The 62,643-nt window shown below is 41.5% G+C and overlaps 1 long non-coding RNA gene across 1 annotated transcript; it reads right to left on the bottom strand.

The window, feature by feature from the left end:
* Window positions 1-42,800: 42,800 nt before the first annotated feature.
* LOC144307182 (uncharacterized) lies at window positions 42,801-46,200 on the bottom strand. The gene is made up of 3 exons (XR_013374110.1): window positions 46,094-46,200; window positions 45,780-46,001; window positions 42,801-45,020 (listed from the first exon to the last, which is right to left on the bottom strand). It is a non-coding gene; the product is annotated as an uncharacterized LOC144307182 (long non-coding RNA).
* Window positions 46,201-62,643: the final 16,443 nt, after the last annotated feature.

Raw genomic sequence — 62,643 nt, forward strand, 5'->3', positions numbered from 1 at the left:
GAGGTAGACGCTATCATTTCTCTTTTGGGTTTGGAGAAAGCAAAGATCTTAGCAGACTCATTTCCCACCACACATCTCTCCCCACTGGCCCTCAATCTCCTCAGGTTCCCACGGTCTCATTCACACTCCAGGTTCTCAGCAAACTGAAATTTTCTCAAGTAAACAGCTGAGTCTTGTCTCACTGAGTAGTAAGAGTCTTGCCTCACTGAGTAATAAGATGCAGTTCCTTCTTTGCCAAACACTCTCTCCTCAAATATTCATTTAACCTTTGAAGTCTCTGCTGAAACCATAAGAAAGCTTTATCTGACCCGTTAGGGCAGAGGCGCATCCTTCTCTGCATCACCACAGGCTCCTGCAAATCCTCCAAAATAACACTCATTGCACTTGGTTGTAACGACTTGTTTAATGGTCTGTCTTCTCCACTCAAGCTTTCAATTCCATGAAAGCAGAAATCATGCCCAGCGCTGAAAACCGGACCTGATGGAGATGCCTAAAAACTATTTGTTGAAAGAATGACTGAAGTGACTTCCCAGCATCACAGAGAGGTCAGATCTAGAACTAGAATCTGGTTCTCTGGTTCCAGTAGAAGACCAGTTGTTCGTAGGGTTGGACGGAGATGTATGTTTTCAAGGTGAAAGAGAATAGCAACCAGGTCAGAGGATGTTCTGAATAACTGGGAGTACATGAAGAACTCACAGTCCCTATTAATCAACAGAATGTTAAAATTCACTAGACATACCTGGGATAGATCACCAAACTGTTCAGAATATGCTAACATCACACGCTTGACGTTATCCTGGTGGAAACCACAGCTCCATCATGAAAAACACATCATGTCATTTAAATATTAGCCATCACATGCTTTAAAAAAAAAAAGAAAGAAAAAAGCATCAACTTGGAACTCTACCATAATCTCTTCCGTTGGTTAAGCGAGCTTTGTGTTAAATGCAAAGACGATATGGCTGGCTCGCACACAATGTTCTATGCAATCTGAATTTCTGAGCTCATCCCATCAAGGACCCAGCCAAATTAGTCTCCATTCTCCACCAGTATCAAAGCCATCTTCATCTTGTGTATCTGTCTGCAGCCATTACATCATCCTTTTGAATATTTATGTCTTTCTCAGTTATTATCCTTTTGTATTCAACTAAATTAACATTCAAACACTCAGTCTCAACCAAATGTTCCTGATTGATTTCTTTCCACCTTGGAACAGAAGCAAATGACTTAGATTTGAAATCCGTTCCTCCCATTGCCTTTTTGGTCAACCTAGTTAACTAACCGGCCTCACTGCTTTCTTCCCCCGAAATGACTGGTTGTTTCACTCGATGACCCCAAGTGTAGAGTCATCTTTGCTTTGAGCAGATGAACTGAAACTAAATTTCACAATTCGGAGGCTGGAGTATTGCTTATAATCACGAAACACATAGGCTCGAAAATCAACTCAGCTCAACTGGAAACAGTCTTGAATCTTTCCTTCAAATTCAAAACAGAAACTTCCAAAAAGATGGTTTCATTACCTTTAGGGGGACACTTAAGCCCTAGCTCTTCATATTTCCTTGGAAGGGAGCAAAATTCCATTTCACCCCCAGGAAGGGAACAATGAGACAAACATTTTTGTCTATTCTCTCTCTCATACACTCCCTAAGAGCGCAAGGGTAATTATCAGATTGGCAAGAATGGAAGAAGAAAGGGAACATGTGCACCTTAGCCCTTTCCAGCAGATTTAAGTGCTCTCCCCAACTCCGCTTCTCTGTGTGGCAAGCAAACTTGGGCAAGATTCACCCTGCCAGGCACAGCCTGCAACACCCAAACTGTGCCTCTTCACCTGGGTAAGTTGGTTCGACTTATGGGGAAATGATGAAAAAAACCTGATTGTGGCCTCTCCTTTAAGTCATGTTTTCCAATCGTCTATCTCCAATCCCAGTGCTTATATTCACTTATCTCATCCCATTGTCTATCTGGCTTAGAATACAGAAGAAGACAGGGTTACGATTAATTACCAAATCTCAACAAGTACCTAATTTTCTGTTTTCCCTCAGAGCCCTTGGCTGACTACATGGCTCACATCTCTCTACCAGGAAACTCACATATCATAGTAGGAATCCTGCTGCTTATAGGATTTGTGTTCTTGGGCTAAACAAATTAACTACTTTTTGCCTCAATTCTCTCACTTCAAAACAGGACCCCAAATCATTCCGCTTTTATGAGAATATAATAAGTTAATTATATACAGCTTCTAGCTCAGTGTCTGGCATAGATAGGTCTTGGTTTGAATCCCAGCTCTGTCACTTTCAAACGTAAAGCTGTTTCCCCAGAGTACCCATAAAGATAAAACTAAGCAGAGAATAGAGGATGTTATCTGCATAAAGTATGCACCATTTATCTGAGGAGAGAGTGCATTATCTTAAGTAAATACCTTAGGTGGTTCAGATTCACCAAATATGGTTCAGCTGTCCCTGTCTTTCCTCCTGGGGGTATCGCCCCATAAGGCTGCTGAGAAAAATGTGATAAGAAGCTCCCATTTACTGTAAAGCTAAAAGAAACAGCACCTAGCCACCCACGCCAGTGGTAACTGAGCAGAGAACTATGATCTTCCCTTAAAGCCTGCAGTGGAGTCTTTTGCAAACCTCACCAAGAGCCTCTGAGATTTTCAGCTCCCTTGAGCAAATCCAAGTGGTTTAGATAGTTGAGATAAAGAGCTCACATTGGCTAAGTGGGGCCATTGTGTTTGAACAAACACCTTTGAAAGGTAGGGATATTCTTTGAATTTTTTCCTCTCCTAGAAACTGAAACTAGGGTATTTAGGAATTCTTTATCCTACCCTCTTGTGTAATTTCCTTTTCACTCTCAACTTCATTTTGCTGTACTTGTCATCACTTCATATTCTATGGACTGTTTAAGTCTTCTTTGTTCCTACTATTTTAAGCTTCCTCCTTATCATGGGACTGATATTTGTTCCTTCCTTGCTCAATGGTCCTAGCATCAGGTTTGAGATCCCTAGACATGCTGGGGCCACATGTTGAATCCCAGGAGAGCCAGAGAGGTCTTTTTTCTTTCCTGAGGTGTTCGCTGTTTCTCCTCTGAGGTTCAAATGGTAAAAACAAAGGAATTATTTCCTCTATCTGGGGTTCTAAGGGCATTTCTATCTTGACAAAACGCTATGCTGTATTATAGGTAAAGGGGATTACCTTGTAGCTTTCTAAAATGAGAAAAAAAATGGTTTCAAATGCAAGTCAAGTGTGTGTGCGAATTTTGCTTCTTTTAATGCTGCATCTCCACAGAAAGTAATAACAGTATTAATTTGAACTCAAGACCAATCTCATCTACATATGAACTGGAGAGCTGCCCAAGACACTTCTTGACCAGCTTGTTGAAGCCTGATGTTATATATCTGTAAAGGGAGAGATTTCTTCTTTCTTTTCTTTCTTCCTTTGTTTGCTTCTTTCTTTTTCCTTTTAGAGAGAGAGAGCTAGAGCTGTACATGCAGGGAAGAGTGGGCAGAGGGAAAGGGGAAGAGACCATCCAAAATGGGCTCCACACCCAGTGTGAAGCCTCACTTGGGGCTCAGTCTCATGACCCCGAGATCATGACCTGAGTCTAAACCAAGAGTCAGATGCTCAACCAACTTGAGCCACCTAGGGACCCCAAAGAGAGAGCTTCTCTATCATTAATTAGGGGTCAGGATTAACATGAAAATGTGATTGATTGAAGTCACACCTTGATTAAGACAGTGGTTCCCTACTTGGTTATTTCCATCACAGTACATCCGAAGGATATGCTACATACCAATTTAACAGTGGAATTCAGCAGCAGTCACTCTCACTAGGTTGAGGTTAGGGGACCAGAGGCTTCAAGAACCAATGGCACTGGGGTCCCTGCGGGCTCAGTTGGTTAAGTGTCCAACTCTTGATTTGGGCTCAGGTCATGGGCTCCAGGTCATGAGATAGAGCCCTGTGTCTGGCTCCACACTGGGTGTGGAGCCTACTTAAGATTCTCTCTCTCTCCCTCTCCCTCTGCCCCTCCACTCTGCTCAGGAATGTGCTCTCTCTCCCTCTCTCTCTAAAAAAAGAAAAAAAGAAAAAGAATCAATGCCACCAATTCCTTTTCAAAGAGTAAGACTTGATAGAGGGAAAGACACTAAGGAAAAGGAACCATAAAATGAGGAGTTCAAGAGCACTGAAGACAAACTTGGAGGACTTCATAACCCTGCCCATGGTTGACCCTGTTGATAACCAAAAGCAAAAAAAAAGAAAAAGAAAAAGAAAAAAACAAAAGCAAAATCACTTCTGTATGGTGCTAGTTTAGTACTGATGCACAGTGGATAAACACGGAGACTCTTAGTGAATACTTTTATCCCGATTATTCAAATCACTGGCCCGCTACTCTTAAGTGGGTCTGACAAAACCCAAAGTGTACAGCAACCCACACTGCCTTCACGGAGCTATGAAGACAGGAACCTAGTGGCCATTCATTCATCAAGGAGTATCACGTGTCCCACAAAAGGAGGTATTATATACATGTTTGACTCTTATATCTTCTCTGTGAGGTGTTAGTGTACGATTTTAAGAAGAGAAAGTGAAAACTTAGAGTATTGAACTTGATTACACAGCTACTGATTCCAAAAGCCTTTAGTCTTTCTATAGCATATCATAGTCTCCTCTCCTCCATATCCTGCAAACATGCTCAAGACTCACAGGTAAAATTTCCAGCTAGATGGACAGTCCTAGCCCAGTTGCCAGGGTTGGTGGTTTTTCAGCAGTGACATATTTGGAAACATTCCTGGAGCTCTGAGCTGGGTGTTTCTATCCTAACACTATAATCAAGTATATGAAGCATGACTCAGAGGTGAACTAATAAAAGTGCTCACAAAACAGACCAAGGAGCCTGTTCATTCCCATGGACTTATTGGGAAGGAAGATTGGACCACCACTCCCTAGGCATGAATTATGCTCAGAAACTTGAGCTAGACAAGATCCCACTCTACTTGCCAACCTCCCAATGGAAAAGCTGGATTCTTGGTAGTCTTGGGCAGTGATTCTTAAAGTGTGATCTTCAGAACAGCAGCAGCCCCTGAGAACTTATTAGAAATGCAAATTATCCAGCCAACGCCAGAAGTGTTGAAACAAAAACTAAAGGAAGTGAGGGGCAATCTGTGCTTTAACAGGAAAAGGTGATTTTAAGGCACATCAGAGTTTGAGAACCACTGAGCTTCCCTCCTGTACCTTGAGGATTCTGTTTCTCATTGGTCCAATTGACCAGTTAAGCAGCAAAGATTGAGTGATCCCCAGCTGTCCCAGACTTGGTAGAACTATCAAAGAATCTTCTCTGCCCTCAAGGAATTACATAAAGACATGAAGCAAATACTGAACAATTTAAGCTAGCACACAATATCACTCTGCATTGCATAGTTCAGACGCCTAGAGAGAACCATGTGGCTGTTACATATGGTTAGCAGAGATCAGCCAATTATAATTCAGGTGAGCAGAGAAAATGCATACTCAAACACCACTTCAAACAATCCAAAAGATCTGTGGATTGCTAAACAACTATAACAGCCAACGGCTGGCCTGATGCTAATCCCTTAGAAATGGGGTGGCTCTTGGAGAAAAGCATAAAGGACACAAAACAGAATCACAAACAGTTCCAGATTCTACACATAATTGCCTCTGGCTGGAAACCAAAAGCTTGCGTGCTCAGCGTGGGAAGTACTTTTGCTCATGCATTAAGCCAAACTTGTGCCCACAGATAGTGATCTCCACATTAAAGGATTCCAATCACAGGGTCTGGGCAGATGGCTATGCAGACCAGTCAGTACAGTAGATCAGAGAGTTGTATTTTGGATTTGACCCAGCCAGAAAGGACTGAGGTGTCACACTTGGTCAGCAGAGAAGTGGCTGTCAAGTAGCCGTTCATGGAGTGTCTTCTGTAGATAGAGCACATGGGATATAGGTGGTTAAAACAGTACCCACTTTTGAGAAGTTAAAAAATGTCATAGAAATGCCAAAAACAAACAAGCAAACAATAGAAAAGCACAAAAGCAGAATCATGTAAATACAGACAGAACTGTATTTACTGAGCAGGATTACCCAAGGAGTGACTAGAACCAGATACTGTTAGCAAAGGAAAAAGCAATTTAAGTATGGGAAAGGAACAGAGTGAAGAGCGAACATTAAGGAGAGGAAAATAGAATGGATGATGGCTGGAGGCAAGAGGGGCAAAGGAAATAAAGATCAAAAGTGTTGATTTTCTTGAGAATAAAAACATTGCCCACCTTGTAAGGGAGGATGGAAAAAGGCCGTAGGAAGGGCAGTGAAGCAGGGGGGCCTTGAGATCTGTCGTCTAAAAACTTAACTCTGTATTTTTTAAGTCTACATTCAACTATCCTATGATCCAACAATGGCACTGCTAGGTATTTACCCGAAGGACACATTAATATAGATTCAAAGGGATATGCTCACCCTGATGTTTATAGCAGCATTATCAACAATAGTCAAATTTTGGAATGAGCCCAAATGTCCATCGACTGATGAATGGGTAAAGAAGATGTGGCATATATATATATATATATATATACACACACAATAGAATATTTTTCAGCCATCAAAAGGAATGAACTCTTGCCATTCACAATGTCATGGATGGAGCTGGAATGTATTATGATAAGGGAAACAAGTCAAGGAAAGATAAATACCATGACTTCATTCATATGTAGAATTTAAGAAGCAACACAGATGAATATATGGGGGAGGGAAAGAGAGACAGGGAAACAAACCATAAGAGACTCTTAAGGAAAGAGAACAAACTGAGGGTAGATGAAGTAAGGTGGATGGGGAATGGGCCAGATGGGGGATGGGTATTAACAAGGGCACATGTCATGTTGGGCACTGGGTGTTGTATGTAAGCGATGAATCACTGAATTCTACCCCTGAAGCCAATATTTGCACCGTATGTTAACTAACTAGAATTTAAATAAAATTGAAGAAAAGATAAAAGTAAAGTCTACATTCAGAAATCAATACAGACTTCTGGGAAGAATAATTCCACGATGGAAATTATGGCTCACGAGGACTTCCCACTTCCACAGTAGTGCCAAGAGTGTGAAGGCTCCCATCTCGCTTTGTGGTTGTGGAGTTAGAGGCAAGGTTGAGAAAATGGAAGAAACAGCACAGAAAACAAGGGAAAAGACTGAGTGGAAAAGTTGCCAGCAGCCAGGGCATGGTTAGGTTTCCTCAACCGGAGCTGCGCTAGCGAATCATCAACTATCCAACCCAGACCAATTAAATTCTAATCTCTCCAAGCTGGCAAGACATTGGCACCTTTTAAAAGCTCTTCCAACATTTCTCCTGTGCAGCCAGAGTTAAGAGCCATTAACCTAAAATATTAGTTCCAGGGACAAGGATAAAGGAACATGACCTTGGCTACAATTAGGAGTCTCTGATTTGACATGTTTTAGTTAGTTGGTTACAAGAATTTTCAAAGTAGATTAAGTGTGGTGAGAAGGAAACATGGGAGTTTAGGGCAAAAGGTGGAAATGGGAGTTTCAAATTACAGGGATCCTTCAAGCTGTGGCAGCAGGTATACTTCTAAGAGACCATAGACAGAACAGACAAGCCAAAGGGGCCATTTGTGGACCACTGCTCCACGCTTTATAAGAATAATAGGGGATCCCTGGGTGGCGCAGCGGTTTGGCGCCTGCCTTTGGCCCAGGGCGCGATCCTGGAGACCAGGGATCGAATCCCACATCGGGCTCCCGGTGCATGGAGCCTGCTCCCTCTGCCTGTGTCTCTGCCTCTCTCTCTCTCTCTCTGTGACTATCATAAATAAATAAAAAAAATTTTTTAAAAAGTATAATAGAGTGAGTTAGTGGCGCAAAGAAATGGGAGATCGGTGAACGAGAATCAAAGGCAAACGCAGACCCCTAAAGATGATATCTAATTAAGCTGTTCCTTATAAATACTGAAATCTGAGTTTCTGCATTAATCTCTTCCTTCCCTCCCCTTTGATTGGATTTAGGAATACCAAGTGATATCACACTTTATCTGTAGACTTCTCCCTGTCTTTCCAAGGGAGACTTGCTTACCTCCTCATCTCTGACCTCTAACTTGGAATTGGCATCCCAATGATATTTTCTTCAGTGTCTGTGCTCTTTAGTGCTGTGTACCACCTAAAAAACTAGCTGGTGTCTAACTGTATGGATACATCAGGTGTACCTTACCTAGTTGTAGATCCAAGTACTGCAAACATCTAGGATAATTCGTATGCACTCATGTTACTAGTTTTTAGTTGAAGTAAGCTGAATAAACTGACCTGTTTTGGGTATTAATTAATATCACTTTTTTTTTTTTTTTTTTTTTTTTTTTTGCCTCTAAGCGTTGAAGCAAAATTTTCAAAACTAAAAAAAAAAAAAAAAAAAATCTCAGAAAAGATACTTCCTGGGGTGCCTGGGTGATTTAGCTGGTTAAGTGTCTGACTCTTGGTTTCAGCTCAGGTCATGATCTCACAGTCCTGGGATTGAGCCCTACATTGGGCTCTACACTCAGCGAGGATCCTTCTTCAAATTCCATCTCCCTCTCTCTCCCCATCTGACCCTCTCCATGTGTGCTCTCGCTCTCTCTCAAATAAATAAATAAATACAATCTAAAAAAAAAAAAAGATACTCTCTCATGTATTCATCCTTTGAATCTTGCTTAACTCAAGTCATTCTTAGGTAAATAAGTGGTAAGAGGAGTAGATTACCATGATAGGTTTAGACTAATCATTTGTGATGGAAAAAGTTGATGAGTCAGCCTCAGTGATCACTATGCAGGTCAAACACTAGCAGATTTTCACCTTCCGTGTCCACCATGCTTGTCGGAGCAGCTCCCCAACATCACTGACTCTCTGAAACCCTTCATATTTCACAAAGTTTGCCAAGTCGCTCTCTGTGTACATGGCACTGTAAACAACCAACAGCCAGTGAGAGACAGACAACATAGGACGGTCAGACATGGGGCAGGAGTGACAGATAGAAGCCCGGGGTTCTTTTGAGAAAGCTGAGAATGAGTTAACTTGGCCTGTATTCAGTTCATGAGTGAACATTTTCATGTTGTGATCACTCTTGCTTCTCAGCGTTATCTTGAGAGGCCCCCACATTTCATTTTCTGATGAAAATATACTTACATTGTCCTGTATGGTATAGTATTTATCAGTGTATGTTTCTTAGTTCTCTAGTTGACTTCATCAGGCATATCTTTCTGTTATGACCTTTGTTTTTAAAGTAAACTCTTTGGGGCAGCCCAGGTGGTTCAGCAGTTTAGTGCCGCCTTCAGCCCAAGGTGTGATCCTGGAGATCCGGGATCGAGTCCCAGGTCGGGCTCCCTGCGTGGAGCCTGCTTCTCCCTCTTCCTGTGTCTCTGCCTCTCTCTCTCTCCATGTCTCTCATGAATGAATAAATACAATAAAAAAAATAAAAAATAAAGTAAACCCTTTATTTATTCATGAGAGACACGGGGGCGGTGGGGCAGAGATACAGGCAAAAGGAGAAGCAAGACTGATGTGGGACTTGATCCCGAGACTCCAGGGCCATGCTCTGGGCCGAAGGCAGATGCCAAGCCATTGAGCCACCCAGGGATCTTCTAAAGTAAACCCTTTGAAACACATCTGATCAACTCACCTTCTGGCTTAAAACACTTCAGGGGTTCCTATTGCTCTTAGGACAAAGACCAAAATCCTTAATAAGGTCTTCTGGAAACAACCCAAGTATCTATCAATGGATGAATGAATAAAGAAGCTATGGTCTATATACAATGGAATATCATTCAGGCATTAAAAAAAAAAACAAAAAACAAAAAACAAGGAAATCCTGCCATTTGCAACAACATGGATGGACTTTGAGGGCATAAGCTAAGTGAAATAATTCAGACAGGGAAAGACAGATACTGTATGATCTCACTTAAATATAGAATCTATATAGATTATATATATATATACATATATATGTGTAATGAAAAAGACATCATATTTGCAGTTACGAAAGGCAGGTGGTGAGAGAGGGGGAGTTGACTGAAGGAAAGTGGACAGAAGCTACAAACTTCCAGTTATAAGATAGGTGAGTACAAGAGCTGTGACATAGGACCCGATGACAACAGCCAATACTGCTGCACGAGATACAGAAAAAGTTGTTAAGAGACTAAATCCTAAGAGTCCTCATCACTACGAAAACCAGGTTTTTATTGTAGCTCTGCAAGACGACGGAGGTTAACTAAACTTACTTGCAGCGATCATTTCACAAGACATGTAAGGCAAAGTGTTGTGCTGTGTGACCCGAGCCCCACACCGAGATGGAGGCCAATTACATCTCAGGAGAACTGGGGGGAAAAAACACCCCCTATAGAGTCCCCGCGCCTTGCAGTGCGTGGACACTGTCCTGTAACACGCTGCACCTTGTTCTTTGTGTTCCAGGACTTATGAAATGGTTCAAGAACAGCTTTTTGCTCAGCTTATTGTACCATGTTTTCTCTTGTTCTCCCAAATGTTCCTGTGCATCATTAGCTGGACTCCGGCAGCACCCTCGGAGCACCCCAGCTCACCTTGTCTGCCCGCAGGATCCCTTCTACACACCACTTTGCAAACAAGCCAAGCAGCTCCTGTCTCTTTATCTTCCTCTGCAGAAGTGTCTTTCCCCAGAGAGACACATACTCCCTGCCCTAAATTCCTTCAGGTCTTTGCTCGGATGCCCACTTATCAGAGACCGTCCCTAACCAGCCCATCTGACATAGCCCCCCACCCCACCCCCACCTCAGCAGTCTTCCTGCCACCTGATTGATTTTACTTTTGAGCACTTAGCACTATCTTGTGTGTGTGTGTGTGTGTGTGTGTGTGTGTGTGTGTATTTACGTATTGCTAATGGCCTGGCTCCTCTCACCAGAGTTGAAGTTCTATGAGAGCAAGGCCTTGGGTTTTGTTCACTGCCGTACTCAGAGCAAATAACATAATACCAGGCAAGTGGCAGGTCTTCCATAAATATTTGTCGAATGAATAAACGAGTGGATGAATGGATCAATTGACATTTGTATTACAATGTCTTCTTTCAAAAATGTGTTGACATTTCAGTTCTCTTTCACCGATTCCAAGCACGCCTCTACGTTTGGGCTGGATTCACACAGCCTTCCGTGAGGTGCCTCGGTGGGCAGATGGCCGGGTTCCTGTCCGGGGCTCTCATAAAGAGAGCTGACCTCTCTGTGCAGGTCTAAATGCAAGACATTAATTGGTCTATGCAATTGTCTTGTCAGAAGCGAGGCTCTGCAGCTTTACTAGAGACACCTTCAGAGTCATCAGCAGTAAAAGTGGTGGCACCCCAAAGTCTGGAAGATTGTCCTCTGGGCCTTGGGGGAGACAGCATCATCTCCGCTCCCCTTTTCCTGGACTCCTGATCACCCAGGACCCTCTCTCCTGAGCCTGCTATCGAGGCTCCTGACCACATCCCTTTAAAACCAACATTCTAGAGTTCTCCACCAATTGAGACCAGAGCGATGATGATGTTGACGACGAGGGTCAGTGAAATGACATTATTTCTCTGACCGCTTCCATCTGCACCTAGACCCAGTTTTGTCCGTCAGCAGCATTTATTGACCATCGTGTAGAGCACAGTGTGCCAGGTGCCGAGGGAAATAATAAAGGTTTGTGTTATAAAGTAATGACCTTGGCCATGGAAAACACTCAATAAATATGTGTTGAGTGATTCATTATTGCACTCTTTGGTTTCTGTATTCACACTCCCACTCGATTCTTCTTCTGTTAATTTTTATTCTAAATCCAAGGCATATTTTATAAAAACTTTTATTACAACCCAATGAAAATAACTCGGGGCACAAATTAGGAATAAAAGAAAAACCAGATAATGTAACAAGCCCAGCAACGGTTCATGTGAAAGTGGAGCAGAGCTGGGAAAGTGGCTCACGCTCACCAAAAAAAACCCATCTGGGGGGCTCCAGGAGCACCAGGAAGGTAAGAAGGTACTTAGTCCCCTTGAACAAATTCTGTGGCTTAGACTCACTTTAGACTGCACGATCATTCAAACAAAGCCTACACTGAATTGTATTCTTGCCCTGTCTATATGTCCTTGAGTTTGGTGAGGGAATGAATGATTGAAACAAGTGGAAGCAAATAGTTCATCTACTCAAGGGAACGTGGCTGACCATGCAATATGCGTGCTTTCATCCCTCACGACTGATGGAGCCCAAGATTTGTGTAGGGCAGCGGCCTAGCCTAGGAAAAGCATCCACCTCCCCCGAATCTTTGCAGCTCAAGGCAGTCATGATACGCAGCACGAGACAATGAGAGCAAAGTGGAAGCTCATAGGGTTATTTTTCTAAGGAAAAGAGTCCCACTTAGCAGGCAGGCATTTTTGCCCTTCACCCCTTCTCGATTTTTCCATCTTGAAGGTAAATGCAATACCTGGAGGCTGAAGGAGTCATCTTGCACCCCTGAGGATGGAAAGCACATAGTGAGATTGGTGGGACAGGAAGCTAGAAAAAGCCTATGCTTCCAAAGGTTTCTTTGAGTGGCTACACCAGCCTTGAACTGCCACTTCAGACCTTGTGTAAGCCACTGCAGTCCGGTTCCACGCGGCCTAATGCCACCCTAACTGAGGGAAGAAGCTTCCCAAGGCCCCAGGAATGTGTAGTTTGATGTTGACACTTCAGACACATTCTTCTTTTGTCTGTTATGTTTTCCATCTGGGATTTAGCCTCTACCGCTCTCTCAGCCTGGTTCACGTCTCCGTTATTAACTGTAAAATTTTGTTTCTTAAAAATAATGTGTAATTTGAAATTGTTCACTGACATGGCCCACATTCATATGGTTGTAGGATTATTGCCATCTCCCAAAATCTATATATCATTTTTCAGTTACCTATTAAAACCTACAATGTAGGCAACCGAATAAAGAGGCGTAATTTAGTAGGCTAGCAAGCACCCACGTTTCATAGCCATAGAAATCGGGCTCAAATCCGGTCTCCACCCTTTACAAACTCTGTGACCCTGGACACATTACTTAATCTCTCCTCTTGCTGCCTGCCGTCCCATAAATCTTGTGTTACCACATTCATCACAGCACTTACCACAGCACACTGGAATCACTAACTTATTTGTCTTTCTCCCCAATTGTGCTGTGAACATTTTGAAATTAGAGATAGTGTCTTAAATGACTTTCCTTTCCTAGCATGTAGCATGGTGCCTACCACCTAGAGGGGTAGTTGTTGAATGCATAAGTAAACGATTCTGAAACCATAACTAACCCATCAGCTTTCCAAATATGATATTCCTCTATAAAGAGAGTTTAGGAAACATGGAATGTGAAAATATGAGTGGTAGCTGGAAAGGGACTGTCAGGAGCGCCAGGGGGACTATCCCACCAGAAAGTATTTCCCCAAACTGGTATGGTCAGAGCTTTTCGAATGGAAAGGCAAGGTGCTTTCTCAGTCTCTCTCTTGTGCTCAGTGCAATCCGTGGGAATGTAGGGGGCTACTCAATGGAATTCAAGGTCAGTTTGAAACAAGACAATCCCCTGGACTTGGAGCCCATTGTATTCTGTAGGCTTGGCTTCCTTCCTTCCCATCAGTGGAAGACTCTCTGAGCCCCAGACCGGGTAGCATACTGGGAGAAGGGCTCACCCTCTCCACACACATGACTCCAGTGTGACAGTCAGCAGGGCTATGCATTGTGTGCACCCTGGGGCTTTCCAATGGGAAGTGATGCAGACAGAGTAGGGAGGGTGGCCGTGCCTCTCCCAACAGAGTGAGTGGACAGCTTCTCGAAACAAGAATCCACATGCTACCATGAATCAGAGAATCCACAACACAGATGGAACGCCCACTGTATTTTAAAACAAAACACAAAATTCCTCCAGGAACTGTGAAGGGGAGGTATGCAGTCACTGGTATCTGAGTTTTCCATTGAGTGCTTTTTGGAACAGGCACCGTGCAAATCCCTTCGCACACACTCTCTCACAGACATCTTGTGAGATGGGTGCTACTGTGACCTCCATTCACAGATGGAGAAGCTCTGGCCCAGAGGGTGAAGCAACCTGGTGGAGGTTGTACAGCTAGAAAATTATGGCATCTGGATTGAACCCTTGGTTTTACATGCCAAAGTCTAGCCTTTACACATTCTGATAATTATCTCAAAGAACTAGTACCTGATGGGAAACACCCCCCCCACACACACATATGTGTATCCACTCATAGATTACAGGTACATACACACATGTACATCCACTGACATACTCACATACACCTGTTCTCACACACACAGACACACAGACACAAACTAGCATATACTCATACAGGGACTCCTGGTTGGCTCAGTGGTTGAGCATCTGTCTTTGGGTCAGGGCTTGATCCTGGGGTCCTGGGATGGAGTCCTACATAGAGCTTCCCGCAAGGAGCCCGCTTCCCCCTCTGCCTATGTCTCTGCCTCTCTAAAACAAAGAAAAAAAAAGAAAAGAAAAGAAAAGAAGGAAAGGAAAGGAAAGGAAAGGAAAGGAAAGGAAAGGAAAGGAAAGGAAAGGGAAAAGAAAAGAAGAAAGAAAAGAGAAAAGAAAAGAAAAGAGGAAAAGAAAAGAAAAAAGAAAAGAAAAGAAAAAAGAAAAGAAAGAAAAGGAAAGAAAAGAAAAGAAAAAAAAGAAAAGACAAAACCATATACTCCTACATACTCACACACGCAGCATCCAGCCTAGGGCTCCCCTCCCCTTCCCCTTCACTCACAAGGGCCCTCTGACTTAGCCAAGAACTCTCCCTTACAGAAAACACCGTGTGTTTAAAGGGCCTGCAGAAGAGTAGAGGCCTAAAAAGACTTTTCAGAGCATGAGATGATATTCCTGTGTGGAGCTTCTTAAATGAACAATTAGGATATCTGACCTCTTAAAAACACTTTCTGATCCAAAGAATTTGCTTGTCTCTATAGCTGGTTTTGTTAAAAGTCAAAAGGATGAGTGTGCAGAGACCTGACCCTCTATTTCAGGCTTAAAAAAAAGTCTCCTCTTATTCTATAATTTTTTTTCTCTGGGGATCCCTGGGTGGCTCAGCGGTTTGGCGCCTGCCTTCAGCCCAGGGTGTGATCCTGGAGACCCGGGATCGAGTCCCACATCGGGCTCCCTGCATGGGGCCTGCTTCTTCCTCTGCCTGGGTCTCTGCCTCTCTGTCTCTCTCTCTCTGTCTCCCATGAATAAATAAATAAAATCTTTTAAAAAAATTTTCCCCCTATCTTTTTGATACAAAAAGAACTCACCTCTTTTGTTACACATGATGTCACAGACAGTGAGAAGACAATCCTTAGAGAGCTTCTATTTGAAGTAGTTCAATTAAAAGATGAGTCACGTTCTCAGTACTGTTTTCCAGGTTCTGAGATATTTTCCACTTTTTTTTTCTTTCCCACAGCCAACACAAGGAAAATGGACCGTGGGTCAGGTAATGTAGGCAACAGACCACGAGATCATTGCCAAAAATGTAACCACCCAATCGACTCCAAAGGAAAATATTCATTAAAGTGACACATGTTAATAGTGTTGAATTCAAAACACTTGTTTGGACATCCAGATGTCGGAAAGTGCCATATCCTGATTAGCTGAAATATTCTCAGTTCTTTTAGATCTTCCTTCCTTATTTTGATTGCAAGTCAAGTTTCAGGGAAATTCTTTCCCACTACTGTCTACTGATCACATCACCAAAGCATTTAAAAATCTTACTTGTTTCCTATAAGAAGAAATGGAAAGCATAACCACAAATATTTGTGTAAATGTCACCATGTATTATTGGAAGCTTTGTTCAGTTAGTTAGGGAGTTATTGCTGCAAGTTCTCCTAGCCGGACCCCTCTCAGACACTTCCTACACGGAACATGCACACCCAGACACACCCACACGCTCACTTGCTCTCAGCTTTTTCAAAGTGGGAATGATTTTCTATTTCTTTTACCCTCTCTCTGTAATCTGCAGATAGAAGGTGCAGGTTCAGTAGGAGTGCTTTCCCACTCACGGCTAGAGGCTGGGCAAGAATGCTGTTCTGTGCCACAGAAGGCAGAAAACAAAACCCACAGAAAGGGAGAGAAAGCGCCTCCAGGAGGCAGCCTGTCCAGTGACCCAGCCTGTCATTCACCAAAAAGGAAGAAAAGAGTGAGGCAGCGATATTCAGCTTTAACTCTTTCCTGGAATGCTCTGAACCAGATGCCCAGGGTTTCATTTCTATGGTATTAGATCATAAATGGGACCAAGTTCGCTGTTCAGTCATTTGCCACCAAATAGCAAGAATGCAATGTCCTAACATGGAAAGAATGTCATGCCCTAAACATTTATTTCTGGCCATGGCTTTCCCAGCCTCGAGATCAAAACTCCAGCTAATAGATAAACACAGGCCACGGACCCCTCTCCTACCCATTCCTCACTTCCCCTGATAGATAGCACCCTACTTGCCCAGCCTGGCACGTTCATGTTGTCCATATTTTAGCCTGGCTTGGCTACAGTGATCTTTAACCTCAGTTATGTTTATACAAGAAGTCTCCCTCGCATTTTCTCACACCCATTCATCCCACTGGTAGGACCAGGATTTTTCTCTCCATCTTCCTTTGTCTCGCTGGTGTTTCTAGGAAAGCAGTTCCATATTTTATTAACCAAATAACTCCTGGTCATTTGTCCAACTGCATCACTCATGCATGGCTGTCTCTATGTGAGATGTGTGTGCAGAGAGTATGTGGGAGAGGACCAGGATCCACTGAATTTTCCAAGCACTCGGGTGCAACTGGATTATCTTTGGGCAACATCACGGAATGCCAGAATTGGCCCTACTTCCATAAGATCTGTGCATGAAGAGTGATTTATCACCTCAAAATCAACATAGTTTCTTGTCCAATAGTCAGATGCTTTGGTCCCTGCGTAGCCCATTCTGTATCAAGGGAACTGTGCTTTCTTATACAGAGAAAAATCTAGATTGGCAGTTTCTCAACATTCTATCTTTAATACTTTGCCTGTCTTTCCATGCCCAGAACTAGCATTTGCTACATGGTTACACAGCAAGAATTCAGTGAGTTTATTTGATATCAGATTTTCCCGAATTAAAAAGAAAAAAGAAGAAATCCCTAATGATGGAAAGGAAAACACGACCAAAATGAATGACATTTGGATCCAAGCCAAGGGTCAGTATTTTTATTTCTAAACACACCTTAGCTGTGTGCATTTCTTTGTCACAAGCAGACTTGTTGCTTCATGTAAGAGCTATGGCACCCCAAAATCTATAACCCGGAAAAGATGACTATAAGCTCTAGGGTTAGACTCTAGGGTCAAATCCCAGCTGCATCTCTTATCCATGGTGTGACTTTGGGCAAGATACTCAACTTTCTATGTCTCCATATCTGAAAAACAGGAGATAGTGACAGTAAGATAATGAGATATTTTACATAAAGCTCTTAGCTCAGCACCTGGCACAAGAGACAAGGGCTATAAATGCTTATTATTATTATTATTATTATTATTATTAATACTATAGCAAATCCTATTTTAAGGAAACTATGGGAAGGAACTTCCTAGTTATTCATTTACAACTTTATCAAGAATCATTTTGTAAAGGAAAGCAATTGTTTTACAAAATAGAAAATTATGCCCTTCATAATTGTGGCATACATATGGATTTTGGGTGGGGCCAAAAGATGATTCTATCAATTCATTAATAAATTCTACCAAAGATATTTATACACACATGAAGACATATATATATACGTGTACTACACGCACACATTCAGATTTTATATATATATATATATATATATATATATATATATATACACACATACATACATACATTTTTTTTCTTTGTTTTGAATCAAATGTCAGTGCTACACAAGTTGGAAGATCTACAAAGGACACATACCAATGTTTTCCTCTTCTCTAAATATCCCAGGAGGGAAAATCCACTTAGTAATTCACAGCTTCCTGTACTGCAATACTCCAGCTCATTTCAGAAGACAAAGTTTAGTGACTTGTATGTGTCATCACCATTATTCCATCCACAGCCTCAGCCTGTAACTACCTCAACAGACAGTCACTGTGATCACAAGCCTCCCAAGGCTACCAGCAGGGCTGTGTAGAGTTCCAGCCTCCCCTAAATGCTCAGAGCATAAGTCATCACTTATGTTGACTTGAACTTATTCACACTGAGCAGGACTTTTTCCTTACTAAGACTCTTTAAAGGATTGAAGAGATTTTCACTCTCTCTTGCTTTCTTCTTCTTCTCTTTCTCTCTCTCATAGGGATAGAAACTTAAAGTGCTTTTAAAGCTCCTGGATTCTGCAATATCTCCAAGCATCTAAAGCCTCCATTTCTCCATTCCATTCTATTCTTGCCAGACTCCACCAAATTATGTTCTAAGGGAGAGTTTTTCTCTTTTCAACAACACAACAAAAAGTAGAAAAACAGGAACTATAGGCAGAACAATATAACATTCCATCTTCTATACCTTTACTTCTTTGGCTAGGATTCATAAAGGTTTTGTCATTGAAATTTGGGGGGCAAGAACCAATTTCAGCTGACACGTATTACATATCCAAATTGGTGTGGATCTTGTCTCATTCACGAATAGGGTTTTTGTTCAGGAACTACCATTATTAGACTCAACATGAGAACTGCAAAAATAAATAAATAAAATAAAATAAAATATAAAATATAAAATAAAATAAAATAAAATAAAATAAAATAAAATAAAATAAATAAAATAAAATAAAATAAAAGACAAACAAACATGAGAACTGCAATGGCTGTTCTTCATCCTCAATTCAGGGTCCACTCAAGCCTCAGAAGAAAGAAGAGACTGTAAGAGGAAGGGAAGGAAGGGAAAGAAAAGGGAGAGATAGGAGGAGAAGCAGCTCTCCTGTCTACGTTAATAAGCAAAATTGAAGACAGTAAAAGAACTGAAGCCCTACCTAGTCCCAACTTCAAATCCTACCTAAAACTTCAAATCCCCATCTGTCTTCCAAACCATTCACTTTGACTGGGGTCCTGAACCGACCCGCCTATCACCTGATGTGGCCAATATTAATTAAATAGAGAATGTTTCATCCCAAATATAAATTTGTCCATAGATTTCATTCATCCTTTGTTCATTCATCCTGTGAATAAAATCCTCATCCTTTTAAATTCAGTAGGCCACAGCAGCCTTCCTAGTGTCTTGGGTTTGCTTCCCATGGATGCTGGCTCCGGGTCTTGGAAATAACAATTAAAAGTCGTTAATTTAATTGTAAAAATAACAATTAAAAGCACTCAGGCCTTGTTATTTCGGCCCTTAGCAACAGTCATTGCCTAAAAAGTGTAAGGGTGGGAAAGGCTAGGGAAAAGAGAAGAGAAAGCAGAAACCTGCTGGGCATTATTCTAATCAGGGTTCTCTAGTTGGCAGCCAGCACAGACCAGCTCCTGTTTTGCAGAGCAGTTATCCCCAGGGTGCTGGAGAGGAGAATAGCAAGGCAGAGCAGGTGCCGGGCTTTCCCTGCTCCCATTCAGGAAGGTTTCATTTGCTCTGTGCCAGGAAGTCTGTAGGCCGCTAATGAAACTCTGAACTTGCTATGGGTCATACTCAAGTAAGTAGTAATGCCAAGGATCTCGAAGTGCCTCCAGACCGAGTGGAGGGTGGCAACCTGAGAAAAAGCTCAGAGAAACAAGAACACCTTAGTCTGGAGAATATAATGGCTATTTAGTCAGCGAGCTAGGTTGATGAATGTCTTTCCCTCCCTCAGCCAGCCTCATGAGTTTGGAGGCAAATCTCCAAATGGACAATATCAGAGAGCAGGGATATGGAAATGGAAATTGATATCCATCAATCACAGTATAGGAGGCTCTCAACAGCGCACTTTGGCCTAGTTCTCAGAGAGAAATAATTTCTCAATGCCGTAAAGGAGCAACCTGAATGTGGTCTTCTTTCCCCAGATGACACAAAAAGAGCCTTGTGGCCAAAAGCACAGAGGGAGGTTGCACAAGAAGTATTCCTTTTGGTCCAAAGTTCTACTCTTGATAGAAAGTGGAAAATCTGTTGCTTCATGAGGATTGTGAAAAGGAGTATGATAAGATGAAACAAGTAGAAAGAGGCCCTGCAGTGGGAATTGGGAGACCTGGAATCTTGTCCCAGCCTCAGAAGACACATCATGTAATCTCAACCAGTCTGTTTTCTCAACTGCAAAGTATGACAATTAGACCTGCTGGTCTCCAAGGTTCTCATGCCTTATGCAAATATTGGCACCCATCTGCAATGGAGCTGTACTGGATGAACAGATGTGGGTCCAGATTCCATGAGGTTTCTCTTCTTCATCTGTAATCATAGTCCATGCAATCAAACAAAGAAGCAGAAATGGAAATCAATTCAATGGCCAATAATTAATAGCTGTTAGTCTGAATTCTTCATGTTTTAATAAAACAATAGTCTGAGAGGGAAAAATTAAGATTATTGTATACACAAAATTAGAAAGCAAATAAAATAAAACTCATAATTAATAGTATTATGAAGGCAAAGAATTAGCAAAATGTGGATATTGGAAAGGGTGGCAAGGTGCCTGGTGTTTGATACTGGCCTTATTGGTAAAGTGGAGGGAAGAAAGATAAAAACCAATTTGAAAAGATAATGGAAAATCTTGCTTGCTAATCTACTAATTGGCTACAGTTAACTTTAAGGGGAACCGAGTCCGCAACACTTCAATTTTGTGGTTTCACTATCTTCTCAGTAATAACCATATTGGGATACCATGTTAGGAAACTGGAGGCACAATCAGTCACTTTCCTTCCATCTGGAAAGCCAGGCCAGGTTCACCTTGAGAAACCCCAGTGGTCCATTGGACTAAGCATAGATATGGAGTGGAAAGGTGCCCGTTTGAATCTTACCTCTTCCCACACCTGTCTTGTTCTCTGCTGCATCTCCAGTACTTAGCACAGTGCTGATACAGAGAGAACACTCAACAATATTTATTGAATGTATTTGGACACTAAACAGGTGTGTAATCATCCCTTTATCTTTTTCATTTTTGTCAGTTATTCCAGTTCACTCATTCAAAAACTGAATCAGTCACTCCACTAATTGCTGGGGATAAGATGTGATGCAAGCAGACATCATTTCTCTTTATGGAGGGCCTGCTCTAGTAGAAGAGATAGACAATAGCCAGATAAGCACATAAAAATGCAGTGTATGAATATAAATGATGATACATATCATGAAGGAAAATGTAGAGCAATGAGAAAAGAGGCCCCAACATGGTCCTGGTTAAGGGTGAGAAGAGCTGTTCCAGAAGCTTCCTTGCCCCAGTGACTGCTGAACTAATACCTGAAAGGTGAGTAGTAGCCAACCAGGCACTATGGAAAAAGAGCCATTTGGACACAAGGAGTAGCATGAGGCAGAACAAAGCATGACAGGTTGGAGGGGATTTTGAAAGATTAGGGTAGCTGGAGCACAGAAAGTGACAAGGTCCTGGAGGTGTGTGGCATCCTGTAGGTCCTCAGCAACCACATCAAGAAACTACCATTGCTGAGCGAATACTTTGTATAGGATACTCTTCTATGACCTGAGCTCACCAAAAAGGTAAGACTCAATCTTTGCTTCAATCAAATAGAACTCTATCTTGTGAAAATAGGATTTTTTTTTTATTCCTGGTTAAAAAAAAAAAAAGAAAAGGATTTTCCATTAGAGACCAGGAGAATGGGTGACAGACACTCAGAGACTGGAGAGCTCTTGCTCTTGGGAAGTTGGGAAAGCCAGAAAGCCATTCCAGATGAGAAAGAACTTGACGCAGAAGATCAGGACAACTTACATAGAATTGTCCAAGGGGAAGATCAGAGGAGGAAATTTGCAAGGATCCTAAGATGCCTCCAACGTAACCTGCCTGAAAGTGTAAAATCAAATGAAAAGAGAGCTTCAGGGCAGCCCAGGTGGCTCAGCAGTTTAGCGCCGCCTTCAGCCCAGGGCCTGATCCTGGAGCCCCGGGATCGAGTCCCACTTCGGGCTCCCTGCATGGAGCCTATTTCTCCCTCTGCCTGCGTCTCTGCCTCTCTCTCTCTCTCTCTTCTCTCTGTGTCTCTCATGAATAAATAAATTAAAAATCTTAAAAAAAAAAAAGAGGAGCTTCAGACAAATCTTCATGTAGACACCCACACAAATGCCTGTGTGACTGGTTTCAACTGAGTTTTTTTCCCCTGAATTCCATTAAAACAGAGAGTAGACAACACACATCAATTTATCTGCTTTGTGTATGCATCCCACAAAGATTAGTTTAGCAACGACACAGTCTGTGTGTAAAGTTTTCCATCTGCAACAGAAGGAAAATGTATCTGTTCCTACCAACTCACCCAAGACTCAAGGGAATGAGCCAATGAAGAAGCAAAATGTATTTAGTCATTTGTTCTGTATCTCCAGGGATGAATTAAGCACACATCCCTACACTTAGATATGTTTGTCTTTCAAACCAGTTGCAATGGCTTTCTTACCACACAATGATGTTAGTAAGGATGTTTCTGGATGATTTTAGGTACTTTGCGAGTATTAAGTCATTTTATATTCACAACTACCTTAGGTGGTTAGTACCGGTATTAATCTCCATTTTGCATTTGAGAAAACTGAGGCAAAAACAGTTAACCAAGGCCCTAGACGGTCAGCAGAGGAACTGGGATTTGAACCCAGGACATCTGGCTCCAGAGCTTACCTTTTACCCCTTACCTGAAACCAGCTCCCTAAAGTACATAAACCAGGGGTCAGCATTTTCTAGAATGGTCCAGAGAGTAAATATTTTCAGCTTTGCAGGCCAGACACCATCTATGTCTCTATTACTTCACTGTTGCAATGTGACAGCGGCCACAGACAACATGTAAACAAATGAGCATGGCCGGATTTGACCCATGGCAGGCCTGACCAACCCTTGACATAAGCTGTCATTGCAAATATAAAAAGGATTACACTTCATAAATTACACAGTATGAAATAGATTTCACCAATCGTCTTTTTAGTTTCAATTTGCACATTTTCATTTATTTATTCAACTAAAATATATTGAGTGCACACTCTGTACTAGGCACTTTTTTAAGCCTTAAAGAGACATTAGTGAGGCAGATAATTTCTACCCTCCTGGAGTTATGGTCTTGTGGAAGAGACAAAACAATACACAGTCAATAAGGATTTGTCGGTTATCTATAGATTATCACGTGGTGATAAGTATAATGAAGAGAAACAAAGTAGGACAAAGATCTAGACTGACCATAGCTGGTACTGCTGAGACTGTGGTCAGGGAAAGCCTCCCTGATGGGGAGATTTGTGTACAAGCAATCCTTGAAGTCTGAGGGCTGTGATCACATAGAGTACAAACAGTTTGAAAAAAGAAGTCCAAGGACCAAAATCTGCAGTCCTCCAACATTCCAAAGCTAAGAAGTGAAGGATCCAGCAAATACTGAGAGGGGGTGGCCACTGGGGTAGGAGGAATATGAGACAGTGATGTCAAGAAGCCAAATAAGGAAAATATTTCAATAAAGAGAGTGAGGCCAAGTGTGCTGAATGCTATTACCACTCACCTGGAAGAGGTCTGAGAGGTGCCCGTCAGTTTTGGCAATGAGCATGTTCTTGGTGACTTTGACGGTGGTGTTTCCAGAAGAGGGAAGAAGGGGATGTAAGAGCAAGTGAAGGAAGGAAAGGAAGATGTTTCCTGGTTGTGGAAAATCCCCTTCCAGGAACTCTGCTACAAGGAAAAGAAATAAAATACAGTAGATACGGGATAGTATAGCATAAGAAAGGGTGTTTGTTTGGATTAAAAGCAGGAAGATAAAATACAATATGCTTTCATACTAATAGAAATCATCTGTTAGAGAAGGAAAATTTGATGAAGTAAGACAAAGTATAAATACACTTGCATTTGAAATTTTTTTTTTTTTTTGCATTTGAAATTGATAACCATCTATACAACGAACCTTAGAATACTGCAGTGGTTTCACGTAATGTTGATCTCTACCTGTACAAGGTACACAGGTTCAATTCAGCTGTCATTTCCATGTAATTGTTCAGTGAATGCAACACAGAAGCAGAGCAAACATCTAACCAGTCTGTACCAGCACAAACATAACAGTTGTCTGTGGTCACTGTTTTGATTGTTTGATGTGACTCTAGGTGTTAAACATTTTGATGATGATCCCTGCTCAAGATCTTTCATTATCATCACAATTTTTACACATAGTCATTGTGTACATAATCAAAATTTCCTGAGAATCTTTGCTTTTCCATAGTGGTCACCAACAATGAAATTAAACATATATATATTTCTATAGATAAAAAGATATATTAGATTTAGAACACTAAGCATAGGGTAGGAATTTTCTGACAATTGGTTGATTTTAGATAAAACACCCTCCTCTCTTACTTTATCTACATTTTGGGTAATCACTCAGAGTTGCTTGATATGGGCATTTTTAGAAATACTAAGGCACTCCAAGTAGAATGATATCTCATTCCCAAAACATTGTGCTGGTGGTTTCTCTTAACTAATCTGTGGGTGATGCAGGCACAGAGCAAATGTGTGTGGGCTGAAAGCCCTGAACATGCCCAACCACAGTGAGGATTTCTACAGGGTTTATGACATTAGACTTGCTGGAAGGGCAGCCACAACTCTAGCTACATTCCTGAGATGCACAAATGCCTTTGAAGGAAAGGTATCTTGTTTGGAGGAAATGCCAGAATCATTTTCAAATTCCCAGATATTGAGACAAAATGAAAAATGAAGTAGCCCCACCAAACTCCTATCAAGACCACATGATTGAGGGGCTGCTGAGTGGCTCAGTCGGTTAAGCATCTGCCTTTGGCTCAGGTCATGATCCTGAGGTCCTGGGATCAAGCCACAAGTCAGGCTCCCCACTCAGCAGGAAGCCTGCTTCTCCTTCTCCCTGTGGCTCTCCCTGCTTGTCATTTCCCTTTCTGTCTCTCCCTCTCTGTCAAATGAATAAATACATCTCAAAGAAAAAAAAAAAAAGAACATATGATAAATAATGCCAAACTTCCTTTAGAATATTTTCCGTTTAGCATTTTCTCATTTTATTTTATAACATAGAACATACAAATTTGGGGGAGAAGGGGGAAAATTGGAGTAGATTCCTGAGCTCCTTAGATGCAATCGCCTTGATGATTTTGTATCCTGCCAAATGGCACTTAGGCATCTGTGTTTGATGGATGAATGAATAAATGAATGAGCAAACACCGAGAGGCCAACTTTGCATCATCTCTGATCTCTCACACACTGTTTTTGTGGTTTCTACTGCATGATTTATTTATCTTCCCCTTGTTTTTCATACCTAAGTCACCAAAGTCCGATTTCTCAAGCCAGATTTAGTTAGCAAAGCCTTTTGATACCTTAAATGTTTATAACCCAATGCTAGAGATATATTTGGGGTATATTTTTATTGTACTATTCACTGTTTTGTTCCTTTTCTTTCTTTTTTAACAAAGATCTAGAGTTGGCTAGCCACTACTCCCTTATCAGGCCATTTATTCATTCAACACACATTCACTAATATGAACTAGACCAGTGTCCTAAATGCTGGAGATAATCAGGGAAAGAAGGTGCCAGACATCTGAGAACTCACAGGCTGGAGGCAGTGGCCGTGACAAAGCATGGGATTATTTTAACAAAGGCCTGCTCCTCCATCACCACCCTTCTTGATGTCTCTAACACTCATCCTTGAATCATCCAGGTCAAGTCAGTGCCTGAATCTTCTTGTTTAACCTTGGAAATATCTCTTCAATGATCATTAGCAAATGAATTTCCCAATAGCTGTAGCATTATCATATAACCCTCCTGAGGGCAAGACTCAGGGTTCCTTAATTTTCTTCAACCTTTATACACAGATGATGATAGCTACATGTGGTCTGGGAAAGACTTTCTCTCTCTGGTCCCGACTGCTGAGGGGGCTTGGGGAGGAGGAGCTTTATAAACTTAGGACCTCTCCAAACTTCAGTGTCCTTGAATGTAAAATAAGATCGGTGGAGATGATAGTCTTAAGATCTTTCTAACCTCCAATGACTGTGATTATTTAATACTAAAGAAATGTTCATTACTCAGCTAGAAGGAATCTCTGGCACCTAAAAGTATATTTTGAAGGAAGTGTAGTTTAGTAGTGAAATTTGACCTTTGAAGTACCTTGAAGAATCAGGGACATGCTTTCAGATGCAAATACCCACTTTAATGCAAGTGACATAAAATGAAGGGCTCTTGAAGAGTTGCAACTAAGTAAAAAGGAAACTACTTTTGCTGAACATTGCACCCAATTTTCCCAAACCAGATGCAAACAAGTACTTCAATGTGGTCAGAGACTTATTATCATTCTTTTTTCATCTGATCTTCCCGTTCTGGGAAAGTCAAGGCAGCAAGTCCAAGGAAATGAGCCCTGGACTCAGAGCCTGTTCTAACAGTAGTAATTGATGATAATAGGCACCTCCCTAACCATGTTTTCTTATCCATAAAATTAAATGGTCAAATCCAGAGACTACAAAAATCCCATTGCAGTTCTTTCATAACACGGTTTTAGGTAGCCTGTAACACTAGCATGGTTATGTCCTAATATTTCAGACTTCCCATACAGTATCAATCTAGCAACATTAGATACTCAATGATCCAAAACCCTGTCATCATAATTTTAGCCAAAATTATAAAAAGTCATAGTTTCCTGCATTCGAGGAAAGCCAAGAGACACAGATCAATTCATTTGAGGATTAAGCACCAATGTATGCTTGGAACTTACTGGATACTATAGGGGACATAGATGAATATATCCTAGACTTTGTCCCTAGGAAATATGAGAGGGACATGCAAGGTACATACCAGTCATTCATTCCTTTACGATTCTTCAAGCCCAACAGTAACAAGGCCGGACACTTTCTGCTCCAGGCCCTCTGGGAATATAGCAGTGAAAGAGATAAAGTCAAGCATGAAGTTCTTACAGTTCAGAGGAGGGAGGAAACATGGCAAGTTAGCAGGATTAAGAAAGTTAGCAGGTGAGTAGGATTCAAGAAGATGAAATGTGAAGATTATTAGCCCACACACGGGGATCTGACAGACAGAGCAGAGCATCAGCAATCCTGCAGACTGCAGTGGGCATGGCTTGTCCGGGGCCACAGGCCAACTGGATGTTAGAATATGGAAGAACTTGAAGATGAGACTTGAAAATAGACTGGACCAGGGGAGGAAATATTTGTACGTCCCTGTTCTTATTCAGCCTATCGATCCCACAAGGTGTTACAGGGTTATATGGCCACTCACCATGAAATGACAGAGTCACATCACTGCTTTAGAGAACTTCCAAAAGACGCCAAAAGGAAGCGCAATTCCTTCCTCTTGGGACCTTCTTGCGTGACAATGTGTGCTTCAGGAATTAAAATAGAAGCTTTGTTTATTGTAAATGAAAAACTGGCCAAAAGGAAGTGGTGTCTTTATACAGTGACTTTCTGTGACTTTTCTGGATCATAAAATGTTCTTCATTATTCATTACTACAAAACAGAGGCATTTCTGTTGTTGGTGTTGAAGAATTGTGTAGCTACCATCCAAAATATATTATTGGCCTTCATTTACCCAAAGGAGCAAGTCTATTACTTTTCAGCTGTTGTTTCAAGTTCTTCTTTTTCATTATCCTGTTCTTCTTTCCTTCTTTTTCTCCATGTGAATATATATTGCAGAGGCAAAAGGACAATCAAATAGGATATCAAGTAATAAAATAAATCCATTTACAAGTGTTTAAATAAGATCCCATATCTTCATATGGGTCCATGTAGGCAAATATTCAGACTAATTATGTAGCTGCACGGTTAAATTCTGCTTCCCTGAGTCAACAGATAAAGAAACTTATAGAAAGAGAAACCAGAGAACTTCTCAATGGTACAGTAGGAACTAGGCCATTGAAGAGCCAGGAACAGAATACAGGAGCCCTCCTTGCTCCTTCTATTCCATTATTTCTCCACACTGTCCCCTTTAGAGCAAAGATAACACCCAACCTTTCTTGGAAAGCACCTCATTTTTCAGGCTATGTTTCTTTTGGAGTTGTTCTGGAGACAACAACATCATTAAAACTGGAGGCAAAGGACAGACATAATGTCTATCTGGTTGCTATTAGTGTTTTGGAAACTCCGAATGCAATGCTTCTTTCTAGTTAGCAACTAGAGGTGTTGATCAAACAATAGTTTCCCAGCCAACCTAAAAACTGGATGTACCCAGATGACTTCTCACTCAAACATTGGAATTTTGAGGGCATGTGGGTAAAGCTTGATTAATTATGGTACCGACCTTAGCAAAGCAAGAGAAGACTGTGGCTCACAGTGCTAAGTTGCATGACGTATGTAAGACAAAAAAACAAAAACAAAAACAAAAACCCATATACTGAGCTTATGGCATGCTGGAAACGGTCACTTCACGTGGCATTACCAGCTTCACAATCCAAAGCCACTTTGTTCCAGTGCCCCAAGCCAGTGGTAATCTGTTGAATAATTAATCTCATAGCCACTCCGGAGTTCCACTTTACCAACTGAGAATATACTCAGGCATGAAAATATGGGAAAGCATTCAGATATGAATTGCTGAAATAACTACAAGGAAATCTCACTGCACACATACGAGCTATGTTGACATGGAGGGCTATCTCCCCATCAGTCTGAGTAAACTATTACATAACAGCTAAGCTATAATAAAATCCTGATTCCAAATCAAATAAGTCTCCCAGACTTCTAAAATGAGTCACCAACAGCTTTATAAACATACAAAATACTTGACAAGGAAGTCTCTGATAATTTTTTAGTAATTATGTCTGCAAATTGTTCCTTGCTGACATCACCATTAGAAATGGTTTCCCATAAGTTTGCATTGCCTCTTCACATCTGTTCATTAATCACTAATGCCCTGAATATTTCTATCATTATTAGGTAATTCACAGGGTTGACATGATTCCATAGCACTCTCCTCGGTGGAATTTTTAATTAGTGGAATCGGTGTGATCAAAGCCGATACAATCATGGTCTCATATTTCTTGTCGTATTTACTGCAGCTTCACAATATTGACATGCCTTTGTCCTAAAATCATATTTCACAATCAAAGACGACAAGGACCTCTAAACCTCTAAAATAAAATGCAGAAAAGAGAAGGGAGCAGGGCTGGGGGTGTGTGGGGGGCAGGGTGATCACCAAATTGATATATTTTGTGTTAAAAGACATTTCAAAGCACTGGCGTCATCTCTCTTTGTGTTGGACATGCGATTTTAAGTTCTGTTCTGACATGTGATTCACTAACCAGTCCTGAGCCAAATATGAGTGTCAGATACTGGGTTCTTCATACTGTATTATCTGGCAATCTGTCTAGGAGAGAGGAAGAGCTATGTAAGTAAGCACTGCTGATCTGGAATAAAGAAAGAGCAGTCGCAGCCTGGGCTTCAGGATGTGTTCATCAGGGGAAGGAGGGCAATGTTGCCGAAAACTTCAGTCTAAGATGAAGGAAAGTGGTTGGGAACAAGAGGACTCTTTGGCCTAAACTAGGCCATTATAATGGATGTGACCCAGAATAAACTAAGTCCTTGATCTCCCTGTAACTGTACTCATCCAGTGATAAACACTGGCTCCCTGGAAGCCTGAGAAAGTACAATATTTAGAGGAGTTCAAAATGTGTCTAAATGGAATTTGGATTTCTCCCTAAATGACCTGTGTGGTTGGCATGCCAGAAGCTTGCCACTGGAATGCCACTGGAATGAAGATGGTTGAACAAGCAAAGAATAAGCACAGTACTTCCTGTTGAAAACAAAATTGCTATCTTCATCGGGCCTGAAGCCTTCAGTTTAATATGTAGAATAAATACATGGGAAAGATGCTTTCTATGGGAAAATGGTAGTTCTGAGGGTCAGTTTTAGCTTAATACAAAAGAAATGCTTTTGTTCATCAAAGTGATCCAACATCGACATGGATTAAACGTAAAGCAGTATTTCAGAATAGGCAGCACTTAGGTAGACATTGTATTTAAGCGCCATATCAGTGATTCATTCATCAATTTATTCATGCATGGCATGGTATTCATGGAAAGACTGTTAAACATAAGGTGCTGATAACGCAGAGACTAATAAGATACAGCCCTTAACATCCAGCAATTCACAAAATAGTCAACAAGCCACACCTAGAAACAGAAAACTAAAATATAATGTAGTCAATGATGAGCTGACAGCATGACCCAACTTTGGGCCATACATAGAATATGACTTAAAAAAAAAAAAAAAAAAAAAGAACATGACTTTATAAGGAGCTGGAGAAATATATATTCTTCCACCAGACTGCTGATTGGTTACTCTTCTGTGCTTCCAAAACCAAACCAAACCAAACAAAACCTTCAGATATATCATTTATATTACTAGAGAAGAAAATAATGCCTACCCCTTTAAAGAGAAGCAGCGAATTGGAATAATACGAAGAGAATAGTAGAACAAGCAGTACTGCCAAAAAAAGTGAATCAGTAGGGGGAAAAGATAAAGGAAAAATAAAGTGATATCAGTAGACCCTTGGAAATCGTGCTTTCTATGGCAAAAACTTGTTCTCCCGCTTCTCGGATCCAAGAAGTAAATACCTTCTCATCACCCTAATTATAAGACCCTTCTGACTTCAGAAATTGCCCTGATAAGAAAATCCTCTCTCTAACTTATTTTAGTAAGTTAATCTTAAAAATTAATAGTCATGTAATCTATGCCAGGATGTTAAAAAAATTGGGAAAGAATTAATGCCGCAAAAGAATGAAGAAAGGCCAACTACTTATTTTATAGAAGATCCCTGGCATGAGGAAACCAAAAGATGAGAACCATGAGCCATTTGTCAATTATTTTGAAGAGCTCTTCAGCATGAAAGGTGACAGAAGCCCAGGGAGAGAGAAAAATGTGGTCCTGGACCCAGCTCACTCTGGGCTCACTGAATTAGGCAAGAAGTATTAACTTATTTCCTGTTCTGACAGCTGAGAACTTTGACCGCCTGGAAGGACATTTGACAAGGTGAGTCATGACGTCCTGGTGGGGACGATGAAGAAATGTAAACCCCAATGACCAGCTGGTTGGTGACTTCATAACTTGAAGTGACTGCAATCTAAGTGAGGTGGTCATGGAGGTCACCTAACCTGGAATGAATATTCTCACAGCAAGCCATGGATGCCCTAAATTAGCTGATTTCTCACTAAATTCAGTGAAGATGCCACAACATGCTGATTCCTTATAAGGACAACATGAACCAGAAAGGAATACCTGATTAGCTAGTTGATAGAACTCGGTTCCAAAAGAGAGTTTGTCAGTTGGGAACAAATTGGCCAACTAGCAAGGCGAGATGTACCAACTTTAAATAGAAAATTCTGTCTGTGATCTGAAAAATCCTATTTCAAAAGCAAAGAAGGGGGAACTGTGGGTTCAGAGAAGAAAACTTGAAAACAACCAGAATTACATCATGATATACTGCTACTCCCGAAAGCCGGTGTGACATTTCAGTAGTGTCACAAGTACGATGAAGAAGGTAGAACAAAGACTAAGGGTAGAAGTTGCAGATTTCAATGCAAAACTAAAAAAAATTTCTGATACCTACACTGCAGGATGATGTGATGACTTTCCAATGGGAAATCAGAGGGAACTGGAGTGATTTTTTCCTTTGTGACTCTATAGATCTATGCTGCCCAATACTGTGGCCACTGACTGCATGCCGAACATTGAAGGTGTGCTTCGTCCAAGTGAAGATTTGTGATCTGTCAAGTACGCTATTTTATTTAGCTAAATAAAATATACTATTGAAATTAATTTCACTTGTTTCTTCTTACTCTTTTAATGTGAGCACTGGAAAATTTAAAATTACATATGTGGCTTCATTTTTGGTCCACATTCTATTGTGCTGCTGTGTGAAGAGGCTGGACGCTGATGGACAATGTGGAGTAGTTTATACTTGGATGAGGATGGGACCCAATCTCTCCTCCTTCAGACTCCACATTTCATGCCATGAGTTAAAGAACTGCCAATAAAAACTGAAAATTAATTAATACTTCATTGCTAATTTGAAAAATGCCTTTCTAGCAACTACCGTTGGTTGATTTATGAGCCCTGCTTAGGTTAAGACCATTTGTGGAAGAAGCTGAATGGCAATGACTCATCACACAAGTGTCTTTGGATTCTTGGCATTTTCTATTAGAACCATCACGTTGATCAGCCATCCTGTTGATATCTGTGGTCACAGAATCTTAAAGTAACATTTGTTATCCTTTATAATAAGCAATTTTTAATTCAAGAACTTTCTAATTCTTATTTCTTTTTTTTTTTGAGATTTTCTTTATTTATTCAGGAGAGACATGGGGGGCAGAGACACAGGCAGAGGGAGAAGCAGGCTCCATGCAGGGAGCCTGACGTGGGACTCGATCCCAGGTCTCCAGGATCATGCCCTGGACTGAAGGCAACGCTAAACCGCTGAGCCACCCGGGCTGCCCTAATTCTTATTTCCTACAGCACCTTATAATGTTTAGCAGTTTAAGAAGTGAGGGGGGGAAAAAAAAGCTTCAGAAAAGAGCAAAATAATTTAGCCTCATGTATTTACCCTGTGTATTAGGAAAACTGAGAGGAACGGGTACAGTCTATCTTCATAAATTGCTTTATAATTGGTGCTCTTCATGTTTCAAGGTTAAACTGTTTATCTCCTTAGCTAGATGATGATGATGATGATGATGATGATGATGATGACGATGATGATGATTATGTCACTTTGAAAATTGCACGCTAGTCCCTCATATGAAGTGTGAGCTTCATACAAGAGATCTGTGAAGTGTAGACAGATACTTGCTTCATGGACAGATTACAGTAAGGCTCATTATTTTGGAAGACCAGTTACTTTTCAGAAAGGAGTGGAACTTTCAGGTAAGCCCAGAAAGCAATATAGGAATTGATTCTATCTCAGATCACTGTAATTTCTAACCCCGCCCTCCCTCCCTCCCTCCAGAAATCAACAAGGCCTTCATTGAGTTTATAACCTAACCGAGGAGCTCACCATCATGGATCATAGGATTTTTGAGCTGGAAAAACCAACCCTGAAACCTACACTTCCTAACTCCAGTCTTGACCTCTTATGTTCCAGCAGTATGTTACTACCTAGGTATCTTATATGACTTTAAGGACTTAGCATCTTGTGGCAGTGCAAGGCACTGTTTATTTTATTTTATTATTTTATTTTATTTTAAGATTTTATTTATTTATTCATGAGAAACAGAGAGAGAGGGAGAGGCAGAGACACAGGCAGAGGGAGAAGCAGGCTCCAAGTAGGGAGCTGGACGTGGGATTCGATCCTGGGTCTCCAGGATCATGCCCTGGGCCAAAGGCAGCACTAAACTGCTGAGCCACCCGGGCTGCCCCTAGTTTTAATGATCATCCTAGACTGGAAATGCTCAGCTTTTCAGTGGCCTTGATCAATGACAATCTAAAAGTTCTGACCAAAGTTCAGGATCCCAGAGCTCTGCAGAGACTGTTTACATAATTGTTATTCATATTATTTTACAGGCATTTGGCTTGATAGAAAACTTATGATGGGCACTTAGAAGTCAAATGACAAAAGTAATTAAGAATAACCCTGCAGGATGATGTAAAGGCATCTCTATTTCAGGCTGGGAAGAGCACAGAAATGTTCTACCTACTGGATCATAGATAAAAATAGCTGCCATCTACTGGTGCCAGGTACTTTACACGATTCTCTCATTTTATCCTCACAGCCACTTTATGAGATGGGTGCTACAATATCCCCATGTAATACATGAGGAATCTAAGGCAAGGAGAGCTTCTGCTACTTGTCAGATGTTACAGTCACTAGGCTTGGAGCTCCATCCTACACGGATCTCATCCCATTGATCTGAAGCCTGTGTCTGTACTGACTGAGGGGAAACTATCCCTCCCACCTGGGAGCTGAGACTGTCTCAGTGAATCCCGGCTGAGATTTTCCTAGACTGTGAAGAGTTGTTTCCCCTGAGGTATGAGGGGCTCCTGAGAGCAGGAGAGAGGGTGGGTGAATTGCCAAGACACAGCTTGGACCCTTAGGGGAGGCTATGCCTAGAAAGCCCTTGATAATAAAGGACCTCACTCCAAAGAATCCTAGAGATCTCATAGCTCTAAGCCTCACTCGGTAAGGTAACTAAAATGAACAGACAACAAAACCCAAAGATTAACTAAAAATTTCAGCCACAGTTCACTCTAACTGCCACCACCAGAAAGAGGCAAACCAATGCCTCCCATTTCCTATTGAAACTTGCCTCTTATGTACCTTAATCATTATGGTGCTCCAGTAGAGCTCTGTGCAGATTAAAACCCCTTATGAACTTGCTATCTCTGATTTCTGATCCAAATTTAGTCAAAAAATGAAGAACTCTTGTCATAATCAGAGGCCAAGAAATAAACAATGCATGTATACTCAATACCATTAAGTTTTAGAGTTCTTATCCTAACAATAGTGGGTCAGAAATCTTCTCTTGAAGTAAAAAAACCAATCAAAAAAGAGATGATGGTATCTCTCTCAAAGAGACAAGCAGGAAATAATCAGAAATGTGGGATGACCCCAGGTAGTTGCCTGTGTAAACAGCGCTGGTACCAGATGGGGTTCTGAAGGCATCCTGAGAAAAAGAGTCAGGAAGAGGGAAGGAGGAGGGCCTTTCTGATCACCTCCTTCCAGAAGAAAGTTTGAGCAAGAAAGTGGCATAAAGAAAGGAGCCCAAGAACAACAAGAGCTGGGCGAAGGAAATGTCAGAGTGTGAATCTCAGCTTTGCACTTCCCCTAGGCCCAATATCTGACCAAATTTAGAAGTAAACAACAGCTGGGAAGGAAGAGGAAGAAAAGAAAGGAGAGACACATTTATCCAGGTGCTATGAAATGTGAGGGGGAGTCGGATATGCAGGGAAGTGGCATCCGATGTCACGGAGAGGACAGGGGGCCAGTGGGGAGCCCTGCAAGCTAGAGACGGCCAAGTGCCACATTGCAAAATGCCTGTACACAGCTCCAAAGCCAAAAGGATGTTAGCCTTTACGGGCAAAGCACCATTCTAGGCCCTCTTAGGGGACAAGTGCCAGAAAAGGAGGCAGGAGGGAATGAAGCTAGCAGAGAAGTAAAGGCAGAAAGGCTGAATGGCCTGAGGCTCGAAAGTCAAGAAAACATACTTCCCGACCTTGAAGAGTCTTGTCTCCCTGCAGCCTTTACTGCCCGGCTGACTTGCAACCGCCAGATCCTCAAAATTATAATAAATATGAAAATATTTTCCCTGGCTAAAGTAGCCAGTTAAGGTTAAAGGGGACAGGGGAGCCCTCTACCCAAGTTCATCTTCCGCCTTAAATGGATATGGGCAATCACAGAGCCTGGACAGGGACACTCTGAGCAAGAATAGAAACTCGCTGGAAAGGAAGAGTGATGTGGTCAGGCCAGTCGGTGCACAGGACAATGTAAGTGGCAGATATTTTAATCACCTAATTTAAGGGAGTTAAGTGGTGTGCTAGCCCTTGCCAGTAAGAAACAACAATCTAGCAAGATGGCCAGGTGGTAGGTAACAAGGTCCTATTTAGAAAAAGAAAGTATGTCTGTATTGAATGTCATGTCCAAATGATGCATAATCAGTACCGTTATTATTATTATTATTATTATTATTATTATTATTTATTAACAACAGTGGTATGGAACCCAATTTCCCAGTGGCTGAGGTCAGCCCCAAAAGGATGACTCACACACACGGCTGATCTACATAAATAGCATGTGCTAAGATTACCATCTGGTATAACAATCTACATCACAAGACTCCACATTTCCTGTTACCCAGGGTAAGTAAATTTCAAGCATGAGGGAAAATTTTAGCAAGTTTCTCCAAGTACCTTCACTGAGAGACGAATGTGGCTTTCACAGAGAGGAGGGGAAGGAAAATTATGAGGTAAAGGTTATTCTCTCTTTCATCTCCCCTGACTTCCCCTCACAGGAGAGAAACACCACCTTTGCAATTCTGGCTCATACCTTGAGAATCAAAGTTGCCTAACTGACGTCTAACAAAGACACTCCCGGCATTATGTGAGAGGAGCACTTGAAACAATAAGAACGGGTGGCATATGTTGGAAAATCGTCCGCCCTTCCCTCCTCTCCCTATTCTTTTTTTTTTTTTTTTTTCTGGAATGGAGATACTGATGTGTGTCATGAAAACACACAAGGAAAACCGTGGCCCGTGAAGATGACTTTGGTATTTTTATATTTCTAATAAAGACTTCTACATCTGAAATCATTCTCTTACAAAACTAACTTTGATTCATTTTTAAGATTTTCCTACCCGTAAGGAAGTTATTATGGTCATCACTAGAACCGCCAGGCTTTCCATCTGAGGCAGGTGAGGAGCCTCCTGCTTTCATACCTGCCGCCCTGCACTAGGCTACCTGGTGCATTTTCTCAACACCCATCTCTTCCTCTGCGGGTCCTCCTGAGTCCACCGATCACCAGGAGCCAGGGCTTTAGAGAACATAAGCAAGCCAGCATCTCCACTCTTGGTTTGGTTCTTCAGGCTCTTTTTTATTATTTAATTTTCTTTTTCTCTTCTTCACATTTTCACGAATTTGGAAGTTTGCAATTTTGCAGTTTTGATTTTAAAATTAAGATTGAAATTAAGATTATAATAGGTAACTGATTTCTCTCTTTGCTATTTGTTAGGAAGTGTGTTGTGCAAATTAAACTCTAAACAAAGAAGTGCAGAATAACTAGGAAGAAAAGCAAACGAATAGTTTATGGCAACCTTTGCTTATGAGCAATAACTCCACTTATTATTAATAATACAAAGTCCTTCGCACGATACTCTATAGCAGGGATCGACAAGCTTTTTCTGGAAACTTGGATAGTAAATATTTTAGGCTTTGTGGAGGCAAAATAAAGGATATTGTGTAGGTATTTATGGACAGAAGACAAATTTTCACAAATTTTTTTTAAGAAAATTCAAAATATAATAATACAATTGAGCACACATTTTTGTAATGTGGATCTATTAATAAGAAAGAAATTATTGGGGGGTTGATAACATTTTTCATAGTTGGGGTTCAAAGTTGATGTGCCTTATCAACAAAGTGGGGCGACTGTTCATCTGTGTCATTCCTAGCTTACTGGCTATGCAAAAACAGGCAATAGGCTAAACTTGATCTAGAGGCCATAATTTACCAACCTCTGCTTTATAGTCTTGGGTGCTTTCAAGTGAGCAGGGGTTCTCACACCTACCATCTTATTTGTGCTTCACAATAATTCTATGAGAAGTCTAGACAGGTACATCATTGCCGTATCATAAATGAAGCTCCTAAAACTTCCACAAATAAAATGCCTTCCCGAAAGAAGAGCTGGTAAATACGGGGACCAAGATTTAACCCTAAACTTCCTAACTCCTCACACTCCAATGCGAGGCATGTAGAGGAAATCTTTGCTTTGTCAAGGTAAATAGTCTAATACTAATAATATTCTAAGATGGTCTTGATACTACCCCAAAGATTCTTGTAATCCTATTTTTGAACTATCAATATCTTGAATGGCAGTACATCTTTGGACGATTATTTGGCTTTGGAAAGAGCCTCAAGTGCTTTGATGCCAAGTTTCATAACACAAGCTTAGTTTGAGTCACAAACAAGGGTTAGCTCTAATGTAATGAGACTTCTCTCTGGATTGACCTCAAAGAACCAATTGTGAAGATAATGTCCCAGCAGAAATACCTACCCCTGCTCCCCCAAATCAAAGAAATCTCTGCAGGATAAATGAATAGCCTCCCAGTTGACTAATCTTTATAACATTCTAGAATTAGAAAGGACTTTGAAGATAAATTTTTCCAACTTCTCTCATTTAGAGAAGAAAAAGAAAAAATTTAGAGAAGAAAAAATAAAAAGAAAGACTACTTTGAAGAATAGCATTCATTTGGATTGTAAATTCTAATATTTCATTTTAAAGCCCCTCTCTCAGCAATAACAGACATTGAAGGAATTCTCTCCAGGATGTAGCTTATAAATAACAGTGGGTACAGCGACATTAAACTAACAAGGGTAAGATTTCTACCCTAAATGATTGGGAAGTTTGATCTTTTCAAGACAAGCTACTGGTTCAGACAACATCTCAAAATCTTTTCCAGCCTCCAAACTCCCTGATACTGTGCAAAGTCATCTGAAGTTAAGTTCAAGTTTTGTGAGTAAGAGTGACCATTTACTAAGTGCTTCTTATGTCTTGCAGAGTGCTCAGCTCTTAGCTCATAATATCCTCACAACAATCTAAATGATAGTTAATATTATCTCCATTTTATAGATGAGAAAACCTGCATAGAGCTTTGCCTAAGATCACATTTATAGCTAGAGGCAGATATTTGATTCCAAATTAACCAGTTAGAGTTCAACCCGAGAAGCAGAATCACCAGCAACAATATATATTTGATTTTACACAATCATAGGAACTGGCTACACAGTTTATGTGTTGCTGGGCCTAAAGTCAGGAGGACAGGGTCTCAGGAAAGGAAAGATGAGCACAAAGTGGGGGAAAGCAAGGACAAACTAAATCGGTGAAGATAAGCTGGAATCGATAAACTGGAAACAATGTGAGCCTCTCACTGCCTCCAATTCTCCCAACTCCAATGATGCGATTAACCTGCAGAAGAATTGTACCCTCCACCACAGTACTGCACGCAAACCTCTCCAGGTCCTCAGTTTCTGGCTTAATGAAACCATTGCTGTTTCCACTGTTTTGGGTACTAAGACCTCTAGACTAACAGACCATGGACGTGGAGAAAAATTTCACTAGTTTACCCCTAAGGCTGAGAAAAAGAGAAACCATTCAACATTTCTACCTTTATAAGATAGATAAATCCTATCTATGAGAGAAAGAGGACCATCCATTGCTCACTTTAGAGCACTTTAGAGCAGATAAAGCATCTTGGAGGCTATGACTTCAGTCACCCATGCTATTTACATCCAGGTGCGCTGTACCAAGTCTTCAAAAAGCCATGCTGCCATTCTATCAAGCCAAATGCCTCAGAGTGATGGGGGACTCAGTAAGATCACTGAAGGACATGAGTATGAGTCCACTGCCCCATTTAATTTCTTGTAGGATGAAGTCCTTTGTCGAAAGCAGTGTTGTATGGTGATCATGGCCTTCTGTAAGTCCAGAGGGTAGTGTTAGCAGAAGAACTACAGGAAGGTAAGGCGAAATCTACATCTAGAAAAAATGTCTATTCCAATGAGAACAAAATGCTGGTGCTGTCCTTTGACACGAAGGAAATGACCCAGTGCAATCAACTTGCCACCAGATGTCTGGTTAAACCCCTCAGGGAGTGGTGCCATGTTAAGGGCTCAGTGCTGTTCTCTGCTGTTGGCAGGACGGTCTTCAGCAGTGGCTGAAACTGAACCAGCCTTAGTGAGAATAAGACTAAGTTGCTGTGTGCCTGCATAACCTCCACTCCTGCTTCTACATCCGTTTTGTTCAAAGAACCCATTGGGCAAGGACAGGGACAACTGGGGAGAGAAACTGACTGCTGTCAATAAGAGAGGTCATCTTATATATCTGATCTTTAAGATCCTCCTCTGTAGTCTGCTCTTGGATGCATATTCAGAGAGAGATCCATCCACAAACCTCTTCCCCAGATTTTTTTTGTCACTAATTTTCCAGCTGAACCTCTTCCAATCCCCTGGCCATCTAGGAAAAACCAATAGCCACGGCCCATGAATCATTGTACATTTACATCTCTCATTCCCTTCTTCTAAGCAAAATGAGCAATGTTTAATTATGCTGCTTAAAGTTTTGCACACTGATAGACTTTTTTTTTTTTTTTTTTACCACTGTCTTTAGGACCACCTCAGAGTGGAGCTATAGGGCTATAACAATTTTCTGTGGGGGTAGTGCCAGCATGTCATCCAGAACTATCCATAAACCAGACATAGATGATTCTTTCCTCAGTCAGCTGATAATAGGGAACCCCCATGAGGCCATACACCTGTGTCGAGATGAAATAAGTATTATATCAGGAGGATGTCCCATGAGCATCTCTGCTTTTGCACACGCAACTTACTTTTGCCTTCAGGAACTTCTCTAACCTGATCTCATTTATAACACTTCCATTTAGTAATGGAGCACTTCTCTGCACATGCAACTTTGTGACCCAAGTACATGTGTCTCCATGACCTTAACTATTTTGTCATATGCTGTTGGAATTCATAACAAACAGGAGCCATGATATTTGGTGAAGAAGGAGGCATCAGGTAACCATCATTCTTTTCAACAACACTACAGACATTATTTGTGTTAACACTGGTGATTTCAAATACAAAGCAGATTTAACAGAAAAACTATAACTCAAGCAACCCGTGGGGGATGAAAATGGAGGATGCTTGACTTACACTCTCAGACATAATGACCTACCTGTAAGCAGTAAGTATACAGGAAAAAAGATCTCCCAAATTATATATAATTTACTTTCTTTTTTTATGTTTTCTTTTAGGATTTATTTATTTTTTCAGGGGGACAGGCAAAGGAAAAAAATCTCAAGCAGACTCTGTGCTGAGCATGGAACCCCATATGGGGCTAGATCCCACGACCCTGAGATCATGATATGAGCCCAAATCAAGAGTCAGATGTTCACTTGACTGAGCCACCCAGGCATCCCTATATAATTTAAGTTCTAGATATCTTTTGAAGTAAGTAGGGGCTTCCAGTGTTTTGTTGGTGCTGTCAATGATGTACTCTCAGTGCCAAAAACAAGAGTATTAAGCCTCCTCTAAACTCTTTAATTTTCTTCTCAAGTTTTCTAAAATAAAACATTATACAAACTATGATAAATGCTCAAAAATGTTAACATTATTCCGCCATCAAGCTTGAAACATTCTGCATCGCATTTTGACAAATACTATAAACTCTAACCAACTCATAAGCTTGGCTGTCCCTTTGGGAGGTTCTAATTTGATTCAGGCAGATTTGATTCCTGATTCCACAAAGAGGGAGAAGATAAAGAGAAGCACTTCCTTTGTGATTCATGAGGGGGAAAAATCTTTTCTTGAGAAAGAGAGTGCAAACATGATATGGTAAAAGTGCAGTTTTGATGTCAGTATTACTACTTCACCCATCACGGCCCAAAAGGAGGACTCCGCACAAGCTGAAACAGAGATGGTGCAGCTATGAATAAAGAGATATTAGTTTATCAACACCTTACAAAATAATAATAAGATAGAGTGATTTTTCTTCCCACGAGCTCTTCAAGTATTACATTTCCAACGATTACAATTAAAAGCAGGGTGAAACACCCCTAGACATTTGAACAAGAATTTTCCTTTTAGTCTTTGGGCAACTTTTACTCTCTGGGCTTCACCATGGGTGGCTGAGGACTTTAGTGAATGTTGGCACCCTGGGAATCTGTCTCGTTTTTCCTGGTGCGATTGTCCCACCCTGGCTACTATTTGACATAAATGAGAAATGAGGCTGAAAATGCAGTCACTGTCAAGTCTTTAGAAAAAGGGAGGTGGTAAGTGGTGACAAGGGTAATCCAAGAACTGTAGTTACTGTCAAATGCAAGGATAATCTAAGAATTGCAGCTAAGCCAAAGAGCATTAATGCTTGGCTTGGGAATGGATCATCAAATTTAGGGAGCCTCATGCTGAACTCTAACAAATGCTGAAATGAGTCTATGCCCTGGGGATATCCACCAACTCAGAGCTCGGGGAGGATAGCCTGCATTTAACATTTTTCTTCAGCTGAGGTATAGAGTGGACACCCCACATAGATTCATGGAGAATTGATTTTGTGTGTGCAATGGTAAGAAATGCCAGCAAGGTGAGGAAACAGCCCTCACGTGCAGCCAGGCCCACGTTGCCACCAATCTGATCTGAAACTCTACACCCCATACCAAAGAAGATGCTTACAACAGTCATGGGTCACAACAAGAAATCCTTTATTCCCACGGCAAATAGCATTGGAAAACGATGCTCCATGCAATTAAGGTTTGTTGGGATTTTTTTCTTTTTCTCTTCACATATGGCAATATTTATCTTCAAAGTTTTCCTCTTTGGCTCACGGGCTCCTTTGTAGAGCAGCTGGTCTTGTGTGGCCTAATTGTGAGATGATTTGTTGTGTGATTCAGTAGCATTGTTTATTTGTACAGTGGTTCAGTGGAATTTATAAACTGCATAATATTGTTCTAGACTGTTTTCTTTTTATTAAGACGCCACATTTTCTCCAGCATTCATGACTGGGATTATAATTAGGTGGAGCATTCAAGATATTTTCAGCCCAACTTCCTCTGTTAATTAATGTCATTAAACAAGAAATGCTTGCATTTTGGTGAAAAGATGGAGGCAAGCATGGAAAGAGGACTGGAGGGATGAATCAAGTTGAAATCAATCTTTGTTTTGCACACAAGAGCTTGTTAACAAATACTCAAATGTAACGAATACAAGCTGCAAGTTATTTCTAATTAGTCCTAGCTGTTCTCAGGAAAACCGAGTCAAATCATGGAGTCTTTTAGAAAAGATCCTTTTTGCTATTCTTGGTCTGTCCCTGAGAAACCCTCAGTAAATGGTCCCAGTGACTTGTCACACGTTCTTTAATGATGAAATGTTTCCAGGGCTGCCAGGCCTATAAAAAGTTCTAAGAGCAATTTGACCTTCCCACTTAGTTTCCTTTATTAAAAAGAAGCCGCATGTGGGTTTTTCTTATTTTTTTATTTTATTTTTTTCAATCAGAATATTTCTAAATAAAGTATAAATGGAATTTTTAAGGGGCTTTGGGGGTGTGTGGGGGGAAAGTGGTAATTCCAGAATCGGGAACGGGACTTAAAATTGTACCATGTTAAGATATGTTGGAGCTGGAAAGAAAGGCTTGAGGCAAAATAGGGATGTCACAGGGGGAAAGCAAGATAGCTATTGGTCAAACAGTTTCCAACATGGCACTGCTTTGGTGAATGAGTCACAGACCAGAGTCTGGCCCCTTGTCTATTCAGTCAAAAACTGGCCCTTATCAATAATCCCAGATGGAGTCAGGATCTTGGGGAGAGACTCACACACTCACTTCACAGATTAATGTGTAAACCAAAGGTCAATTTACTAATTTATTATGGGTGATATTTATGTCCAGTGTCCTGAATGCTTGCCCCGTCCATCTAAGACACCCCTTTCCATGTCCTGAGCAGCTAGGAGGCTGGGTTATTAATCTGAATGTTGCTTGGTTGGCGTGGAGCTGAAGCAAATGGGTGGAGAATGTCTTGAGGATCATGTCATCTAAGCAAAGATAAGGTTTAATGAAACTCCCATCGTCTCACAGGAAACACTAGACAGATATCTGTGTCTCCCAAATTCAGTCATTTCAATCCTCCAACTAAGACTTAACATAAATCATTAATTCTATTATTCTTTTTTTCTGTGCTGCATGTTAAGATTATTATGAACCAATTATCAAATGGCTATTTCTGTGGGCACCAGAGAGAATGCTGTTCACTTCCATTATATCCTTATTTAATTTCTCTAGATCTCTAAGAGTAACTTTTTATTATTATTGTTTTACCCTATTTCTAAGTTTCTTGGAGAATCCTTGCCATCATCCCAATATATCAACTTCAAACTTCAGAATTCAGTCGTCCACTGAAGATATGTTCATTTATCTGGAATGTATTGAGGAAACGCTAAGTGCAGAGCACTGGGTCGAGTACAGTTAAACACACAAAGGAAGGGGAGATGAGCCCTGCTGTCAGGAAACCTCACATCCAATTAGGGAGATGAGCTGTCCACACACAAATTCTAAAGAACAATGCGATGCAGTACATGGCTTAGTGCCAAATGTAGAGTGGAGTTCAAAGAAGGGAGAAAACAGGGTCATTCAGAGGAAGCTTCACGGAAAAAGTGGAATTTAAGAGGAAAACTATAAATCAATCACAGGTTAAGGCAGGGTTTCTCCGCCTAGGCACTATTGACATTGTGTGGGGGACCTTTGCCATGCATTGTAGGGTGTAGAGCAGCACCCCGGCCTCTGTCCCACTGGCCAGTAGCATCCTCCCACCAAGCGTGATGACCAAAACTGCATTGTCAAATATCCCCTCAAGTGCAAAGTCACCTCTGTTGAGAACCATGACCACTCACCTTAGTGCATTATTCAACTGACCCTTAGAGGTGGGTGGGTTATCAGTGCCCAGAGGAGAGGTTACCCATACAAATCCAGAATGAGAGCCAGCAGCACAAAACCGTGAACAGATAACATCAGGGAGGTAGGGATAGTGGGGGGACGGGGTATAGGATGAGGGGGGTTATCTAAGAGATGTGGGCCTGGGACTGGATGTACCATAATACATAATGATAGTTATGAAATTTCCTTTCTGCCCTTAGACTGGTGTCTCGAAAATGTCTAGAATGTTCCTGCCTTTATTCTGAATTGGTGCTTTTTTGGGGGGATATATGACTCATCTTAAAAAAAAAACTCAATTAAAAAGGGGGTTTGGCTACATGCAACTGGTTATCTCAGGAGACATTTAAATAACCTATAGGAAGAGATAGGATTGTAGGCATGACATCAGAACAAGAGCTTTTAGGGGCAGAGAGCTCCCTCCTTACTACACATGATTTTGCTTGAGAATGTGAAATCTAAACTGAGTGCTGAAATATATTATTACTCCAGGACACATTTCAAAATAACAACCACCATAAGCAGTGTCATTACAATCCATTATATAATCCCTTTCTAGAGTGCTTTCTTTCCGCCAGGGCTACATATGAGCAGAAGTCTCAACCACCAGCAGCCGCTGGTTTCCCTGAAAGTCCTGATGGAACAAGCCAGCTTGGGGGAAGGAAGTGTGACCCATGCTGGTGACCCTGGAGGGGAACCCAGGAAAGGCCCCGAGCAAAAGGGCCCCTGATACCATAGCAGGCATGCCCCGATTCTGGAAAGTGTTCAGCAGCCCCATTGTCTCCTGGATTCCTTTTGCAATAACTCCAGCAGGAAGTGAGAAGGCACCGTGGGTCATGCAGGATCTGTCCTTCAAAAAACAAACAAATAGGGATCCCTGAGTGGCGCAGCGGTTTAGCGCCTGCCTTTGGCCCAGGGCGCGATCCTGGAGACCCGGGATCGAATCCCACGTCAGGCTCCCGGTGCATGGAGCCTGCTTCTCCCTCTGCCTATGTCTCTGCCTCTCTCTCTCTCTGTGTGACTATCATAAATAAATGAAAAAAAAATTAAAAAAAAAAAACAAACAAATAAACAAAGACCTAGTTGACCTTCCCAGCTTGCGCAGAGGCACACTATTTCAGAATTTTGCTCGTCTTTAACTCCCCCAAAACTGGATACTGTGAGGAAATACTTTGGGGTGTAGATCAGAGGTGATCCATTTGCAGGGAAGGTGGTGGCCAGGAGGCTGAAGGGGGAGGAAGAGAGGCCATCAGAGGAGGGAGGCCCCCAGGTTCCATCTGGAGCCTCCACCTGCCTCCATTCGCTTTCTTTTACTCTTTGCCTGGACGCTAGCACATCAGGAGCAGCAGGGCAGAAACAAGGCTGATTCAGAAAGTCTGGTGCCAGACATTCTGTGAGAAACAGAAAGATCCACAGGATTCTGTGTGGAGAGGGCAAGTGAGACACCGCAGACCTGTTATCCCTGCATGCAGAGGGAACAATCAAACTCTCAGGTCAAAAAACAAAAAAAAAACAAAACAAAACAAAAAAACACAACAACAACAAGAAACCAGAGTGGAAAGAAGCCTTTGTTTAATAAAAACAAAACAAAACAAAACAAAAATCGCACTTTCTCCTATTTCCAGAGTTTCTGGGCTTCAATGGGAAATGCCAGGGTGAGGGAAGTGTCCATGTACAATTTCTCTTTTCCCCTCCACTCTCAGATAAAATCACTTCTATGCAGTGACTCCTTTAAGCTCTAGACAAGCGTGAGGGATCATTTTTATTTGGTCTAAAGAAATTCATCTCTTCCTTTTAAACCTCTCCTTCTGCATCCATTACTATTTGCTTCCTTTAAAAAAAGAAGAAACCACTCATATTATGACATACACTAGAATAGCTCCAAGACCTATTCTTAGATTGATATATAAGGAATTTACTCACCACTCCCTTCAGGATTAAGGAGCATTAACCTTTGGAACGCAGTCTTTATATGCATGTCAGGGTATTTTTAAGAATGGGAAAACCCAGGATACAGATAAACAACACGGGTTCCAAAAGGGGGTTATTTTTAGACCTGAGATTCCAAAGTGTATAAAGCTAGAGATACCAAAATGGTTCTCATCCTAGTGGACATGCCCCTCCTGTCACCTTCATAGACCGTTCTCCCCTTGGTGTGGCGCACTGTGTGCACACATGCAAACACACACACACACACACACACACACACAGCCCAGACCTCTTCATAAAATCCCACTGCCACAATCTCTAGTTTTGATCATAACCCAAACCATGATGAAGAGTAGAAATATTGGACTGCTGTGTCCCATGACAAAAGACCATTTCTGCTAAGGCTTCCTCCCAAAACTTTACTTAAAAATGCTGGGATGGCTGTGAGTTTTTCTATCAGCATTGAAATGTCAGTTATTCCTACAAACCAGTCTTGCATGCTTGAGGGTGTAATGGGAAAATGCAGTGGATGTTATCCTTCCTACTGTTCCTACCAACAACCAGTCTCTGAGAAATGGACAGAGGGACCATTGAAAAGAATGGAAAGAGCTCCCTTACATGATATGGCATATAACATCCACGATGGGAAAAAAAAAAAAAAAGTAATAGCACTTGAAAGTTTAACTCCTTTGTACTCTTTGGGGGTTTCATAGGGAACATGAGGAATCACATGTTTATTCCCAAACTGAATCGATCTAAAATACAGAGTATGCTCTAATGGATCTTTTGTTTTCCATTAATTTAGGACACATGTTATCCCCTGAAGGACTAATGGGATCTGAGAATAATGGGAACTGTTTGCTTGATTCTTCGAGAAAGAATAGCAGCTGTATGATTGGTTCTGGCACCTGGACGGAATCAACTTTTCTAGTTGGCTTTACCCAAATTCTCTGAGTTTTGTTTAGGTTCTAGGGAAGGGAAGGACTATAATTATGCTAATGATTTTTATAATCTTACTCAACTGATACAGTCAGTATCTGGGATTTGTTTCAAAATAGTCCAGTGAGGGGGAAAAAGAAAGTGAGTGGAAATGGAGAGAAGACATTTAGGGCTTCATGTAGAGAAAACCCTGGTACGTGAGGGCTTATTGGACTATTCGTGCTGCTTTTGTGATGTTTGAAATTTTCCATAATAAAAAGTTTTTTAAAAATTTATTTTAAGAAATTATGTTCAATATCAACTCTTTGAGTGACTCTTCCATAAAAGCACATTTTCCCAGTTTAACTTACACAGTTAAAGCATACATATGGTTAGCAACCCAGTTTGGAGCATTATGAAGCTGTGCAAACAGTAAGACACCCTAAAGCCCAAATTCTGGTTTCACTACTTACTAAGAGAGAGATTTCAGGCAAAATTACTTACTGTCCCTGAATTCAGCAATATCACACTGAATTATAGACGATAATATCTACATTATCTTAGACTTGCTGTGAAGGTTGAAGGACTTAATATATCTAAAAGGGTCCTGACACAATAAGTGATTAATGTCATTTTTATTTTTCAACAAAACCATTAATGGAATATAAAATGCCGAGTTTATTTCAAAGTTTATTGCAAAGAAACCAAACAAGTGGTCATTTAAGCATATATTGGACCTACGTATATATATATATTAAGCATCTTTTGTGTGATTTGAACTGTACTGGGTACAACACAGAATAATATATGATCCTAGCTTTAGAGGATTCCATAGTCTAGTAGTAGGCAGATAAATAAATGTATACAACCAGTTGGGGGAGGGAGTCAAAATAGGGGTACGCATGCAGAACTCCTGGAGCCCTGGAGAAGACACTGTGGGCTCAGTCCGCAGGGGTCATTGAGTGGTTAATCAGGCACTCAATTAGGGCATCCTACTGACCACTAAGCCCTGCTCCACAGCCTCCCAGGGACTCCATCCAAGCTCCCAGCCAATCCATTGCCTCCCCTGTCCATATCCTAGGTAACCAACAGACAGCCACGGAAACTGAGCATACACAGTGGAAGGAAACCAGAACAAATAACCTCTGGCATTTCCACTCATTTCAGGACAGTACATCTGAATTGTTAATAAACAGAGAACAGAACTGTTGGAAGGAACGTTAGTAGATTGGAGGGTCCAGCTTTAGGGGCTGGGGCGAGGGCTTGGCGGGGCAGACACAATGGGGACACTTGAGTCAGGGAGAGGCTGTCAATCGCAGAGCCCCCCACCCCCAACCCGGGGCATCAGAAGGCCGGCTCTTGCAGGCTCTGCCTTTGGTCAGGGGACAAAGACGATTGGAAAACTGAGAAAGAGACAAATAGCTGGGGTGGTAGTGCACAGAAAGAGGCAATGTCCAAATAACTTGCCCCTCCTATTTTCTATTGGCACTATAAATACCATTCTAAAATGTTACCGTAACTTAATGAGTCTCTTTTAGGAAGCATTTGGTAGTGAGTCATCTCAAAACTATGTATGAAGCTGAACACCCTGCTCTGATTTAGTGAAGCTCCTCAACTGGCTTTTACCGGGTCTGGTTTGAGATCCCATTTCCGTGGCAAGGAAGGGCCTGTGCAACGTACAGACAAGGTCACCTTGGCTGCCATGGTTCCACAGACTGTATTCATTCCTGTCTTGCCTGGTGGGGGGGCTTTGGGTGGGGGGAAGCTTCAGGGAGAAGACAAGGGAGAGAGTCAGAAACCACTTTTGGTGAGAAGAGACAGGGGCTAATTTTAATCAATAAAAGGTTTTCAGAATTAGATCCTTTTCAGATGACAGGCACCAGACAAAAGGGAACTAGACCAATGGCTCAACACAGGGGACTTAGAAAGACTGGACCCTATCCCCAAACATCCTAGATCCACTCTCCTCTCATGTCATTGCTACAGAGCTGGCCAAGCCGCCATTTTGGCCAACTGCCTAAGTAAGCTGCACACACTTTCCTTTCAGACCTCGTCCTCTGCACCTCATGGCTCCTCAGAAAGTCAGCAAAAAAAAAAAAAAAAAATTCAAGAGCCTACACTGGACAACAACCCTAGCACAACTGTTATGTTACCTTACAGAGTGAGGGTCTTGCGCGTTACATCTAATCCTTACCAAACTCTGCAAAATACGGGCTCATTAGCCCTACGTTTTTGGTGCTGTTTAATGATTCTGCCTTTCGAGTTAGCACTCTTTGTCAGTGTGAAAGAAATACATGTTTACTACATGAAGATTATAAGGTAAAAAAAAACCCCACAGAGATAAGAGCTATTATCCCATCCCTCAGGCATCAGAATGATGAGCATTTGGGTGCACTGCTCGGCTGAATTGCACAGGGCTGAAGAGCATAGGCTTGGAGACAGTTGCCTGCTTTAATATTAGCTCCTCCACCTGAGACCTAGGCGACTTTGGCCAATCTATTGGACCTGTCCTCGTCTCACGTCCCTCATCTGAAAAATGGGGCTACAACAGAAGCAATCATAGGGTCATCGTAAAGATTACTTCAGAAATGGTGTGCTGCAGCCACAAGAGAGACAACAGAGGCTCAGTAATCAAGAGCAGAGGGGAGGAGGGGAAATTCTATCTGGCAATCTGTGTGAACTAACTACTGGTTGATTCTAACACTGAGATCCGAGCTCACTGGCAGACGGGGTAAGAATAGATCATTGATGCATCATATTCTCGCATGATCTCACTAAAGAAAGCTTCCCATTATATCAGGAAAGACTTGTATTCTTTTTTTTTTTTTTTTTTTTTTTTTTTAGGAAAGACTTGTATTCTATTAGCAGGTTAACTATAAGGGGAATTCTTGTATGGTCTTTTATATGTGGGACCCAAAAAGAACATAGTAGGGATTCTATTTTAAATATTTACCAAAAAAAAAAAAATAAAAAATAAATAAAAAATAAATAAATATTTACCAAAACACAGATGCTTCTGGCATTCCTCTTATGTCTTCTTTTCATGCTCTCCAAGTACATAATTATTTGCTTTTTAAATTGAATAATATCCGTAAAAACAAACTTAAGTAACTTCCCACAAACCGGATTATCCTTGATTTTGCAGCTTTTAGATGCTTTGTCATAAGTCTGTGTAGTTTAATATAGTATTTCATTTTGCTGCCATATGTAATTCCTACTTATGGTTTCTTGATAGAGATGTTAAAGAACAAACTTCAACCGAGTGGAATTTAAACATCTTATTGGCTTTATGAAGTGGTTCATGAATCGGGCGGCACCCAGTTGGGCAGCAGACAGAATGAAGCTCCGAAGAGTTGTACAGTTCGAGAGGGTTTTGTAGAGCAAAGTGAGCAGGAACAAGGAAGTTATTCTGGGCAAAAGCAAATAGGTTCTTACTGTAGATTTACTTTTTTTGTATGAAGCAAAGAGCCTTGTCAGGTAACTTGTGCAGGCAAGCACTGATTGGTTGACCTAAGCTTTCCTTTTTTGGGAAAGCCAAGCATAGAAAGGCAGGTAAGGTTTGGTTTATTGATATGGGGTTTAACATGAGGGATTCCATCTTGGGCTCAGTCAGGTTAGTTTAACAGACAATGCAAGAAACTCGTTCCCCTTGAGAAGAGAACAAGAGTTTAAAACTAGAGTGAGCAAATATAGTATGTTGATTATGGTATTAAGACCAATATTTTTTTTTAGAAACCTTGAAAAAATGAATTAAAAACAAGATTTCACTAAGCTGATTAAACATGCTGGAGAATAGTTGAAATCTCTTCATAAGCTGTTACATACCCCACACTGACAACGACTAGAGGTAGCTGTTCTGTGTTATCTGTATTGTCCTTGTATTAAGTCCCCCCCAAAATCTCTTTATATAAAACACTTTCCTTCCCCCAGAGTCCCTGAACCCTGAATACTTGGAAACATTAACGTTGCATTTTTAAATGACACCTCACATTTAGATTTTCTTTTAATTCAAATGGCTCTATTAATGTATCTCTGTAATTAAAGCTGCATAGATACCGGGAGGCTAAAAACAACTCAGTGATCAGAACCAGGCCCCTAGAACTACAGAAAGTTCCAAAACCATCCGTGGAACAGGCGTCCTCTTCGAACAGCTGGTTTATGTTGCACAAGATCACAGAAAGCTCAAGATAGCATTTTCTTTGTATATGAGACTTGTGAGTAAGAGTTAACAGGATCCATAGTTAGGAAATGACATCACAACTTTCCAAGGGGGGTGTGTGTGGATTTACTTTGTAATTTGCGCACCGACTGGTGTTTCTGATAGCGATTGTCTAGTCATGGGGCTGGGAACAGGGAGGTCCTTTTTCTACCACCTGCAGCACGCTTCCACCGTGTGAGGGCTGCTCTTTGGCTTCCTGTGATGATATTGGAGGTGACTCAAAGTTCTAACCAACTCAACTCTTCAAGAACAGTCCCCGAGCTTTGTAGCTTCAGCTTCAGGTGGCCATGCCCAGCTATCAGCCACGTCACATAGCACCCAACACACCCAGCCTGGGGGTTGATTTAGGCAGGAGAAATAGTGGTCACAGTAAGAGAGCCCGGTGTACAAGTTGAGGAAGAAATTTCTGCTCCGAGGCTCCATGCATGACTCCAATAGGTTCCCTTTATTGGTAAAGTTTTTCTTTGTGGGTTTTCTTTCTGGTCTATTGAGGACTTGACCAATAGCCCATGGAATGTGTCGGCTCTAATTGCCTGTGTGGATTGGCACAAGTCATGCCTCAAAATTGGAATGTTGTCACATATAACATAGTCCTGCAGAGGAATAAATGTGGCCTGGAAAATGTTTTATCCAAACATTCCTTAAAAGCAATTGTGTTCTGCCGTGGTAAGGGGCAGACAACCTCTACAGAACCAGCTGAGTGAATTGCCAGGATGCCGGAGTCTCAACACGTGTCAGGACTGCTACCTCCCCCGGCCCCTAAAAAAAAGCAGATTTCCTCTTCCCTCTAAGGACATCAGACAATGGCCAATTGCACTCGGGGGTACTCAGCCCAGTCGTAGCCAGGGCAGCTTTCCAAAAGAAGTGGGTAATTAGAGCACCGTGAAGACAGACAAGGCATCTATGGACCTGGGCTCGCTTTGGGGTGAGCCTCCTAATTGATCAGTGGCTGACACAGGTGTTGCCTGATGGGCAGGTAATAGCTGCCAGGCAAACGTCGCTGGAACAAGTTTGAAGAAAGCACGGAAGCTGTCTTCAGGGGGAGGTTTGCCACTAGGAAAGATGCCGTGAGCTCAGGATATAATGCGATTAGGGAGATGAAGAAAGAACTCTGAAATCTAGGGAGCATCTATTAGGTGCCAGGCACTGTGAGTTGGCATTTTTACCAATATTATCTGAGGACTCTGGGGTCAAGCACTCACAGTCTCTTGCAAGGTCTGTTTTCTTTAGAATTAAACTGTGGCAACCTGGTTCCTGCAAACCAATTAAGCAGTAAACATCGGGCCACGCAGACAAATCAGTTCTTTGCTTATTCACTCTATTTCCCTCTGCACCTGGCAGACAGGTGCTGGGGGATAAAAACAGATGCTGGAACCAAAAACTACCACGTAGTTGGGAAAACATTCATTTCCCATGTCATAAGCCCACATACTATTCCTCTGGCCTCAGAAATATAGCTCATTAAAGGCACCATAGGCAGATACCAAGCATTGTTGAAAAGAAAGAACTTCGTTATTTTGGCTACCTAAAACTTAATCCACAATTTGACCGACTTAAGTTTTTGAAAAATTAGCAAAATCGAGTTGCTCTTTTTGTCATGAGAGATTGAGTTGATTGGAGACTAGTCGCAACGCCAGCACTGTGTATCAGTTGGAGAGAGACAATCAAGAGCTGCCACCAGGGCAGGAGTCTCAACAAGAGAAACTCTCCAGAAAGTTCCCATAGAAAAACTCAGACCCACAGGAAATGTCTAGTTGAGATGATGGATCGCAGACCACCCCACTTGCCAAACTTCCATTTCAACGTCTTGCCGCCACCATCATGTAAAGAAACAATTCTCCTTTTCGTTCTGGGATACGTCTTTTTTGGGAAATGACAAACTATGGTCTTCTAAACATTTCATGTTTGATAGTTGACATTTTCCCAAGAGACCCAACCCTACCCTCACCGTGCAATGGAATGAAGATAAAGATGCTTCTTTTTTTAGAGAAGGACAACACTGGCTTTGGAGGGCTGGGGAGATATGCGAGCATCTCCTAGCAGGGAATGGGGCCGAAACAATCAAGAACCCCAGAGAAGTGAGTGTGAGTCTGTTACCACCTCACATTATTGATCCTTATCTTCAGACTGAGAGTCTTTCAAATATTTGCAGTGTCTGGAAACTATATCTCCCTGAAATGGTTCTGTTTTTATGAACACTTTTTCATAAATTGAATCTCCTTGGCCAGACAGTAATTGACAAATGCTGGCATTAGATGCTGCATCAAATTTGCCTGGAAGATTTTTTTTTTTTGAACTATGAAATTCCCTTCCCTTTCCCCAAAATGATCTAATTCAGTAGGTCAGGGATGCATGTAGGAATCTTTCATTTTAAAAGCTCTCTGGGTACCTTGTATACCCTGGCTTGGGGCCCTGGAGGCAGGTGGAGTGCCTGTCCACAGGGGACTGTGAGAGTTTTGCTCTACCCCACAATTGTAGATTTTTCAAACTGTCTCACAAAGAGGACTGAATAACAGAGTTTGGTCTAATTGGTTCAAATCTTTCTCTATTATTGGCCAGAAATATCCTGCCATTAGCAGATTGGTAAAGCCTATTTTGCATAGAGTTTATTCTCCCTTGAATTTTCTCAGGAATAAGTAATCTTCTCTTCTGTACTTCTTAAATTGATATAGGTTGAATTGTGTTCCCCCAAAAAAAGATCTGTGAGAATCCTAATTCCCAGTATCTCAGAATGTGACCTTATTTGGAGATAAGGTCTTTCCAGAACTAATTAAGTTAAAATGAAGTCATTAGGATGGGCTCTAATCCAATATGACTGGTATCTTTATTAAAAGGAGAAATTTGGACACAGAGATAGACACGCTTGAGGAAAGATGATACGAAGAGACACAGGAAAAAGATGGCCGTCCATAAACCAAAGAGAGAGGCCTGCCTAGAGCAGATCCTTCCCTTAGAGCCCTCAGAATGAACCAACTCTGCCAACACTCTTTGATTTTGACTTTCTACCCTCCAGTGAGAGAATAAATTTATATTGTTAAGCCACTCAGTTTGTGGTGCTTTGTTACAGCAGCCTTAGGAAATGAGCACATAAACATCAGCCAATATTTGGTGACCCGGCCTCCATCTACCTTCTTAATAAACATAACGTTGTGTCGGTGTAACTCTGTTTTCCTCGTTTACACAGGCTTGTGGAGAGGGTAACCCCCTTTTGCTACTCTACCATAGAAGCCAAGGGAGCCAGACTTGTCTTCTAAACCCCATGTTCTAGCAAAGGAATTGGCCCATGACCTAAGCTCAGCCAATCTGATGCTGTCTTCTGGGGCTTTCCATCTTGAGGGAGGGAAGCACAGACAGAGAGCACGAGGGAGCTCTGCAGCCTCTGTGGCATCAGTGGCTAGCTCAGCAGCACCTCCACTGGCTGTTCCTGCGATAGAAAGTTGGTTTCTCCTTCCTTCTTTCAGTCCTTCCAGAGCTTTCTTGGTCCCTGCTTATTCCCATGTCTGGTTTCCCTGAATTCTGTTTTGTTGTTGTTGTTGCTGTTTTTAGAGAAGAGTGGGACAGAAGGGGAGGGAGAGAGAGATTCTCCAGCGAGGAACCCAACTAGGGGCTTGACCTCACAATCCTGAGATCATGACCTGAGTCAAAATCAAGAGTCAGACACTTCCAAATGAGCCACCAAGGTGCCCCCTGAATCTATAGTCAATCTTTTTTTGACCTACCAAAAAGCCAATTTCATATGGATCAACCTAATAAATCTGCCAAAGTCATTTTTCTGTTGTTTGTTGCTAAGGACCTCAATACACTTCAAATGCGTCTTACACATACATTATCATAACCCACAAATACAATTTCCAGGTGCCCGTCTTCCCAATACCACTATATTCCCAATACCCATAGAGTGCTTATCACATCATAGGTGTTCAATAAATATTTAATGATTTGACTTTCAGATTGTATTTTTGTTATTTATAGAGCTACCTCTTTCAGGAGGCTGTGAGAACCTTGTAGCCAGAGATTGTGAATTTATCTTCTCTGAATCTCCAGCAATTTATACAGTTCCTAGTTATATAAGACATTGCTGAATGACTGAACTCACTAAAAAAATATTTTTTTAATAAGAAGGATCCATGAATATCATCTAGTCAATTTTTTTTTACTTACAGAGACTCTTAGTTGTATCCATAACTTAAAAGTCATGCAGCTAACTTCTTAATTTCAAAGGCAAAAATAGTAATTGTTACTGTTGTCATTGCTGTGTAACCAACCACCTTAACTGATGGTTTAAAATAGAAATAATTATATTTATTGCCTTTCATGGTTCTGGGTATTGACTGGGCTCAGCTGAGCAATATTTGCCTGAGGTTCTTTGTGCAAAAAAAAAAAGTCAGTAACTGTGACTGGAACCACCTGAAACGTTCTTCACTCACGTGTGTGACAGTTGACGTTGACAGTCAGCGAGGATCTCAGCTGAGGCTGTTGGCTGGAACACTTAAACATGATCTGTCCATGTGGTTTAGATTTCCTTATAGCATAGTAACCAGCTTCCAAGAACAAGTGCCTGAAGAGAACCAGATAAAAGCTATATTACTTTTTATGATCAAGCCTTGGTTATCATGTAGTAGCACCTCCATTACAGTCCTGAGCCCAGCCATATCCGAGGGGACAAGACCTGTACCCCACAAGGAATGGGAAGTGTACCCATTTCATAATGTAAAATGGGCATGTGGGATGGGATATATGGTGGAAGCCATCTTCAAAAAATACAATCCACCGGAGTCTACCAGCCCTCCCCAAATGCCACACACAGTCAAACCTTCCTTCAAAACATCCATGTCTTGTGCAGCCCGGGTGGCTCAGCAGTTTAGTGCTGCCTTCAGCCCAGGGCGTGATCCTGGAGACCCGGGATCAAGTCCCACATCAGGCTCTCTGCATGGAGCCAACTTATGTCTCTGCCTCTCTCTCTGCACCTCTCATGAATAAGTAAATAAAATCTTAAAAAATCACAACAACAAAACTTCCATGTCTCATTCCAGAAGCTTGAAGTCTAGGATTTTGTCATTTAAATGAGATCCAAATATAGATGAAGCTCAGGTGAAAATTCTTAGGTACATCATGCTGAGTACTGTTTCTCTTGATCTGAAGACCTGTGAGTTCAATGCCTAACGTAAGACAGGAAGAATGCTTTCTTTCCCCAAAGGCGCTAAACTTAGTTTTACAACTAAGTCGGAAAGGGATTGAAGACAGCTTGATTAGGGTGTGGAAGATGAGAAGAGGACCATGATCCCATAACCCTGGTCAGTTATGAGGAGCATCCATGTTCCCACTTTCCCAGACAGTAACCTCATGCGGCTGACATGGGACCCGAGCTGTAGAAAACAATGACTGAAGATGTTTGGAAGGATGGAATTAAGGCTGCAACAGAAAGTTTTATGAACTCATCGTGAATCAAGAAAAACAGGCAAGTTTCCAACCCCTCTGAAAATGGCCCAGAAATGGGAGAGTCAGCCAACCACAAGAGACAGGGGATTGGGATGTGGACAATGTAAAGCACGTCTTCCTGACAACAAGAAGGACACAGCGGGTCCTCTGACATCAGAAGCACGTAAAGCAAGCACAGAGGGTGTGCTGGGCCTGGGCCTGTTTGCTCTGAGATCCATTCCTCACTGTTGCCCTACCTTGTCCTCCCACATGGGGAAGCTCATCCTTACAGGCTGCATTTCTATGATTCCCATCTCACCTGGCTTCCTACTGAGTTTAGCCACGGAGATGCTGATAGGACATAGGGCAATAGGAAGAAAGTATCTCGGGAACTTCTATCCTACTTTGCCTCAGACAATATTTCCAGCAAAGGTTGTGTGCACCTCAAGGCTCCAGCCCCCAACAGAAAGGCCACTCTGATGCAACCCCTGAGCTAGTGTAGTAACACCGCTCCCTCTCTTGTGCCTCCGGCTTAGGGGTGGTAGGTACCAGCTTCCTGCTGTTGCTCACCTTCGGGTTGCCTTAAAGTCCCCTCTGTGGTATCTCATCTATTATACCACTTGGGTAACCAGTTCTGTACACCAAATTTCTATCTCAAACACCAGTGGTTTTTATTTTCCTGTTTTGACCTTCTCTGATCTAGAAGGCCATGTCCAAGATCTGACAGGTTATGACACACTCCAGGGGTCAGTGAAAAGAGTATCACAGACCAAATATGTACCTCCTATAGGCCCCATAAGCCTCCACCAGGACCTGCATGCTCCTTAGGGAGCAGAGGGAAAGGAGGAGTGGGCAGAGAAAATCCAATACTGAGTAATTACCCAAAAGAAATAGCTTTTAAACTGAAGCAACACAGTTATCTTCACTTGGCAGGCTTCATTGTTCTGCTACCGGAACAAAATGGGAAGCTTCTAAGTTAAGTGGATTCTCTCATAGAAACATAAATTTCTTTCTTCGTGTCCTTCCTTCATACCTAGGCTTAAAATGAACATCTACTGTGTTAAGGATTTCATATTTGCCCTATATGCATTGGCAATGCTCGGAAGGGAGCGAAGCAGGGGCTGACATATTTGATCACTACTTGAGAAAGATCTTGCTGAACTGTGAAGAATGTCTTAATTTTTTTTTTTTTGGAAATTTTATATATTTATTCATGAGAGACACAGAGAGAGGTGGAGACACAGGCAGAGGGAGAAACGGGCTCCCTGTGGGGAACCAGATGCGGCACTCGATCCCAGGACCCTGGGATTACGCCCTGGGCCAAAGGCAGATGCTCAACCACTGAGCCACCCAGGTGCCCCTGAAGAATGTTTTAGAAGGAACCAGATAAGATACAGACAGATCTGTTTGTCTTCTTATAACAGCATATATTGACGGATCCAGAAGTGGCCTTTCTTGAGGATTTGAGCAATTTGGCCGTAGAGGAGGGCAACTGTATATACTCTCCAATAAATTGTTCCTATTAATAAAGATGACAACACAAGTCCGTTTCCTTCATTAATCCCCAAACAAATTTTTAAAGAATTTGAGGAAAATGCTATAAATATGAACCTGGAAAAGGAACCATTAAAGCCTACTTTCCCAGAGCCCGAAGACTTCCGAGCTCATGGGGAATGACACCATATTCCAAATGCAGTTGTCGTTAGAGCTTTTATAATAGACACAAATTAATGCATAATTTGCTCTACGAGACCCTCTAGTTGAAAGAAATTTTGGAAATATACTCACTTTTCCTACTGCGCAACTAGAAGGTCATTCTAGAAACTCATCGTTGTTATTCATACTATTATATAATTCTTCACTGCCTCATGAACCACTTGATAACTAAAAAATGTTGAAGTTTTTGTCGAGGTCACAGTTTCTCAGTTACAACAATATTCACTTTCTTCGGCCATATAATTCTTTCCTGAGGGAGGCCATCCTGTACATCGTAGGATATTTAGCTGCATCCTTGGCCTTTACTCACCAGATGCCAAGTAGAGCTTCCTGAATTGTAACAACCCAAAGCTTCTCCAGATCTTGTCAACTGTCCCAGGGACAAGGGGTCCAAAGTGCTCCTGGTTTGCAACCCCTGGAACTGGGATTAGATGGACAAGTTACTCAAGGGATAAAAATTAAAGCACACACTTGTAAGTCATAGTGATGATCTGTAGACGATGGCATGCTGGGCAACAAAACTAACTGCAGAACTAGTTAGTATTGGTTTTCAAGGATTATAGGTGGTGGAAATGAACATCAGAAGCCCTATTTGCTGGTCCTCCATTTGCAGCGATAACAGTGTTCCAGTCTTCCTTCATTATGAAAAGCTGCTTATCAGTTCTCTTGTGTGAATTTGCAGAGTTGGGTTATCTCACACAGGGGTTTATATTCCAGCTTCATCTCTGATTGGCAGATGAAAGGCTTTGTCCACTGACAGGCTCCGATGGATAAAGCATTTGGGGAAGTAGGGGCTCTTCCTTTGCTTACACCTATCAAATCAAGCCAAAGAAGTGGCTGCTGATTCTGCCTCCGTCAGAGATGGAAACCAAGTCTCAGTGCTGGCAACAGGGAAGCTGCAGTGTGAGAGCACATTCTAGAATCCTCTTGCAGGTTTTCACTGGAGTGAAATCCCTGCCCAAACAGAATTTGTTGAGGGCAGAGTTGACTGATTTGGCCTGTTCCGTTCATTTTTGTGTACCTGAAACCTAAAACAAGATCTGATGTATAGGATAAGCTCAGTAATTATTTGTCAAATGAATGGTGCTTCCGGTTCACCAGCACCAGTCATAGGAAAACACATGAGGGCAACCTACAAGTCAGAGAAAAAGATTACCGAGTACTTTATTGGATCACTCAATCCAATGCTTTTGTTTTTATTAAAGAAGGACATACAGAGAACGCTGATTTCTTGGGGGTACCAGACAGTGCCTCAGCAGCAGAGTTGGGGCTATAGCTCTGTCTCAGGCCTTTCCCCAATTTAACAACCATTCATTAAATTTCCAGGAGCTAAATTGTGTACTAGGTGCTGGAACGCAAGATAAATAAAGACTGGTCCAAAAATAGAAAACACAGGATTGAGATGTCTCACTGTTCTGAGGCAGACCCCAGGGGGTGGGGGGCAGATGTGACCCTTCCCAAAACCCAGTGTAGCCAGACAGAGACAGAGAACAAAGAGCCACTTCTTCCAGTCACATCATTTATGCAAGCAGCAGGTTGGCTTTTAAAGACTCCTAGTGAAAGACAAGAACACGATGGGATTCCTCCTTTGAATCTTTTGCTTGAAGTGAAGCCCACTTGACCAATTTGTTCTGTATTTCTCACGACGTTTGTTTGGTTGCTTTGGTATTACCCACAGACATCAAGCTCTTGGACTGAATGTGAGCTGCACATGAAGCTGGTGCTCAGCGTCCCTCATTTCCCCTCCTTCCCCTTTACCATGTCCCCTCCTTCCTTCCTCTTCCAATCATGCCCGGAGGTGTTCACTGATACCACTCTCCAGATCCCTGATCGAGAGTAAATAAATCAAAATCGATCCTAGCACTTCTGGGTTACACCACTGACAATATTGAAATATATATATACACACACACACATACTTAGGGAAAAACCTATGGGAATAATTCCTCATTTTTGATGATCAGAAGCTGTAAAAAGTAAGCAGTATTCAGGGGGGTTGCCAGACCTCCCTGGGGCTCCACTGTGCCTACCATGGCAGCCTCCACATATCCACCTCTGTAGGAATCTGAACATAGCTAGTGGTTTCTCAGAACACCCGGATGTGAGCAATGGGAAGATGTACACCCATGGTGGTGTGAAATTTGATAGTTCACAAAATGAACAACCACCGCTTGACTTAAAGTTCTCAGTTTTCTGTACTGTTTAATTTAATTTTGTTTCAAATGGAGAAATTAGTGTTACACCCATATTTGAGGACAAGCCAAACTGCATGACTTCACATCGCCTTTAGAGCGGTATTGGATTACATAACTTCTTAGCTTGTTTGCTCCTAACATCCTGAGATTGAAAATTTTCTATATGATTCAGAATGAAGATTTGGGCCTGAAGAAAGGATTTCCATCTCTGGGGCTGGCCAGACCTTTATGATGTCACCTGAGTAACACATCTGTGTTCTTTCAGTTGGGTTGGCATCTGTAGGACAGAAAATCCTACTTTGGGGGAAAAGCCTGAGAAATTATATTGGGCCTTTTCATTTACCACTAATGTCTTGCTTTGCTCTTTAATTATGTCTGTTCTCTCGGGCTGACTGATTTCTCTAGTTTTGATCACACAGTACAGAGTCTCCCTCAGTACATTCTGTTCCTTTCACTAGGTCTCAGCCCAATTACAGGAACACACTCATCTCTTCTCCAAACAGCCATTACTTGCTGAAAGAAAGACACCAACTCAAAGTATTTCAGGGAAGTAAAGACACCATCAGGAAGGAACCTAAAGCAATCCTTTCATTTAAAGAAGGCTATTGAAAAGCATTTTTTAAATAATTTCAGGTAATAACTTCAAGAAGTTGCTCATGTCTACTGATACAATGATCAGATAGGTGTCTTAACAATTTCTCCAAACTTATACGGTCTAGTTTGATGTTTCAAAAGAGGCATAAAAATAACATTTTCTTTATTGTCTTTGACCTGGAATATTAGTGAAACTATGGGTCTTATTTTCCTTTGTTCAGCTTGCAAAATGCAGTTGCAGAGACAAGGGGAGGACAGAGAACAGAGCAACTGATTTAAACCGATTTAAAACCGATTTTTAGTAGATTAGCAATAAAGAGATGAAATCCAGTTGTAGCTAGAATTACAAGGTAACAGTCTTTGATAGAAACAAAAGCATGTGTTAGCTTAAAGCCCAGAGGCAGGTTTGCAGTGAAGCTCTTAAAATTTACGATGTCCTGGCTTTCCCCATTTTTATGAGCCCTTTCTAAGGCTCTGAATTTAATTTTGTATTTGTAATTTTGATTCCGTATATAACAAAAACGCAACTCCTCCCTTCTGTGAGTTTTCGGGACCCAAAGCTTGGACGCACCCATCTAAGGCCTCGAAACATAGGAAGTTCAGCACCACTTACTTAGTGAAAGAAAAGCAATTTCTTCTCAAGACCAGTAACTCAAATGAGCACAACAAATATTTTGTTTTTTTTTTTTTTTTTTTTTTTTTTTTTTACAACAAATATTTTGATTTGTTTTCCCCCTTCAGCAGACTAGAAAATGTTGTCACAGGTGTATCGATGAAGATTTCTATGGACTGAAAACATTTAATACAATAGTCCAATGGTCCTAGAGGTGGGTTGTACTGTCCACTTCGTGGCTTTGCTGAGATGTAACCAATGATTTTATCAAGGGTTTTGTCAGTGGGGCGTGTATAATATTTGCATTTTCATGACCATATTAGTCGATCACTGTCAACTGTTAAGTTGAACCCTAATGAATTGCCAACTGCATCAAATCATACCTACAAAACCAGTTTCAGAGGGTTTGGCCTAATATTGTTCAACCGTACGTTAATTACAAACACAAAAGCTGGTCAAATAGCTTATGGCAATAGTTTAGCCTTAGTTTCTAAAGAGAGTTGCTTCCAAATCCTACGCTATCACTATCTAATCAATAGAACTTCCAGTATCTGGTTCTGCATGTAAAAACTTGGAAGTGGCCACTTCATCCTGACAACTCATATGAAGCTCAACAGACTGAAAAATCAGTAAGTTTTCTTGGATCCATCAGAGAGGAGAAAACTGCAGCCTCCAGAACTAGAGAAAGAGACAGGTCAAAGATACAGGCCATCGCTGCTTACAAGACTAGAGGCTCACAAGAAGGAACCATCGCTGGGGTAGGTACACCTGAACTCTGATTGGAGAATTGCAGAAGGCCCAGTGCAAACAACTCTGAGAGTTAAGAACTCTGGAGGGACCCAGTCACAGGGGCGCCCACCATATGATTAAG

The sequence above is a fragment of the Canis aureus genome, chromosome 38 (genome assembly GCF_053574225.1).
Source record: "Canis aureus isolate CA01 chromosome 38, VMU_Caureus_v.1.0, whole genome shotgun sequence".
NCBI classification, from domain to species: Eukaryota; Metazoa; Chordata; class Mammalia; order Carnivora; family Canidae; genus Canis; species Canis aureus.